General features: G+C 55.1%; 4 protein-coding genes across 10 annotated transcripts; 1 reads left to right on the top strand and 3 right to left on the bottom strand.

The window, feature by feature from the left end:
• The first annotated feature begins 2,685 nt into the window (after window positions 1–2,685).
• HDDC3 (HD domain containing 3) lies at window positions 2,686–4,447 on the top strand. Its single transcript, XM_079914107.1, has 4 exons — window positions 2,686–2,999; window positions 3,293–3,348; window positions 3,456–3,696; window positions 4,004–4,447. The coding sequence occupies exons 1-4, from the start codon at window positions 2,888–2,890 to the stop codon at window positions 4,132–4,134; spliced, it is 540 nt and encodes a 179-aa protein (XP_079770233.1). The 5' UTR covers window positions 2,686–2,887; the 3' UTR covers window positions 4,135–4,447.
• Window positions 4,448–7,041: 2,594 nt separating this feature from the next.
• Window positions 7,042–29,856, bottom strand: MAN2A2 (mannosidase alpha class 2A member 2). Of its 3 annotated transcripts, XM_079907319.1 has the most exons (25): window positions 29,380–29,856; window positions 29,033–29,235; window positions 28,027–28,176; window positions 27,198–27,455; window positions 26,982–27,126; window positions 24,897–25,068; window positions 24,320–24,447; window positions 23,930–24,103; window positions 23,381–23,567; window positions 20,736–20,913; window positions 20,226–20,428; window positions 19,837–20,019; window positions 19,551–19,665; window positions 19,249–19,316; window positions 18,916–19,081; window positions 18,160–18,396; window positions 17,812–17,934; window positions 17,401–17,515; window positions 17,005–17,138; window positions 16,681–16,822; window positions 14,151–14,284; window positions 13,757–13,831; window positions 12,004–12,198; window positions 11,735–11,797; window positions 7,042–10,985 (listed from the first exon to the last, which is right to left on the bottom strand). In XM_079907319.1, exons 3-25 carry the CDS (start codon window positions 28,156–28,158, stop codon window positions 10,833–10,835), a joined length of 3,480 nt encoding a protein of 1,159 aa, XP_079763445.1. In that variant the 5' UTR covers window positions 28,159–28,176; window positions 29,033–29,235; window positions 29,380–29,856; the 3' UTR covers window positions 7,042–10,832. The 3 variants fall into 3 exon arrangements, with proteins under 3 accessions (XP_079763445.1, XP_079763444.1, XP_079763446.1); XM_079907318.1 differs by having other exon boundaries at window positions 11,735–11,845; window positions 28,027–29,235; XM_079907320.1 differs by lacking the exon at window positions 13,757–13,831 and having other exon boundaries at window positions 11,735–11,845.
• Window positions 29,857–37,139: 7,283 nt separating this feature from the next.
• Window positions 37,140–47,518, bottom strand: FES (FES proto-oncogene, tyrosine kinase). The gene is made up of 19 exons (XM_079912084.1): window positions 47,499–47,518; window positions 46,895–47,116; window positions 46,530–46,703; window positions 45,032–45,128; window positions 44,718–44,901; window positions 42,628–42,765; window positions 42,436–42,555; window positions 42,178–42,300; window positions 41,858–42,044; window positions 41,651–41,734; window positions 40,939–41,148; window positions 40,484–40,606; window positions 40,078–40,131; window positions 39,150–39,268; window positions 38,777–38,871; window positions 38,540–38,663; window positions 38,144–38,301; window positions 37,906–38,028; window positions 37,140–37,476 (listed from the first exon to the last, which is right to left on the bottom strand). Exons 2-19 carry the CDS (start codon window positions 47,105–47,107, stop codon window positions 37,334–37,336), a joined length of 2,469 nt encoding a protein of 822 aa, XP_079768210.1. The 5' UTR covers window positions 47,108–47,116; window positions 47,499–47,518; the 3' UTR covers window positions 37,140–37,333.
• Window positions 47,519–48,701: 1,183 nt separating this feature from the next.
• FURIN (furin, paired basic amino acid cleaving enzyme) lies at window positions 48,702–65,420 on the bottom strand. Of its 5 annotated transcripts, XM_079913850.1 has the most exons (17): window positions 61,165–61,204; window positions 58,985–59,055; window positions 56,135–56,474; window positions 55,657–55,755; window positions 55,448–55,543; window positions 54,999–55,127; window positions 54,812–54,888; window positions 54,448–54,536; window positions 53,746–53,918; window positions 53,088–53,300; window positions 52,535–52,635; window positions 52,310–52,413; window positions 52,116–52,233; window positions 51,825–52,004; window positions 51,299–51,423; window positions 51,090–51,200; window positions 48,702–50,836 (listed from the first exon to the last, which is right to left on the bottom strand). In XM_079913850.1, exons 3-17 carry the CDS (start codon window positions 56,309–56,311, stop codon window positions 50,250–50,252), a joined length of 2,379 nt encoding a protein of 792 aa, XP_079769976.1. In that variant the 5' UTR covers window positions 56,312–56,474; window positions 58,985–59,055; window positions 61,165–61,204; the 3' UTR covers window positions 48,702–50,249. The 5 variants fall into 5 exon arrangements, with proteins under 5 accessions (XP_079769976.1, XP_079769978.1, XP_079769975.1 ...); XM_079913852.1 differs by lacking the exons at window positions 58,985–59,055; window positions 61,165–61,204 and adding an exon at window positions 65,334–65,420; XM_079913849.1 differs by lacking the exon at window positions 58,985–59,055 and having other exon boundaries at window positions 61,165–61,292.
• Between the last annotated feature and the right edge of the window lie 1,348 nt (window positions 65,421–66,768).

Genomic DNA, 66,768 nt, shown 5'->3' with positions numbered 1-66,768 from the left:
GAAGCGGGCCCGGGCCCCTATGGGAGAGGGGAGAGTATCAGGATGCTGGCCCAAGCCGCGCTCTTGCTACTGCAGCCTGAGGGTTAGAGGCCCTGAGAGTCAGGAGAAAGTCCAGAACTCCCTACCCAGAAAAGTGTAGAATTTGAAAATACAAATTCAGGGAGCTCACAGGTACCCGGAAGCCATCTGTGGACAGATTCAGGATTGAAAACCCCGACTATAACACGTGTAATCCAGAATACAAGATCCTCTCAGTATTGACACCCGTCCCACCCCACCCACCACACAACACCTACAATGACTACCTGTCACCTGCTTTCACAGCCCCCTGAACTTTTCCTTCACAGATTTGTTTGTAATCATGTATTTACGCGATTTTATGTTTGAGATCTGTCCCTCCACGGGTCTGTAAGCTACAAGCCTCCCACTCCAGAAATTAGGAACAGAGCCTCAGGTACTGGAACACCCCGTCAGTGTGCCAGTGGCCCTGGGGCTGGAGTTCTCACCTGAAGACGGGAGGAGGCGGAAGGGCAGAGAGATTGACCTGGTGCAAGGCCTCAAATTCAGACCGAGTGCAGCAGGAGCCCCCTGCAGCCTGCAGGTGGCAGCAGTAGGCTTCCTCCGGGGTATCAGAGAGCCGAGGACAGAAGAAACCGGGGTAGCGATGGCCATCAGCATCCCAGGCGGTCTGGCACAAGGGGGGATGGTGGGCCAAAGCTGAAAGGAGGGGCAAGAGGGCTGGAGACAGGCAGGAATGATCTACCCACACCCCACTCCACCCCTTTTGGAGAATAAAAGGGATCAACCATTATCAGAAGGGCAGGCTTCCTTCCTCCCCACAAGCTCCCCAGAGTAGCCTATACCTTGCTAAAAGAGTAGGGTACTGGAGGGGGGGCTGGGCAGAGGAGAGTGCTGTACCTGAGAGAGAGGTCGGCTGGGCAAGCGTCATCCAGCTGAAGAGCAGCAGTAGCCCCACAGACAGGCCTGTCAGCACAGGGCCTGGCCTCCTCTGGAAGCCCATGAGAGGTCACCTCCACCTCAGCCCTGGTCCTAGAAATCCCAACATCTCTATTTCTAAGCCATGGCTGCAGGCAGTAAGGAAATAAAATCAAAGCCCCAAAGCACCGTAAACACAAACCTGAAGCTTCTCTGTCGCAGACCTCTAGAGAGAGCTGAAAGTGACTGAGTTTCTATCTTCTATTGGAAAATGGGAGGATTGTGGCTCCAAGCTGTCTAAGGTTCTCTAAGCTGAAGGGGAAAAGGCTCAGAAGGCTAGAACACCGAATGAGGAATGAGAGAGAAGTTGAGCCACTAGCCTGAAGAACAGACAAGCATTAAGAACCAAATATGTTTCTCTCTATACACTCTAAACTTTCAGGCTGCCATGGAAGCCATGGGAATTCTGATTGTTCCACTTCAGGCCCCAGAGACCTCAGTTCCAGCGTTTGGAGCTTCCCTCTCTAACTTCTGTGTCATGGCAACCACCAAGACTAGCTGAAAAGCAAGCGTGAGTGCTCTCATTAACTTTTCCCCTGAGTCCTCATTGACCCCAGCTACCAACCAAAGTATAAAATCTACCAATCTGACTGGAGTATACTTAGCAACCAGCCAACCCCATTTCACAAGAAAATCTCTTCCAGGGTCTCCAGGTCTCTCTTACCAAACCTCATACTTCATAGATGCTGTCTGCTGAGACAGGGAATTTCTCGAGAAGGCCAGAGGCCACCAACCAGCAGTGTTGTGTTGTTCCAGTGTCTACTGAGGCCTAACAACGTCATGCTCCCAGAACAGCAGTGACAACACTCATAAGGGGCCCACAGCAGTGCCTGGGAACTGAAGCAGGAACCCTCACGGCACAAGAAATGCAGATTTTGTTCCCAGCGCCTGACAGCAAAGAAGACAGTTCCTGCAGAAACAACACTGCTGCCTGGGAGCCTAAGTCTGAAACAGTTAGGGAAGGCTCCCAGTGCAGGCTCCAATTTCCAGAAGGTTAAGCACTAGGGTCTTCTGGCCCCAAAGGTGAGGCTCCCATGCCCATAGCAACCAGGCCATTCTTGCAGGGAGAACTATTTTTATAAATTTATTTATTTTATTTTATTTTATTTTTGGCTGCGTTGGATCTTCATTGCTGCGCGCGGGCTTTCTTTAGTTGCAGCGAGCGGGGGCTACTCTTTGTTGCGGTGCATGGGCTTCTCATTGGGGTGGCTTCTCTTGTTCCGGAGCACGGGCTCTAGGAATGCAGGCTTCAGTAGTTGTAGCACGCAGGCTCAGTAGTTGTGGCTCGCAGACTCTAGAGTGCAGGTTCAGCAGCTGTGGCACATGGGCTTAGTTGCTCCGTGGCATGTGGGATCTTCCCGGACCAGGGCTCGAACCCATGTCCCCTGCATTGGCAGGCAGATTCTTAACCACTGCGGCCACCAGGGAAGCACAAGAACTATTTTTAGAGCGCTTTGAGAATTTTCAGAGCATTGACAGCTTGAAAATTGTTTTGCCATGGCGGGAGAGGACCCTCCTGGGAGAAGCTGTCTCTGGTCCAGAGGCTAGGTGAATTGCCCTTCCTCCAAGTTACCAGTCCCCTGTGCCTTCCTGCCCTGGACACACTGTGAGGCTGCTGTCTTATGTCTTGTGTATTTTCCTCCTTCCGCCAGGATGTGGGTTCCCAGAGCCAGGCCATATTCTTCTTGCACCCTCAGCAAAGCCCACTTAACCAGGGGCTGCGATATTGAGGGCAGCTTCCCACACCCGGGGCCCTCACGTCAACCCCAGAGAAACTCTTCTGGGCCAGACTCCACAATCCTCAGGCCTCCGCGGCGCTAGGGGGCGCTGTGGAAGCTCGGTCCACGCTCCCCGGGATCCTGGGACCGAGGTCGCCCGCCCCAACGGCGCGATGGGCTCCGAGGCGGCCCAGCTGTTGGAGGCGGCTGACTTCGCGGCTCGCAAGCACCAATGGCAGCGGCGGAAGGACCCCGAAGGGACCCCCTACATCAATCACCCTATCGGTGGGCGCGCCGCCGGGGGAGCAACGGCTGTAGCATCTAGGGGGTGGGGACCGGGAAGGGAACCTCATCGAGCACCTAGTCCGTACCAGTCCTTGTGCCAGGCACTGTTCGTGACGCACCACAACCTGGGGCGGTAGGCATGATTGTTCCCTTTGTACAGTGAACATCCAAAGAAGAGTAAAGGACTTCCCCAAGGTCACCCAGCTAGTGAGGGGCCACATCTGGCTCTACAAAACCCACAACACGCCGCCCTGGGACTCCCTTCTGTCTGACTTCCTGCTTTGCCCCGTCAGGTGTGGCTCGTATCCTGACCCACGAGGCAGGAATCTCTGACATTGTGGTGTTACAGGTAACTTTCCTCCTCTGCTAGGAGGCTGGGGTGCGGGTCAGGGGCCCCATTCAGCTCTGGGTTCCCCTTGGCAGGCGTCAGAGGACTGAGTGAGAGCCTGTCCCCAGGCAGCCCTGCTCCATGACACGGTGGAGGACACAGACACCACCCTGGATGAGGTGGAGCTGCACTTCGGGGCACAAGTGCGGCGTCTGGTGGAGGAGGTAACGGATGACAAGACTCTGCCCAAGCTGGAGAGAAAGCGGCTGCAGGTGGAGCAGGCACCCCACAGCAGCCCCGGGGCCAAACTGGTGAAGCTGGCAGACAAACTGTACAATCTGAGGGACCTGAATCGCTGCACCCCAGAGGGTATGCTCCTCCACCTGCTCTGAGGGGACGGGGAGGGGTATCCACCTTCTGAAGGCACAGCTTGGTCACTTCCCCTGAAAAAAAGCCCGGGTGTTCTTGTTAATTCCCTAGACTAATCTTAGTAGACCACTCTGATCTTCTTTCATACACTCGAAATGCAGTACCTGGGCAAGGGGGAAGTTTTCAGAACAAATCCGTCCATCAGGAACTCATCTCACAGCCCTGCACCAAGCCCTCCAGGAAGTGGGCAAAATCCAGTGCCTTCCTGGACGTCAACATGAGCAGTTTTCTGTCCATTCTTATGCAGGATGGTCCGAACACCGAGTCCAGGAATACTTCGAGTGGGCAGCACAGGTGGTGAAGGGGCTTCAGGGGACAAACCAACAGCTGGAAGACGCTCTAAAGCAGCTGTTTAAGGAGCGGGGGCTGACGCTCTGAGCAGTATTTGGAGCCATCCAGTGGCACAGACTCCATCCTTGCCCAGGCCAGAGAAGATTCATACTTCAGCTTTTCGGTGCCTCCCGAGCTTCCTCCCTGGTTCACTCAGCCCAGGTATTAGAGACCAAATACACGTGTCCTTTCTCACTCTGAAGATCTGCCAACTAAGCTGAGCCCCAGATTGTGGGATGATGTGCCCCACCCATTTCTAATGCATTCACTGCCCTTCTCCAGGCCTTGGGTCTGATTGCACGGTGGGATCTCTGGCCCCTCAGGGACTTGGGCTTATATATAAACGCTAGTTCAAAAGTCATTATGCAAAATAAAACATTTGGATAAAGGTTTGAGTTGCTGCTGCTCCTTCTCCAGCCTCCCCATTGGGGAACCGATGGGGGGAGGGGGGATACCTGCCCTTCAGTAGGGCAGGGTTCCAACTGTGTGCCCCTGGGACAGATCTCTCAGGTTGAGGGCCTCAACCCCTCGGAGACTGGCTTCCTTATCAGTAAGATAGGTTGTGTAATTATCAGGGCTGGATTATGTGACGTGCCTGACACACAGGTATTCAAAAATTGGTAGGCTTCTTCATTAAGAAAGTTGGATGGGTTGACAGATACATTGGAAAGGAGTGCCAACCTGCTTCCTGGCAGCTCTTGCTGAGCACGGGAGAGTCCCCAGAAGCAACACGATAGGGCCGGTGGGGGACCGCGGGTCCCTCAAACCCCGGGTTGCAACGGAAACTTGCCGAAGTTTGCATCCCACCCCCAGTTTCCCCTTCATCACATCTCGGGTTCCTTTGGTTGCTAAGCGACAGGAACTTCCGGGCGCTTCGGGAAGTGGCCCGGGAACTGACCCACCCTTGGAGCCCGGCGGTGGGCGGGATCTGGGCGAGGGGGCGGAGCTTTTCAAGGTGTCCGCCTGAAGGGATCCCCAACTGATCGGTTTTTTGGTCGGTGCTGAGAAGCTGAGGCCTATTAGCCCACTTGAAAAGGGTACATCTGTGAGGATGAGGAGGTTGTTAGGTCAAAGGCCACTTCGTGGTCACGAGGTGCTTGATGTTTTACAAAACCTTTTCACAGGTGTTACATCATCTGTTCTTTATAATAACCAGATGAGATAGGCAGGGTAGGGATTATTCTCATTTTACTGAGATGAAATATGAAGCTCTCGGAGGTGAGAAGACTTGTTAATGATCAACAAGACCAGAATCCCTCTCTTTTTTTACCACACTGCTGGGCCTTTTTAACCAGACAAAAATGACCACAATTGAGGTTAGCTCCAACCACGCTGGACATAGTAAAAATCAAGTCTGAAGAGGCTAGTGGATCTGGATTATGAGTCTGGCCTCCCTAGATAACCTGTTTGATCTGAGCCAATAGAGTGGATTTTTTTTATTCAATAATTTTTAAAAATAATCAGAGACTTTTGGAAAAGTTGGAAGTACAACATAAGTAACTTTTTCACCTGAACCATTTGAGATTAACTTGCTGACCTGATGGCCTATCACCCCTAAGTACTTTAGTATTTGGACAAAGAAATTCTCCTGCATGAACCAAACTACAACCATCAACATCAGGAAATTAATGTTAATACCTTACTACCCTAACTCTCTGATTATAGGGGGCTTCACAATTGTATGCTTAGTTTGGCTTTTGCTGGGCTGGGAATCAAAAGGTTTACTTCCAGCCTAGAATTAGAATGACAACAAAGAGATTCCTGGCTACCCCGAGGATCTGTCCTCAACTGGTCTCCATTTCTCTGGAGCTGCATGGCCTCGTCTTCTGTTCATGGCTGTAGCTGTTCTCTCCATTCTTAGTCAAAGAAGGTTTCCTCTTGTTTTGAGTATGACCATGTTTTTACATTAAATATATATATATATACTTATTTTGGCCGCTCCGGGTCTTAGTTGTGGCATGCGATTGGGATCCAGTTCCCCAACCAGGGATCAAACCCAGGCCCCCTGCATTGGGAGCACGGAGTCTTAACCACTGGACCACCAGGGAAGTCCCTTGCTTTTCCCTGTTTCATATTTTGTTTAGCATTCTTAGGCATTAGGAGTTGAGGGGGCAGCAGTACAGGTGTGCTTACTCATCTAGTTTGAATGCAAGTCCCCAGGCATTCTGACAAGAAAACCTGTCTTTCCCCCACTGAGCTTCTCAGGCCTCCACACCCAATGCTGTGTCTTACATCTTCATCCCTGTCATGTTCCAAATGCCAAGGAGGCCTCATCCCCAACCCCACATAGGCTTCCTGTGCCTAGGCTACCTAATTTCAGAGTTCTTTCCTTCCAGATTTATTCTCAACTAGGGATGTCTAAGTCAGGAGCCAAAATGGATGGACACTCTGCAGCACTTGGTCCTGGCAACTATTATGATCAAATCAGATTTCCCACTGACCCTAAGTAAAATTGAGGTTTGCTGTGAAGGATCTGGTCTCTCATCTATCTTTTTTTTTTTTTTTCCTATGAGAATTGCTCCTTGAAGTGTTTGTACGCATTTTTGTTAGGGAGAAACAAAAATTTAGTTCAGAGATCTCTTTTGGATGGTTAGCCTCATTCCTACCACCCAGACTATGATTTCCTTTCTCTGTGAGGGCCTGAGTGTCATTAGCTAACCACAGTGACAAGGGAGTGTGGTAAGGTCAATTTCAGGTAAAGATGCCACTCTCTCCACACAGCTCATACCCATCCCCTAGGCAAGCCAAATCAGGGCACTGTGTGGGCCTGGCCCACCCTGCTTGGGGGGACTCAGCTCTTACAGTTTGAGTCTGCCTTTCTCTTCATGGTTCCAGCTGGCCATACAGCCCTCCCTTCTTCATGGAAACAGTATGATTCTATGGATGGAGAATTGCAGAGAGGAACAGAATCCTATCCATTTCCAGTGGCTGAAGTTGCTTCTGTTATGTCCTGGTTCCTTTTTTTTTTTTTTTAATGTGTTTTATGTCACTGAAAATTGATTTGTTCAATAACCTGGTATCGATATTGCATACTGGAAAGAACATATAATTGGCTTTGCCACTGACATAGGTGAGTTCATGTAACCTCTGTGGGTCTCAGTTCCTCATTAGTAAAATGAGAGGGTTGGACTAAATGGCCTCTATGTGCCCTTCTAGAACTAACATCATACATGTTTGTAATTGAAGAGAAATTCCGTATTACTTAACAGAGGATCTTGCATTGAAAGCAGGCCCTGTTGGGGCAAAGGGTGTCTGCCCCCTGGGCTCACTCTTTCCGCCTGAGTTCTCCCTTACTCCTAAGGTCCCTGGTTGATTTTTTTTTTTTTTAAGAAACACTCATAAATAGCTTATTAGAAATTGTGTGTGTCAGATTATCAAATTATATTGACACAATGATTTTTAAGTTCTTTCCAATTCCAGAGTATGGTTTATAGGTTAATTTACTTATATTCTTAACTCCAGGCATTGATCTAAGAAACAGACCAACACTTTAGCCTATGGTCTCTACAAAGGCTGTAGTTTTCTGCACATCACATTTTATAAACTGAATTACATATACACATAATTTAATTTTTAAACATTTTTGGACTGGAAAGGTGCATTTTTCCTACTTGATACCATAAAGGGAAGTCTGTCAGAATGGAGATGGTACAGTTATCAGAGTTCATAAGACAATAATACTTGCAACAAATGGGATCTAAATAACTGTAAAACTGAGTGTCCTTTAAGAAATGGAAGCTGAAAAGTATATTCAAAAAATTTCAATCAAGCACAAGTAATCCACTTTCCTGAACTGCAAACACTTTCTCAAGTACATATAAGGGATCCGGTTCCGGTTTTGATGTAACCCTCAGAACTGTGAGGCTTCAGGGCCAGAGCACCGTGGGAAAGGGTTGCCGCTAGCCTTAAAATAGTAGGCCCCTTTCCAAATTACATGTGCAGAAGACTCACCTGGGAGCTTGTTAAGAATGCAGATTCTTTGGCCCCTCCTCCCAGAGACTGGTCCAATAGGTTCTGCTAAGGAATCCGTCTCTCCTCTCGTGCACTAAGGAAGGGTTTTGGTTTTTGCTCTTGTTTCAGGTCGGTCTCTGGGATCCGTGGCTCTGCCGCACAGATGCCCATTTCAGCCTGCGGGCTGAAGGAGGAGCCCCAGTCAGGGCAGGCCAGGAAGCTGGACTTTCAACAAGGAATTCTGGTGATTCTGGACCACACCTTGAGCAATGCTGCCTTATGGAGTTCTAAAAGGCCAGTGTGTAGGAGTAAACATTTCAGTTCCTGGCAGATGAATAACTTCACTGCACATCTAAGACCTCCAGAGAGAACAGCCTTTATTCTGCTAATTTCCTCGGGGGTTCACAGATTCTGCCTTATCATTTGATTACAAATTACATTATACTTGCATATAACGCCTGCTATAGTGTAACCGCTTAGAATCCTTTACTAATATGATACTTCATATTTACTGAGCTCTTATATGTACCAGGCACTGTGCTAAGCACTTCACACTGATAAACTTCATTCTTTCACTATGATGTAGACAGGATTCCATGTGCCCTGGCCTGCTGCTGGCAGCAACGCCCTTGGATGACCTGGAAGAACTCAGCTGGTCACTGCTGAATCTTTAGGTTGCTGCTTAGCAGGCCCCAGTGACTTGCTCCAAGGAGCCCAAAGCAAGCTATTCTCCTAAAGTAACTGTACTCACCAATTTTTGAAGCGCTGCAAATATTTTCTCCCAAATCTGTCATTTGTGTTTTAACCTTGGTGGTTTCCATCATATGCAAACTTTCAATATATTTTTGGTGGTAAAATCTGTTTATCTTCTCCCTTATTATATCTTTTAGGTTTCATGTTGTTTAGAAAAGACCTTCCCACACCGAAGGTATAAAAATATCCTATATTTTCCTCAGTAATTCTGTAATTTTTTTGTTTTTTCTCTCTAGAGCTAATTTTTGTGGAAACTGTGAGGTAGAGAACTCTTACTTTAATAGATAGGCAGTTATCTTAAAGTACTCTTTATTAAATAGTCCATCTTTTTCCCACTTAAAATACTCCTTGGGTCCTGTACCAAATCCCCTCACACCTGGGTCTGATGCTAGGCTCTCCCTTTGGGTCCAGCAGTCTGATCCCACTCCAGGTCACTCTGACTGAACTCATGGTCGGTCGAGTGTCCCCTGGGAAATCTCGTAGGACAAGTGTCTTTTACCCACCTGAGCACCACCGTCCCAGACTCACCGTCATTCAGAATTTTCTTGGTATTCTCACACATTTACTCTTCCAAATGAACGTTGGAACCCATTAAATTCCAAAAAGTATCCAATCTCACTGGAATACATTGAATTTATGAGCTGATCTGGAGAGAACCAGAATCTTTATAGAAACGTGATGTGCCTTGTTTGCTCGGTTAAGGTCTTCAGCTGATCCTGTTGGATTGTACAGGCCGGGCGTTCTGTAACCCTCCCTCATCTCTCTTATCTGCCACACTGCAGGGGTTTAGTAGTGCCAGAACACAGCTGAATAATAGTATGTCCTTGACTAATTTCTGACTTTACTGGGAATGCCGGTGGTATATGACTCTTTAGAAGGCCACTGACTGTTGGTTTCAGATAGAGACACCTTTATCTAGGGTAGGATGTTTCTTTGTAATCTTAACTTACTAAGAGCTTAATAAGGGATAGATTTTCAATTTTACCGAATATCGTTTCAGCATCTCTAGAGACGATCATAAATTTTTTTCTAATAGTCGCAGCTGCAGGGAAGGCTAATGAGCAGCCACGGTGCCTCCTAACTTAGTGTGCATCTCCCTAGTCCCCGCACCAGGAAGTGATACTTCTGTGGAAGGATGCCCAAGGCGAAGCTTCAGGGCTGACTGTGGGAATGATGACGAAAGCTTTCTCGAGTTGCCCACCGCAAGCTGGAGGCTTCACTTTCTTTCCAGGGAAAGGAAATATGCCCGATCAAACGCCCCCATGATGGGAAGCAGTTCTTCGGGACAGTGGTGTACAGAGTGCAGGAACCAAAGAGGAGTCAAGTAGGGTGGCCTCTGCCACCGTTCCACAAATCAACACACAGACCAAGTGCCCAGTCTGAGATGGGGTTTTGGTACCTGAAGTGTCCCATGAGCTCCGGTCATGACAGTCTTCACAAGTCCTTCCTGCCACACTGCAGCGCCTGGCCAGGGCGTGAGGGTCAGGGAGCACTAAGAGTGGAGCCGTCACAGAAAGCAGCGATTCCTGCTACTCCTCCACCCCACTGCTAACTCGCGGTCCCCAGCCCCCTCCTCCTGGCAGCGCTCTGTTCCTACCTGTCACACCAGGACATGTAGCCCTTACACAACCACAGGACTCCCCGAGAGCCAGCTCTTGACTACTGTGACCCTGATGCTGGGCTATTACCCACTCAGGCTCCCCTGCTTCTCCTCCATCCCATTCAGGGGAAAGGATGGGTGCTTGAGCCTGCACCCGACTAGGTGGACACGCACAACCCAAAGCAGAGGCTGGCACCGCCCACTCTGACCAAGGGCCTTCTCTCCTACAACTCACTGGCGCCTGCCCTAACCACCCAACGCTGGGCTGTGGGTTGCCCCTTAACACAGAAGCAACGATAAAGAGAAAATGAGGGCAGAGCCCAGTCTGTCACAGTTCTGAGAGGTAGATCAGGACAGGAGACCCAGGGTGGCATGTCCAACCCGATCTTATGTGAAAAGGCCGTCTCTGTGGATGAACTTTCTCTTCAGGCCACAAGAAGCCTTAGCCCAGGCGGAGGCGAAAGGTGGCGATCTCCATGGGCTCCAAATAGATGTCAGTGCTGTTGGAGGGCGAGGCCAGGGGGTACAGCAATGTCAAGGAGGTTGGCTGCAGGAAAACCACATCCAAGCCACGGAAGAGGCTCCCCAGGGCCACCTGTGGGGAGGAGAGAAGGCGCAGGGCAGTGCTGGGGGCTGACACACCAGATGCTGCTGCTCTTCCTCTATATAACTTGTATGAATCTCACAGAAGCTATGGGCCTCTCCGCAGCAAGGTGCCTACATACACAGGTGAGCCTGTGCAACCTTGAAGCCTGTCCACAGACCTTAGGGTAGGAACTGCTGCACTGAGCTGTGAGCTCTTTGAGGAGAGGGACCATGTCTTTTTTTTTTTTTTTGGCCGTGCCATGCGGTTTACGGGATCCTAGTTCCCCGACCAGGGATTGAACCTGGCCCAAGGCAGTGAAATCACTGAGTCCTAACCACTGGACCGCCAGGGAACTCCCAGCAGGGATCATGTCTTGATTCACTTCTGAATCACTGGTGCCCAGCACACGGAGGCATTTATCAGTGCCAGCCTTTGCTGGCTTAAACAATGGACAGCGTATGATGGCTTTTAGTTTTTAACTCCTGGTGTTTCCATTTGTTTGATAGAGGTCCATACACATGAAACAGAAGTTCTCCACCTGGACACCTTGTCTGGAACTGGCCGCTGCCAGGCCTCAGAGGCTTTGAAAACACATGTCAACAGCTTCTCCCTTGCTCTCCGTAAAGCCCCAGAATAACCATGCCACCTCCCCCCTTGCTGCCCAGCCTCACTGCCGCCTCACCAAGCTCTTAGCTTGCCATCCCCAGTGCTCTGTTTCCCTGCCCTCCTCTCCCTTCCCGCACCTGGGCCCTGCTCACCTTGCCTTGGCTTGTGGTGCAGTTGAAGCCCAAGTTCTTGGCCTCGAGGCCACAGTCAAAACCCTTGCGATGTAAGAGGAGCGCAGTTTCGGCTGAGGGCAAGCTATCATCCTGGTGACAGACCACAGGGCAGCGGGGAGGGGGGGGGTCTCTGCAGGGCTCACAGGTGTAGCAGCGCCTCTGCCCGGCAGGCAGGGCTGGGATGGGGAGGAGTCTGGGCAAGGAGGGCAGGGTCCGCCCCGAGGGTCAGCACTGAGCGGGACACTCACCTCTGCCTGGAGCGTCCGCAGGTTGAGCAAGTGGAAGTCACAGGGCAGAGAGGAGGCCAGAGGACGAAATGAGCACAGAGCAGGGCCTGGGGGCTGCCTCTTGGCCACGGGCAGGGCGAGCACAGGGGTGTTCAGGTACATGGAAGTCAGGTGACTGAGGAGGGACGGGTAGCTGGTAGAGGGGCCATCTTGGACCTGGAAGATTGGCCCGAGACGTGGGTGAGGAAGGGGAGCGGGGGGAGCAGGAGGGTAACAGCACGTCCAGGTCGGTTTCTTTGGAGAGAGCTTCCCTGATGTGTCTGGATACAAGGGGTGCCTGACTCCAGGACTCTTCAAATGCGGTCACTTCCCACCTCACACAGCTTACGAAGGGCTACCTCACCAGGCCAGCGCTCCTCTAACTATGGAGGCTTTCTGCTCCCACAACACCATCGTGAGTCACACACTCCCATCAGCAACATCTCCTGTCACATAGAGATTCTCAGTGCAGTGAGAAGAAGGGAAGACAGACAGACGGATGCTTCACCATGGAGGATGGGCCTCTGATGGAGAAAGTCTCTGGGGCAACCCTGCAGCTTCAAGCTCGACCCCGTCTCCACAGCACCAGCCCTGATGCTCGGGCCCAGCAGTCCCCACAGCTGTGCTGACTGAGGACTACTCCTTAGATGGCTGACCTAGACGTCACACTCACAGGCCTAAGCTGGACTTTCCTCCACGGCGGCTACTCTTCCATATTCTGGATTTCTGCTCTTAGCACCACCCGCCTTCCTACTGTCCAGAATCTCGCACTTCCCTCAGCCACGATCTCCGTTCCCACCTCGGCAGCGTCCTCACGCCCATCGCCGGCTTCTCCCTCCCGTGGCTCATTTCAAGCCACCAAAATGTCCTGCTTGAACAGCCTTTAAGCTGTCACCCCTGCCTCCGGTCTCCCTGAAGATCCCCCTGAGTCCCTGCTGTGGGAGTGACATGCTTAGGGCAAAGTCCCAACAGTGTTCTCCCAGCTCAGATCCCTCACTGGCCTCCAGGAGGAAGTCCAGACTCTTCGCCAGGCACTGAAGGCCCACTACAGTCTGCCCCAACCTACCCCCTTGGCAGCCCAGCACTGGCCACTAGAACTTTCTGCAATCAGGGAAATATGCTATATCTGCACTAGCACAGCAGCTACTAACCACTTGTGGCCACTGAGCCACTTGAAATGTGGCCAGTTTGAATGAAGAATCAAATTGGTTATTGTGTTTTGTCTTAATACGTTTAAGTGGCCACAGGTGGCTAGTGGCTATCACACTGCACAGGCGGCTCTGGTCTAGCTGAGTGAACTCATGGCTCTTCCCATTCACGTTCCTTCCTGCCTCCCACCCTGTGCCTCGGTTCAAGTGTGTAGGGCAGACCCCCATTCATCAAAGACGTGCGTGGATGACATCTCCTCCAGGAAGCTGTCCTTGATCCCCTTGGCCCACGATGTTCTCTCACTCCTCAGGACCAGTGGACATACCTCTTTTCGACCTTGCATTTTCACACACATAACTTGGCCCCCACCCATACTCACGAGTCAATTCCTAGAGCTCTGAGGCAGTATCTTATGCATTTGCGGCCCTCTCAGTCCTTACAGCATAGCGGGTGCCCAGCAGCTATTTGATGAGTGAGTGACTGAGCCCCAGACAGGGAGATGGAGCAGTGGGCTCTGCCATCCGCCAGCTCCAACTCCAGCTACAAGTAACTAACACTAGTTCAACACCCCATCGCTGGCCCTTACCTCTCGGTGCCCGCTCCTGCTGCTGTGAAAGATCAAGCCCCTAAACATGGCTGCCAGTTTGGAGAAAAAGCCAGGCTGGTGGGGGCAAAGAAAGCCATGAGATGAGCAGGGCAGGAGCAGAGCAGGTTAGAGGACACAGGGGCGGGGGTGGGAAGGCGGGAGATGAGCACAAGGAGGGCACAGGCGACAGGGTGCCGTGGAGAGGGAGGTGCCAGGCTGCATGAGATGGAGCAGCAAAGCATCAGACTTGCTTCCCCGCCAACCCAGGAATCAGGCCCTACTCTTGCTACCCTTGCCCACCTCTAGTACGCTCCCCAAGCCCTAGGCTGGAACCCCAGGGCCACCCACGGGGCCTAGCCTGACCTGGCTCCCTAGGGGGAGGCCCAGAACTTACCTCCCTGCCCAGGGTTCGCCGTTCCAACAGGAGACGGAAATGGTTGCAGGTTCTCTTGTTGTCCTTGAGCCCTTGGCCCAGGCCTCGGTTGTCGTCCTGCATTAGTCGCCGGTCCAAGATCACCTCCAGCTGGCCTAGGGAAGTTAGCTGTGAGCCCCCAGCCTGCCTGTCTCACCCCCAAGCAGACACCGACCTCTGGAAGCAGCAGCCCACCAAAGCCCCAAGGGAAGAGCCCAGGGAACTGGCTGGAAGCTGAGTCACTCAGGGCACAAAGCCACCATGGAACCTAGAGCTGGAAGGGGCTGAGTGAAGGACTGTGACCCTGGCAGTTCACTGCCTGTGCTCCGCGGCTCAGGAGCCGGGGCTGGCCCGGGTGCCCAGGCAGAGAACCGTCTCTAGGCTGGCCACATACAACAAAGTGAACAGCAAACACAACAGCCATCAGCAGCTGCTGCAGAGGCCCTGACCCGGGGCAGGTTTTCTCAGGTGGGGCGGATTTTGTTGTGACTGGAACACACGCTTCCGGCCCTGGTTCTACGTGGGGGCAGACTCCAGATCTGCCTGCCGCGTCTGTCAAAAGGAGGGAGCAAGAGGACAGCCAGATGGCATATCAGGCAGAGGCTCAGATTAGGTGTTATTTGGGGTTGCCCTGCAGACAAGAGATGGCAGAGGATCCTTTGCTTTTTTTGTTTTTGGCTGCACCGCACACAGCATGTGGGATCTTAGTTCCCCCACCAGGAATTGAACCCACGCCCCCTGCATTGGAAGCACGGAGTCTTAACCACTGGACCTCCAGGGAAGTCCCCAACCTTTCCTTTCTTTTAAAAATATGTCTGAGGGGACATTCCTCATGGCACAGTGGTTAAGAATCTGCCTGCCAATGCAGGGGACACGGGTTTGAGCCCTGGTCCAGGAAGATCCCACAGGCTGCGGGGCTACTGAGCCCGTGTGCCACAACTACTGAAACTGGCATGCCTAGAGCCCATGCTCTGCAACAAGAGAAGCCACCCAATAAGAAGCCCGTGCACCGCGACGAAGAGTAGCCCCGACTCGCCCCGGCTAGAGAAAGCCCGTGTGCAGCAACGAAGACCCAACGCAGCCAAATTAAAAAATAAAATAAAATAAAAATATGCCTGGGGAAGGGACTCACTCAAAGCTGACATATGTTGGAATGAGGATTTTTCCCAGCATCGGTTTTTTTCAAGAATCTCTTGAGAGAAGCCCATACATACGGCGCTATCTGCACTCCCATCACCCCAGCCGATTCTGACTTACGTAGTTCCTCAGTCTTTACCCTGAGCAACCACAGAAAGGCACCCCAAATCCTAAAGTGGACCCCTTGCATGTAAAACAATCGCCTGTTAGCGCACTGTTTTGCAGAAGGGCAGAGACCAAGGGAGGATGCTGGGCTGAGTTAAGAGTTTTACAACCAGAGTGATATTGGGCAAAGGGGCAGCAGAGCCTCATGCCTTCCAGCAGGGAGTCAGGTCCCCACTGTGCTCGCCACCGGCCCCGCAGAGCCTAGACTGGGCACTCTTGGCTCAGGCCTGCACAAAGGCTCTGCCCCAAGGACAGACGACCTGAAGGCCTCAGAGGCCAAAGTGCAAACTGTTCACTTTACCCTGAGGCTATGGGAGCCACCTGGGCTGGCCCAGTGTGACCAGCTCCAGGTCAGTCTCCTCATGTCCTCATTTTGATTCTTTTTTTTTTTTAATTTATTTATTTAATTTATTTATGTTTGGCTGCATTGGGTGTTCGTTACTGCGCATGGGTTTTCTCTAGTTGCATCGAGTGGGGGCTACTCTTTGTTGCGGTGCGCGGGCTTCTCATCGCGGTGGCTTCTCTTGTTGGGAGCACGGGCTCCAGGCACGTGGGCTTCAGTAGTTGTGGCACACAGGCTTCAGTATTTGTGGCTCACGGGATCTAGAGCACAGGCTCAGTAGCCGTGGCTCACAGGCTCTAGAGCACAGGCTCAGCAGTTGTGGCACACGGGCTTAGCTGCTCCGCGGCATGTGGGATCTTCCCAGACCGGGGCTCGAACCCGTGTCCCCTGCATTGGCAGGCGGATTCTTAACCACTGCACCACCAGGGAAGCCTCGTTTTGATTCTTAAGAATGTCATTCTCTCTTTTTTTTTGTCATTCCCTCTTTTAATGACCATTGGTAGGAAGGCAGAACGTATCTTTCTCCTTTGCTAAATATTTCATTATAACACTGACTACACTTTTCCAACTGTCCCTACTGCCATCCCTGTCACGAGAAGTTGGCTGCACACCTCAGCTAAGAATCACCCTTCAATACCCTGATGCTTCTTGAGGGGATCCAACAGGGCACCCACCCCCAGTCACCTCCACAGCTGCCTCCACCAGGGGAGAGGGTGACGGCATGTGTCTGCCTTCCTTTCATCTCCCGCTGGTGTGTGACTGATGGACAGGAAAGATGGAGAGGCCCACAGAGAGGACGGGCCTCGGTGGCGGGGATGGGCTTCTCGATCTTGCCCTCTCCCCCCGAACAGCGCCTGCTCCCCTCACCATCATGGAGGCTGGAGACGCCCAGGGCCTGGGCAGTGTGCAGCGTGAGGCGGCTCTGTGCGTCCTGGAGGCAGGCCATGACCGGCATGGGGTAGAAGTTGGCCTGCAGGGGCAGCTTCTTCCGATACCGCCGAGGCTGCACCTGCGGGGGCAAGGCCAGCAGATCAAGAGAATCCGGGCACCATTTGGGCCCCGATCAGTCTTGCCTCCGATTCCTCCTGCTCTGTCTGAGCAGATCACCTGCCAGGGCCTGTGATGCGGGCAGTAAACACAGTCCAAGTTCTGTTCCATGGGGTCTCTGGGGCCCCAGGCCTGAGGCATCACCTGAAAGCCATTGAGGTCCGTGAAGAAGGTGCCCTGGCTGTCAATGTCTGTGTGGAGGCGCAGGGCCAGCTCCTTGTTGACGCAGTCCCGGATGTCCACCAGGGATGACACGTCCAGAGACAGCCCCTCCACCCCTGGGCACAGGACAAAGGGAGAGGCTGAGCGGCGTGAGCCACAGCCTGAGAGACTGGGCTGGGAGAGGCTGTGCCCAAGCCCCAGGCAATTCCCAGCATTTCTGGCCAAGCTCTACTCCAAGAGAGTTAAGAATCAGACCCATCTCAAATGATACGTCTGTTGGGAACAGATGCATGACTAGACAACAGGCAGAAGAAAGAGCACATCACAGCCCACGGAGCCCGCACCTCCTTCCCTACCTTCCTTGTCTGCAGGGCTCACCTGGCAGGTTATAAAGCCGGACTACCTGGTGAACGTGCTCATAGTAGGCCACCACCTCTGAGAAGAAAGGGCCTTCCGTGATGCGCAGCACAGGAGGGTCCTTGGGGACGTAGGGCTGGGGAAAGAGCAGGTGGCTGCTGAACCCACGGCACAGAGAGCAAAGCAGGGAGATGCTGGCCCGCGGTCAGGCAGGAGGACTTGTTCCCAGCAGGCTCTGGGCTGAGACCCCTGGCCGAGCCGGGCCCAGGCTCCCAGGCAACGTTCCTCAGTCTCCCACCCCCCGCAGGGGCAGTGCAGGCGAGGCACCCTGGCAGGCAGGGTCGCCCTGGACGAAGGCCCGTGCCCTTCTTCCTGCCCTCTGCTCCTGAGGCCTCCAGGGCCTGCTGGGGTTTGCAAGGTGTCTCTAGTTACCTTGGCCTCGCCATCGGGCAGGAAGAGGTAGGCTCCACTCTTGTCTTTGGACGAGCGGGTGCCATAGATGAGGAACTCCATGCCCACCCGCTGCTCCTGCTCCTCGTCCACCCTTCGGATGCTCTGCCGAGAGACACAGCCCTGACCCCTGGCCCCACGCCCACGTGTCAGGCCCGCCCCCGGGAGGGAGCCCAGCCCTGCTTCCCTGTGCTGTCAGCTCAGGGCCCGGACGGCCCGCTCCAGGGTCCACCACTAGTCAGGTGGCAGCACACTCATGGTCCGGAGGCAGCTTGCACGACCCCCCCGACATGCGCGCCCTCCTCCGGCTCCCAGACCCTGGCCCTTTACCTTGAGGAGCCCGGTGAGGCCTGAGAACCAGACCTGCATATAGCGGTTGCTGAGGGCGAAGTCGCTGGTGCCAGAGTCAATGACGCGTAGAGGGAACGCCTCGTGCCTGCTGACGGACAGCTGCCGCCCATGCAGGTAGACGCGCACGGAGGAGGGCAGGGTGCGGGGCCCGTCCAGACCCAGCTGCAGCTGCAGCACGCCCAGGCCCAGAGCCGGCAGGCGGACGGGCACAGACACCTGCGGGCACGGGAAGGGTGAGGAAGCGTGGGCCACGGCATGGGTGTCAGTCTTGGATGCAGGCCTGGGGTTCTGGCCCTGAGAGGCTGAGCAAGTCCCTGCACCCACTGGGGCCTCGGTGCCCTCCGCCCAAAGCACAGGTGATGTTACTTGCCCCTCGTCAGAGTTTCATGAGTCTCAAATGATATTTGGAAAACTATGAGATGGTAAACACACGTTAAGCTTTCAATAAATATTTGTTGAATGAACAAACGATGGGGCAGCATAACTGCCATTTTTACTGTTATCATACTATACCAAACTTCCCCTTCCTTTCAAGGACAGACTCAAAGCCCAGGAGTGACTGTCCTCTGGGCAACCCCCCTCCCCAAGACTCTGGTCCCCAACCTGGGGAGTAAGAGGGCTGCAAGCAGGAGGGTGGGAAGCCAGTGTCCGTGGGCAGTGTGAGGGTCCGGGGAGAGGCCAAGGATCAGCACAGAGGGCCGAGGCCGGGCCCCACCTGCCAAGCCCCCGCCTCACCTGGTAGACGTCAGGGACCATGTCAGTGGCAGAGCTCCAGTGCGCGCTGACCTGCACAGCCAGGGGCTGACCCTCCTCTGTAAGGACCCGCACCCGGGGTGAGCTGACCAGAAGGGACACCACGCTGAGCCGCTCCTGCTCCAGTGGGTTGAACAGCACCACGTACCTGTGAGCAGAAGGTAGGCTCATCCAGGAGGCCACTGCTCTGGGGGCAGTGGAAGCAGGAAGAGTGGCCAGGCCAAGAATCCCTCAGTGGTTCGGCAGGGTGGGGGTGGGAGGGTGCCCAGAGCCAGGAAGGGGCTTTGCCTCTGCGCCTGGCCCAGCCCGGCTGACCTGGGTGAGGAATCCAGCTGGATCACTGTGCGCTCTGGTAGGGCATCGTGATTTAAGCGGGTGTCATCCTGAAATGAAGTGGGTGGGAAGAAAGAACTATCATGGGGCTTGGCCTGACTCGGAGTCTCGCCTCCCCCCACCCCCCAAACGTGTCCCAGGTGGGGACCAGCAGCTGCGCCAGGCACAGAGCTTTCACTCCAGGACTGGGAAGGAAAAGAAGGACAATGCCCTCGCACCACAGTTCTCGGCACAGGACTGCACACCAGAGGGTTCCCCTGAGCAGGTGCAGGAGCGGGGCTCACCATTTGCAGGAAGGGTGACTCAGGGTCAAAGCGGTAGCTTTTCTTGTCCCCCAGCACCAGATAGTGAGCTGCGTTAATGATCACCTGCTTCAGGTTGACAAGGGAGCGCAGAAGCCTGGGAGGGCGGGCAGGAGAGGGACCATGGGAGAGGTGACCACCGAGACACTGTCCACCTGCCAACAGGGCGAGCCCTTGGCAGGCCTGCCCACTACTGCCCGGTGCATCCTCCCTTTTGGGACAGCGGGTCAAGGCATGGAGCTGATGGGGAAGAGGAGAGGGCTCCCACCTGATCCCATAGTCCACAACAACTGCCTCCTTGGCAGTGCCAGTGATAGCGTCGTGGTGCTGGAAGAGTCCCAGTGTGCGCCGAGCTTCCGTCAGAAGGGCGAAGTTTGAGAGCGGGTACTGGCTGGCCACTCCAGAGCGCCGGGCATGAGCCACAGCCAGGCTGTACAGAATCTCTGCCCCCCTGCCCAGAGAGAGAAGTCAGCCTCCTGCCATCCAGCTCCCTAGGGCCCACCCTCACTCTGCAAGGCCCACTCCTCTTCCTTTCACCCCTTCTCCACTTGTCTTGGTCTCCATGCCCTTCTAGTCCCTTCTGAGCCAATCCAGCCCCTCCTTAAACCTCAAAGGCTTACTCTATCCCTCCAGCCTGGAAGGGGGGGCAGGTCTCACCGCAGGTGCGCTTCCAGGACACGGTCCAAGCTCTTGTAGAAAGGCCGCGAAGTGTAATAGCCTGTCCAGTAATGGTCCTCCCGGTCCGCGTAGGAGAAGAAATCCCCGCTTAGCACAGGAAACCCTGGAGGCTGGGCCCCTGGCTCCACCCCTGTCCTCTTGTATAGAGCATCAAAATAGTCGGAGAGGGTGCCAAACTGGGCCTGTGGGGACCACCAAAAACCGCTTCCATCAGTTCCAGAGTCTTCTGGGAATTGCGGCCCCCCAGTACTGCAGTGGAGGCTAGGGGCAAGGATGTTTGCCTATGCAGAGAGTAGTCACCATGTCCTACCTTCTGGGCCTCAAGAAGCTGAGGAACCTGGGGAAGAACTGTGACATAAAAGGGAAACCATGCCCAGAGTTGGGAATGAACCCCTGCTTTGGAGCAGTATCGGGGAGCATGAAACCTCACAGGAAGGGCTGGGCTGCAGCACCACCGAGGCCCCCTCCCCGGTGAGTGTCCCTTCACACCTGCACGTGGAGATCAGGCTTGCTGTTAAGGAAGTCGAAGAGCCGCTGGTAGTTGAAGAACTGGGCATCCCACTCCTGGGGTTTGTCATATCGGAAGTCATCGCCCAGCGGCACCAGGAGGACGTTGCTTCGGAAGAGCCGGGACTTCTTCCTGTACTGGTCCAGAAGCAGGCCTGCCCTGCAGGTGGGAAGGGGGACGGGCCCCACATGGAGTCTCACATTATAGGATCCTCAGCAGAGCCAGCCTGAGAGGAGCCCTCTGATACATCCTCGTCACAGAGTCACTCGGCTTGGGGGTAGATACCTCATGGGGTGAAACCCAGTCCCAGGGAGCCCAGTGTTCTCCAAACAACTAGAGAGTTCTTCCTGATGCATGGCTTCAATTCCCTGGCCCCAGTTCTGCCCTTGGATACCACAAAGAACAAACCAGTCCTTCCTCCCCATGATGGTCTCTTAGACATATCCAAGATGTGTAAGCATTCCCCTGCGCTTTCTCATCAGCCTCTGCAATCCCAGCCCCCCTATTTGGTCCCTACATAGCAGCTGAGAATCCAGTCACCAGCAGTTCTCTTGAGTAGCCCGTCTGCCAGGATCCCAGAGTGCGGGGCCCAGCGCTGAATATGGGAGTTCGGGGGAGGCAGGCCACACCCCCTAGTCTGGCCAGAGCTGCCGTGGGAGCGGTGTGTGCTTATACAGGCATGTCTGGCGGCCCCCACTGTCACCCCACCATGCTGACATCAGTGATCATGTTTTCTGTGCATGCGGCCCAGCAAGATATTTTCTCATCCTGAACTTTCCTATTCTGTCTGCTGAAGCTAAGGGTAGAAACTTACATTTATCTAATCTTATCTGGTTAGGTTCAACCCACGTCCCAACCTACTGAGATCTTTTGGGATCCTGACTCTGACACTCCAGCTTTGTTTGCCACCAGTTAGTGATGCAGCACAGCCCTGGACTGAAGAGCCTGGACTTGGGGATTGGACTACACCAACACTAGCACTGTATGCACTAGCTGTGTGACCTTGGACAACTTACTTAACCTCTCTGGGCCTCAGTTTCTATAAAATGAGAAAAACATCAGTACCTACTGCCATAGTATTATGAGAATTACAATGAACTGAGTGAATTAATATTTGTTAAGCACTTAGAACAGTGCCTGGCACTGTTCTACATAAACATTTATTATTTCCTTTTTCATCCAAGTCATTAATGTAATCAACAGAAAAACAGAGACCTGTGGCATTAAAGCCTCTTTCTCTTTTTAGACCAGCCTGGTAATTGGCATGTTATGGGTGTTACAGTTCAACCAGCCACTAATGTACTTAGCCATGCTAGTGCAGCTTGTTCTGTTCCATTTTGCTCTCAAGAAAGGACTTCTCAAATACCACCTTCCCCTAACTTATCATCCTTGTAAGCCCTTTAAAGGAGAAAACGAGAGCCTCCCTGGTGGCGCAGTGGTTAAGAATCCACCTGCCAATGCAGGGGACACGGGTTCAATCCCTGGTCCAGGAAGATCCCACATGCCGCGGAGCAACTAAGCCCGTGCGCCACAACTACTGAGCCTGTGCTCTAGAGCCCGTGAGCCACAACTACTGAGCCCCCGTGCCACAACTACTGAAGCCTGCGCACCTAGAGCCCGTGCTCTGTGACAAGAGAAGCCACCGCAGTGAAAAGCCCGTGCACCGCAACGAAGAGTAGCCCCTGCTCACCACAACCAGAGAAAAGCCCGCGCACAGCACGGAAGACCCAACACAGCCAAAAATAAAATAAATAAATTTAAAGGAGAAAATGAGGTTATCTCCCATGACTTGCTCTCTGTAAACCTGGCCTGGCATCTGTAGATCACAGCTGCTGCTTTCAGAAAAAGCATGCCTTAAAAGCCCTAGATTCTTGCTTGGAATCAGCATTTAGATTTCTGGATTCTGGAAACAAAAGACCACTTTCTTTTCCTTCTGGTCACATGTTTCACCTCTTGGACATCATGGAAATCGGAGGATTGCAACATGAAAACCCGTTCAACTTGTTATATTCTTAAGGCCAGTCCAGTTCTGGCTAAATAATTGTTTAGCTCTCTCTTAATCCACCTTTTCCCAGGGGAGCTAATTTCAGCAACATCTTTTGGGGTCCCTAAGGATTCTCTCAAAGGGAACAGGTCTGTTTTCTCAGAGGCTGGAGGCTGTTGGGCGGGACAGAATGTGCCTCTGAATGGGATTCTGGGTGCACAGAGCACTGAGGATCCCGCGTGACTTCAAGCCAAGGCAGGAGGCCTGAGCTTAATGTAGGCATACCAGACTGAAGGTTGTAAGGCACTGGATCTAATCTGAGAATTACTTGCCTCAGTCAGTCCACTGACTCCGACAGTTTGTTAGGACACTGGAAAACATACTCATTTGGGAAAATAAAACCATTCTGGAAAAGGTGGTTCCTTAGAGCCACTCACTCTAGTTTTCCAGGAAAACACAGTAAAGGAACTGTCACTGCAAGGGCTGTGGGCCTGAACTCACCAACCGAGCCCACCTCCATTTTATGAATGTGGAACCCGAAGCCCCCGTGCAGCAGAGCCCAGACCAGAAGCCAGGTCTCCTGACTCCTCTGCAGAGTGAAAATGACACCACCACACCTAGTCCAGGTCTGGGAGCAAGTACCTCTCGGCCACATTTGTCTCTGTGATAGCCCGGGGTGGCACCTTCCAAGGGCAGTTGATGCGCCCCCCGGGCAAGCGCTTGAAATCAAACTGGCAGCAGATCTTGGGATCCGGGCCACATGTATGGGGGACGTCATAGCTGTAGAAAGGCATCATGTGGCAGAAGATGTCTGTGCTGGAGTCCGAATCTATAGAAAACACACCAAGCAGTCAGCCCCTGGAGCTGGGCACAGGGATGCTGGGGGTGGGAGGGGATCTGCTCCAGCTAAAGGCGTGAACTAGACTTAAGGCTGCAGAGGACATGCAGGCCAATGGTCAGGACACAGGGAGGGCTCTAGAGCCCACAGCTCCTCCAGGAGACAGACAGCAGGCTCCACAGAGGCCAGAGATCAATGTGATCCCCACCTAACCTGAAGGAGAGAGTTTCTGACGGTCTGCACCAGTGTTTGTTGGTCTGCTCTAAAGGACAGATGGGTCTTATTTCTGATATCCCTGCCCTTTCCCAGTGGGAACCACTGCTGTGACCCCCCTCCACCCAACCTGGCCTTACCCCAGGTCTGCCTCCACATGAACTCCAGGCTGTGGGTGGCAGCAAAGTGCTTCTTGATAGCATAATGTACCCTCTGAATCAGCATGCTGGTCAGGTTGGCACGGCGCAGCAGGTAAGGCATGGTGGGGCTGTATCCAAAGGGGTCCACTGCCCAGCCTGAGCGCGGGGTTGCACCTGGGCAGGGGCATGGAAGCCAGAGGCCTGAATGCCTCAGGGCCTGGTCTCCCGGCACAGGGGTCCCAGATCCCGTCTTGCCATCACACCACACCCACGCTGGTGGAACTAGCCTAGAAAAGAAGCACTCCCTGCCAATCCTTGTGCCTTAGAGCCCCCTGCTGTCCTCTGGGCCCAGCTATGGGGACAGACTCCCACTGCTGAGCCCGGACTCACCGAGGTTTTTCTCCAGCCACTGGTGTCCCTCAATGAGCTGGTCAATCAATGCAAAGTAGTGGGAGTTGGCCTCATCCGGCATTACCCAGCCTCCTGTTGCAATTTCCAGCTGCCCGTTTCCCACGAGCCTGGAGTTAAGGACTCACACTCAGCCTGGGGCAGAGACCCTCTGCTCAGTCCTGCCAACCAGATGCCGGGACCTGTGTGTACTGGCCTCACTGAGCCAGTTCACCCAAACCCAGGACCAAGACAACAGACATGCGCCCTCCTCTCTCTCCAGCCAACCTCCATGCTGTCCTGGCTCTGCTTATTCCTGGATCTCTGTCTGCGCTTCCAGAGGCCAGGCCCTATGCTTTCTCTTCCCTGTGCTCACACTACTTTGATTTCTCCTAACACTAGTGACCCTCAAATCAGTTCTTTCCTTCTCATTCCTGGCCCCTCTACCATCACTCCTCATCTCTGCCAAGGTTCCCCCTGCCTCTCCCTGACACCTTGGCACCTGCAGCTCCAGGAGAGGACTTCACACCCATCCTAGGGCCCAGAGAATAGCCCTCCTGCCTCCCCAACTGGCACTGGCCTTCGGACTGCTGCTCTCTTTTGGGCATTGATGTTGTCCCACCACTTGGCGAAGAAGGAGACTTCCGCCCAGATGAAGCGCCGCCGGGGGTCCTCTTGCAGCTTGGACACCATGTTGTTGAGAATGTGCTGTGTCTGCTCTGTGTAGTACTTGTCAAAGGTCTTGAGCCAGCCTGGGAAGCCAACATAGGGTCCCCTGAGGATGCCACCATCTTCTTCAACTGTCCCTCCCTTACCTTTGCCATCAGGAAGCCCACCCCAGACAAAGCAATCTTAAGAAAAACAGACCTGGAGGCATCGGGCTCCCTGACTTCTGACTATATTACAAGCTACAGTAATCAAAACAGTATGGCACTGGCACAAAACCAGAAATATAGATCAATAAAACAGGATAGAAAGTCCGAAGATAAACCCATGTACCTATGGTCAACTAATCTACGACAAAGGAAGCAAGAATATACAATGGAGAAAAGACAGTCTCTTCAATAAGTGGTGCTGGGAAAACTGGACAACTACATGTAAAAGAATGAAATTAAAACACTCTCTAATACCATACACAAAAATAAACTCAAAATGGATTAAAGACCTAAATGTAAGGCTGGATACTATAAAACCCTTAGAGTAAAACATAGGCAGAACACTCTGACATAAATCACAACAATATCTTTTTTGATCCACCTCTTAGAGTGATGAAAGTAAAAATAAACAAATGGGACCTAATTAAACTTAAAAGCTTTTGCACAGCAAAGGAAACCATAAACAAGACAAAAAGACAACCCTCAGAATGGGAGAAAATATTTGCAAATGAAGCAACGGACAAAGGATTAATCTCCAAAATATACAAACAGCTCATGGAGCTCAATATCAAAAAAGAACCCAATGAATAAATGGGCGGAAGACCTAAATAGCCATTTCTCCAAAGAAGACATACAGATGGCCCAAAAGCACATGAAAGATGCTGGACATCGTTAATTAGTAGAGAAACGCAAATCAAAACTACAATGAGGTAACACCTCACACCGGTAAGAATGGCCATCATCAAAAAAATCTACAAATAATAAATGCTGGAGAGAGTGTGGAGAAAAGGGAATTCTCCTACACTGTTAGTGGGAATGTAAACTGGTACAACCATTATGGAGAACAGTATGGAGGTTCCTTAAAAAACTAAATATAGGGCTTCCCTGGTGGCGCAGTGGTTGGGAGTCTGCCTGCCGATGCAGGGGACGCGGGTTCATGCCCCGGTCTGGGGAGATCCCACATACCACGGAGCGGCTGGGCCCGTGAGCCATGGCCGCTGAGCCTACGCGTCCGGAGCCTGTGCCCCACAACGAGAGAGGCCACAACAGTGAGAGGCCCACGTACCGCAAAAAAAAACACACTAAATATAGAACTACCATATGATCCAGCAATCCCACTCCCAGGCATATATCCGGGGAAAACCATAATTCAAAAAGATACATGCACCCCAATGTTCACTGCAGCACTATTCACAATAGCCAAGACATGGAAGCAACCTAAATGTCCATCAGCAGAGGAGTGGATAAAGAAGATGTGGTACATATATACAAAGGAATATTACTCAGCCATAAAAAGAAATCCCATTTGCAGCAACTTGGATGGACCTAGAGATTGTCATACTGAGTGAAGTAAGTCAGACAGAGAAAGACAAATACCATATGATATCACTTACATGTGGAATCTAAAAAAATGGTACAAATGAACTTACTTACAAAACTGAAATAGAGTCACAGATATAGAAAACAAACTTATGGTTACCAGGGGGGAGAGGGGGGAGGGATAAATTGGGAGATTGGGACTGACATATACACACTACCATACATAAAACAGATAACTAATAAGGACCTGCTGTACAGCACACGGAACTCTACTCAATACTCTGAGAACACCTATATGGGAAAAGAATCTAAAAGAGAATGTATATGTGTGTACGTATAACTGATTCACTTTGCTGTATAGCAGAAACTAATACAACATTTTAAATCAACTATACTCCAACAAAAATTAAAAAAAGTAAAAAAGAAAGCCCACTCCATACCCTGGCTCCCAGGGTCTGCTGGGCCCTCACCTGGGTCATTGTGAGAGTGAGGGACCACAAACACCTGCAGGTCTTCGGTGTCCCAGTCGTGCGGGCTATAAGAGATGTCAAAGCCTTGCTTCCACACGCCGCCATCCACGTTGTCAAATGGTAACTCCTCTGATACAGTCAGCATCTGCCAGGCAGGAGAGCAGCTCAGTGCCCCAGCCATGGCCACTGTGGGTCCCTGCCAGCTCTGACTCTTACCTGCAGCTCTGGCTTCTGGCCCCGGACCCCCAAAGCAAACTGGCAGTCTTGAGGGGAGATGGAGAAGAAGCTGGGTCGGGGCTCTGGTGGCACCACCCAGGAGCCATTGGACATATAGTATGGCAGCAGGGCAGGTGGGCCCTCCACGTTGGCCGTCAGCTCCAGCACAGAGTCCTTGATGTGGCTGATGATCTCATGATTCTCCTCCAACAGCTGCTCCAGCTGTTCAATGCGGTTCTGCAGCACAGAAATTTGACTCTGCCAAAAAAACCAAAAAGCAATCACTCCCAGCTCCTTATGTCACAAGAAGGATCTCTGCATGGGGCCCACCACCTGAGGCCTGACTATGATCCTTCCCTCCCCAGCCAAAGGCAGGACCATGAGCCTACAGGGCTGGATTGCTCTGGTCAGATAAGGGAAGAGGTGTGAATCACTACTGAAGACTGCAGTCCACTTGGGTTGGGAGTACCCTCACTCTCTAGCTTATGGATGGCAAAGATTTCACCTCCCATGCCTATTCTCAACAATCGGCGTTGCCTCTCAGGAGCATTGTGCTGACAAGGACTGCACTGGGGCTTAGTGGGAAGGGATGCTGCAATCCATTAGCAATGTCTGCCAATAATTCAGGCGGACAGAGCAGCAGTACATATTGCCATTTTCCCTCCCTCCTTTCTTTTTGCCATCACTGCTTTCAGCTTTGAGTTTCTAGAAAATCTGCCTATTGGGAAGGAATGTTCTTGCCCTGGGCTGACATGACTCTCCAGCTGGGGCAATAACCCGATCCCAGATGATTTGTGTATGAAGAGATCAGCAATCAGGCATGACTCACCCGGGGGAAGTTCCCACCGTTCTGGTGTCGGGTGGGATCATGCTGCACTCGATCCAGCATGAGGTAGAGTGAGAAGACAGCCACACAGAAGATGGCAGCCCCACACACTGTCACCTGCTTTTTCAGCTTCATACTGGCCTCCACACACACCTGGCCGGAGGGACACCACATGTAGCTCCAGCAGGCAAAAATCCCTTTGGTGGCCTTTCCACCAAATGCCCCAAGGAGTTCCTGAGGGCTGCTCCCGAAGAACACCAAAGAAAAGAAAGCTTCTAAGCACCGAATCCCGACACTGGCTACGGATCCTGACCCAACCTGGATCGTATTCTCTTGGCTGAGACACAGAAAGCACTAGTAAGAGGCACATGTGAGGCCGGTCCTGCCTGGTCCTGGTAGCAGCTTTGCCCCTAGGGTGGAGATGATGCTCTCTCCCAGGCAGATGCTATTAAAAAACACGCCCGGAAAACAAAACTTCCCAGCTGTGACTCCTGAGTTCGCCATACAACTTCCTGATTATAACCAGCTGCCCACAGAGCTTGCCTACAAGAAAGACACAGCCAGTTAAAGGACGTGGGTGTCCAAGCTCCCTGGCCATGTGCCTCTAATTTCAGAGGAATATACTGGTATCTATTTTGATTTAAAGAATATAGACAAAGCCCCAAGAGACTAACAAGAAAGCCTTTCTCCCTGCCCGCTTGCATCAGACTGGTACTCACCAGAAACAGTGACTGGCACAGCTGGTCTCTTATTCAGAAATGCAGAATGAATAAAAAAAGAAGCCACAGCTTATGTTTCTAACATAAAGAGTCCTCTCCCTGTTAGCTCTGACTCCTGCAGTGGGTAACTTTCAGCTTCTGCTTACAGAACATTTAGGGGACCCCCCGGAAGCCACCAGTGATTGATGTCAAAGATAACCTGGGTAGGGAGAAGCTAGGCACAGCTGCTCGGCTGTGGGGCAACTTCAGAGAATCAGTGTCCTCCGCCACCGCCCGCGGCCCGCACTTGCCTGCTGGGCGGAGGGAGACAGCTAGCTGCCGGCTGAGCGGCGGCGGGAGCGGCAGCTCAGGAGTCTTCCTCCAGCCCTCGGGCTGAGGAGCTCTGTCGCCTCTGCAGCGTTGTGCCCTATTTAGCGCGATCTTATTCCGCTCAGGAGCCTCCGGGCAATATTTTTAGCCCTGGGAGGCTGAGTCCAGGCCAAAGTAGGTGGAGCTGGGGAGAGAGAGTTGGATCTCAGAGGGGGGCCGGCACCTGCCGCCGGGTCTTCGGCTACTCGCCCGCTCGCCGGCCCAGCCCCCTCCCGGCCCTCGACCCTCCCCGGCTCTGCCGGGCCCCGGGACCGCAACGGCAACTGACCCGTGCGGGAGCTCGGGCCGCCTCCGACTCCAAAGCGCCGCACGCGCTCCTGCCGCTCAAGCCCGGCCTCGGCCGGGGCAACCGGAGCCCTGCCCGCGCCCGCCCAGCGCGTTACCGTCTGCGGCCGGCTTCCGCGCCGCTCCGGGCCCCGCCGGCCGAGCTGCGCCCCTCACATCCCCGGGTAGGGCGGCCCGCGCGGAGGCAGCGACGCAGGCGAAGGCGGGCGTCCGCCCACCAATCGCTCCCACAGAGGCCAGGCCGCCGGCGCCGGTTCCCCACGCTGGAGGCCGCCGGGCAGAGCGGCGTGCGGGGCGGGGACAGCCTCGCCGCGCCTCCGCGCCACCCCAGCCCCGCCTCCTCGCCTCGGCCCCGCCTCCGCCTGCGGTGCGCCCCGCCGAGCCGGGCGAGTCCGGCCACTGGCGTCCGTATCTCAGCTCCGGCGGGCCGGCCCGGCGCTTCCGGTGCGGTCTGCGCCGTGGCCCCCGCCGCCGGCAGAGGCTCCGCAGTGCGCAGCCGCAGCCGCAGCCCGGACCCGGCCTGGGAGAGCTGCGGGTCCGCGAGGAGGGGCGCGCAACTTGAGGTTTTACTGAGTCTTCCTAGAGTAAGCTCATTAATTAGCAGTAGTAGAAACATTCCTCCTCCATTTCACCAACCGAACGGTGAAGTACATTTTCCAGCTCCCTCCCGGTTCTGGTGTAGGTATCCTTAATTAGATGCAGTTACGCTCCTCAGGCAAAGGGGTGCTGCCTCCTGTTGGTACCGTGCGTTAATCACGGCCCCTTTCCGTGCTTGCCTCCTGTAAGGCCTATAATTTTCTTGCTTGTTCTTTTACTGGACATCTAGGTTGTTTATAATTTTGCAGCATAATAAACCACGCTAGTGAACATCTCCATGAATTACACATGTCTTCTTTTTAAACTATTACCTTAGAACAAACTTTCAGCGGTGAGGTTACCTGGGCCAAAGCTAAGGACTGATATGACTGATGATACTTGGCATTCTGTTGCTCCCCAAAAGGGTTGTGCCAGTTTCCACCGCCAATTACAAACTGTTGAAAATTGCTTAAGCAACTTTTTGGTTGATTAACCAGATTTACAAACCCATCTCATTGTTTTAACTCCCATTTCTTTTATCACCATCAGAAACATTTTTCTAGGTTTATTTGCCAACTAGCATGCCTGTTACTAAGGTGGTAGACCTAGGCTGGGTTCGTCATCCTCTGTGTCTCTGTGTTTTGTCCTGTGTTCTGGGAAATTTATCTTCCGACCTGTTTACTGAATTTTCCATTTTGGCAATCATAATCTTATTTTCAAGAGCTCTTATTGATTCTCTGGTGGTTCTTTTCTTTTTTTTTTTTAACTGAGATACAACTTACAGTATATGGTACAAGTCTTAAGTGTGCTGCTCATGTATATAAATGGATATAGAAGTATAATCACCACTCAGATCAAAATATCACTTTCTCATCACTCCAAAAAGTTCCCCTCTGTCAAGAGGTCAAGCATTCCCTAAGTGCAGCCTGGTAGCTAACAAGGCCACAAATCCTTTTGTACAAATCACTGTGCAGCTGCCAGGTGTGCCTACCACATTTCCATGAGACCCAGCCAGTAAGAGGATGACAAGCCCCAGTGGATCCAGACGGCTATTGCTCACACAGACAGCAAATGCAAGACCAGCATGGTGTCGGATTTCCCTCGTCACAGGACAGCACTGAACCAGAGGGACCAGATGACAGGCAGCACGATGATAGGTCTGTCTGTGGCTGAGAAGCCAACTCAACTGCAGTCAGACAATTTTATGACCTGCAGCTACACTCTAAGTGGGGGGAGGAGGGTGGGGCAAGGTGGAAAGGACTACACTTAACTGAAACTAGGAAGACGGATGAGAGAAGTGGCCTTGTGGGGCTTCCCTGGTGGCGCAGTGGATAAGAATCCACCTGCCAATGCAGGAAACACGGGTTTGAGCCCTGCTCCGGGAGGATCCCACATGCTGCGAAGCAACTAAGCCCGTGCGCCACAACTACTGAGCCTGTGCTCTAGAGCCCGCGAGTCACAACTACTGAGCCCGAGTGCCACAACTACTGAAGCCCGCGTGCCTAGAGCCCGTGCTCTGCAACAAGAGAAGCCACCGCAATGAGAAGCCTGTGCACCAGAACGAAGAATAGCCCTGCTCGCCGCAGCTAGAGAAAGCCCACGTGCAGCAACAAAGACCCAAGGCAGCCAAAAATAAATTAATTAATTAATTTAAATATTACATCTCCTTTATTAAAAAAAAAGATCTCATTTCCTTGAGCACCCCTAAATCCACTAGTTCCTTGATCAAGACTGTGGCACCCCCCCCCACTTCCCTATCCATAGCCCTCTGCTTCTTGGTAACCACTTGGCTAGGTCAGGAGAGGTGACCAGTTGTCCCTGTCCTAATTACCACCATCCTAATCATGACACTTCTCCATTGGGAACATCCCTTACAAACAAAAGAAGTCTTAAACATACTTCAAACATCTATTCCCACAATACATTCAACAATGTTATTTACAACCACTTGGGTGTGTATTAGCTTAAAAAGTCTCACCTGGGGACTTCCCTGGCAGTCCAGTGGTTAGGACTCTGCACTTTCACTGCATGAGGCGTGGGTTCAATCCCTGGTCGGGGAACTAAGATCCCGCATGCCACACGGTGTGGCCAAAAAAAAAAAAAAAAAAAAAAATTAAAAGGTCCCACCCCCAAACTACCTCAGTCTGTTGTCCAATTTGAGAGCTATTTCCAAATCTAGTAAGAGTGAGTTTTCAGCCATGCCTCTGGGCACATCCCAGTATCCCAGTGGCCTGTGCCACCATGTTCAGGAGGGCTGAGGTTTGGCAACCATGGTTGCTGTGAGTTCCCAGCACACTGCATAGGGTCTCTGGTCTCCCCTGGGGATGGAGGGACCTTGGCCTCTAACCTAGTTTGTCCTGTTTGTCTCTGAAGGGGTTCAGGGGTAGCGCTGAAAGTGTTGGGTCAAAGAGTAAACAGAACAAACCCCATGCTTCTACAGGAGTTTGGGGCTCTCTTGGTGCTCCTCTTTTTGGCCCCCAGGAAATGCCAAAAATAACCCAGTTAAAGCCCAAATCTCTTAAGCCCCATGGCCTTCCCAGAGCCCAATAACAAGAGACAATTTTTCTTCATGGAAAGACTATCACTTTCCTCTTTTGGGATCCCTGGCATAGTAGCCAAGCCCACACGGCCTTATGGCTGGTTTCTTCCCCTACCTTGGCCTGTAGTGCATTACCTTGACCTTTGCCAAGGTTTCCATTCTGGGGAAATGATTGCGCAGTAGCTGAAGAGTTTCCCAGAGACATCCCCGAAGAGCAAGAGAAGATTTGGTTTCAGCCATAGGCTGCTGGTGTCGAGCAAATGTTCAGTCTGACTTTGGGTGACTGTTTCATCATCTGGGCATGCATGATCTCCATATGAATCCAGACTGAGGTCACAGGGGACTAAAAGGAAGTGATAGACTCTCCCATTATTGTCCAAGGGTGCTTATCAGAGGACAGGAATTTATCTTGGACAGGTCATGGTTTCATTATAGCTGTAAAGACCCACTGCAACAAGCCCTGATTTGTCCGTATATTTTCCTCCTCCGTATCCACTTCACTGACCAGAAGGGTTGTGGCCAAAGTGGCTTGGAGAATGGGGTCAGTTGTTAACACCCAAATGACTTCCACTCCTTGTCATCTTACATCAGAATTTGCATAGCACTTGCCTTTGCTAGTCGGATAAGCCATGCTTCTATGGTTTCATTGGACTTTTGCCCAAGTCTGTCTCTAATTTCCCTCCTTCCTTACTCATTGTAAGAGTGGATCTCAGCCCATTTCTGAGTGGCAGACTGCTCTTACTCACCAGATAGTGTTCTATCTGTAGTCACAGTAGGAGGGTGAGCAATAACCAGCATATGCTTTCTTTAACTCTGTAAGACCCTCTTTGATTTCCAACGCTAAACACCAATGGAGCTCATTGGGGACCAGGAACAATCGTCATAGACCACTTGTCTCTGATGTCACCGAACAACTCAGCAGTAAGTGGACACTTAGTGGACACTAAGTCCACCAGAGTTCTAGCCCATACTTGACTTGACAGCCCACATTAAGACCCCTGTCTCTTCTCCAAAAAAAGGGTTGTGACCTTATCAGCCCACATTACGTGCCAAAGCGGTCAAGTGGTCAAGCAGTCCCTAAGTGCAGCATGGTGGCTAACAGGGCCACAAGCATCTACTACCGCAGCCACTGAGTGGGCCTGTCACACTTCCACAGACTCAGCTGGTAAGGAAACAAGTCGCAAGGATCCAGACAGCTCATTACTCACACTGACAGCAAAAGCAAGACCAGCATATTGTCAGCTTCTCACATCCCTCCCTAGTGCCGCAGGATGACACTGAACTGGAGGGACAGGTGACAGGAGGCATGGCGGTAGGTCACCCTGTGGCTAAGGAGCCAACTCTAAACTACGGCCGAGCAGTTGTATGGCACCTGGCCTTACTCTACGACAGGAGGGGGCCCGATGGAAAGCCCTGCACTCAACTGAAACTAGGAAGATGGATGAAAAATGGTCTCCCACAATATAGGGAGTCTCCTCTCTAAGCTGCTATGTCCCTTTACTCCAGGAATAATAGTGGTGTATTCTGTCAAGACTCAAGTCACCCTACTCAAGCCTTGCCTACGTGGCCAATGTAGAGACATGCAAGGTTGTAAGGACGCCACAGCGGAGCTGTTCCCCTACATGCTCATACTGCTTCCTGTTGGAACCCCTCAGACATAACCACTATTTTCATTTCTTCTATAGCTTAGTTTTTCCTGTTCTTGAACTTCATGAAATGGAATCATACGTATGCACTCTTTCACATAGCGTTTCTTTGTCAACCTGTCTTTGAGATTCATCAGGGTTGGTACATGTACTTATGGCTTGTTCTTTCTTATTCCTATATAGGCATTTGGGACATCTCCAGTTTATTCTGGTCCAAACATCCCTTTTTCCTCCTGGAACTTCAATGACTCATATTTTGGAGTCACACATGTTTCTTAGGCTCTGTTCTTTCCATTTCTTTTTTTCTCTCTCTCTATTTTAGTTTAGACTCAATCTATCTTCAAGTTCACTAGTTCCGTCTTCTGGTTAGGGAACTAATCCTGAGACTGTGCGTTTAGTCTCTGTGATTGTGACTTTATCCTTTAGCTCCATGAACCTTTAGAGTTTGTAATTTCAGAGATGGCATTTTTCAGTTCTACCTGCTCCTTTGATTCTTTTAAAATAGATTCCAACCCTGTTGAAATTCTCTATATTTGCACCTATTTTGTCCACCTTTTTCTCCATTTAACATATTAAGCATAGTTATTTTAATTTAATTTTAGTTATTATTTTAAAGTATTTATTTATTTTACTTATTTTGGCTGTGCCGGTTCTTAGTTGCGGCATGTGCGATCTTTAGTTGCAGCATGTGGACTTCTTAGTTGCAGCATGCGAACTTTTAGTTGCGGCATGCATGTGGGATCTAGTTCCCTAACTAGGGTTGAACCCAGACCCCCTGCATTGGGAGCGTGGAGTCTTACCCACTGGACCACCAGGGAAGTCCCAAGCATCGTTACCATTTGTGGGTCTGCTTCTACAGTTTATTTTTTCTCTTGTGTATTGGCCCCATTTTTCTCCCTTTTTGCATGTTTTATAATATTTGAGTGTATGTTGCATATTGGGTATAAAAGAAAGGTAAAATATGATGTTATTCTCTTCCCCAACTTCTCCCTGAGGGTTCCCAGAGGAGCCAGTTACCTTGATGTAATCAAGCATTGAGCTGAGTTGGGGCAGAGTTATAGTTCTGATAAAACTCCGTCCTCCCGTGGATCGCCCCGTCCTCTGAGATTTAGGAAAGCCTGGCCAGTCTCTGTCTCTTCCAGCCCTTCAAGTGCTGCTTTAAAGAGATTTTGAGGTTAGCTCTTTAGCCTCCCAACCCACACAGGTTCAAAATCTGGCCAATGAGGACTTCCCTGGTGGTCCAGTGGTTAAGAATCTGCCTTCCAATGCAGGGGACGCGGGTTCGATCCCTGGTGGGGGAACTAAGATCCCACATGCCGTGGGGCAGCGTTCAAGCCTGAACGCTCTAGGACCTACGTGCCACAACTAGAAAGAAGCCTGCACTCCATGATGAAGAGCCCGCCTGCTGCGACTAAGACCCAATGCAGCCAAAATAAACAAATAAATAAATATTTTTTAAAAAAGAAAGAAACAAACAAAGTCTGGCCAATATCTTAAGGGGGAGACCAATTGTTTGTTTCAGGCCCCCTCCCTCTAAACACCTGCCTTTCCAGCCCAGCCCCTTCCTAGTTGCCCATACTGCTCCAGAACTCAGCAAATGTTCCATGGGGGAAAACTGGCATTGCATTTTGGGTTCCTCCAGGTACCAATCCATAGCACTGTCCCTGTAAGCACCAGAAACTCCATTTCTTTTTTTCCCCAGTAGAGTCTTTCTGTTTGGGACAATTCTGATCATCAGAGATGTCCCATCTCAGCAAATGTCTCAGGGAAGAAAACAATTGCCCATCAGTTCAACTTGAAGGAGTTTTCTCCTCCTTGAAATTTTAAGTCATGTGGTCTTTCTTTCTTAACACCTCTCGCCATTGTCTTTAAAAATTACTATTTACATCTTATGTTTCCTCCTAGTTGTTGCAATGGGCGTGGGGACTTGCAGGGACCATATCCTACCCAGAAGCAGAAGTTCTTCAGTTCCGCTTTTTACCACTTCTAATGGAGACACAATTTGAATTGTTAGTATTTTTACTTAGTCACACTCTAACTTGATTTCCTCTTATTGAAACAAGTATTGTCTTTTATCTCTTTGAAAATAGATATCAACTACTTCATGGCCATTTTATCTCCAAGTTCTTACTGCTTTGCTCTTCGTTGCTATAAATCTTTCCAGGTTTCTGTTTCGCAGTCTATTCATACTTCTTTGTCTTCTTCGTTTTTTTTTGGCTGCACCATGAGGCATACAGGACCTTAGCTCCCTGACCAGGGATCGAACCTGTACTCCCTGCAGTGGAAGCGCGGAGCCTTAACCACTGGACCACCAGGGAATTCCCTCGTTGTCTTCTTGACCTTCACCGTTGCTGCTAGAAAAGTTTCAGATAACTTTGTAGGTTTCAGGGGAGTTTAAGGGAGGAGGTAAGGGCTCCCAGCTCTGCTACCCATTGCTCAGTAAACTTGTCTTGAGAGATGGGAATAGTTTTCTTTCTCTTCAGCTACTCCAGTCCCCTTGGAGTGGAACTCTAACTTCCCCTGACACTCTCCTCTTCCTGTTTCTCATGTGACTGTGGTACACAGACATAGTGTCTCTGACATTTATAAGCTAATGACTTTCAAACCTCAGTTGCCAGCCTTTACTTCCATCTGAGCCTCCAGACTTATATGTCACACTTACATCCCCACAGGCCCCTGAAACGCAACATCTCTAAACTCACCATACTTCCTACAGCTCTCTGCTCCTCTGCCTGGGATCCTAATTCAGAAATAACACCACCATCTGGTCAAGAAGCCTGTATATCATCCTGATCTCTCTTCCTCTTCCCCAAGTCGCACACCCAACAGCTACCAAACCATGTCAGTTCTGCCCTGTGAACACTGTCCGTCCTCCTCCTTCCCCACGGCCACGGTACAGGGCCTCTATTCCTTCTAAGACCTGCCCTCCAGAGGAGCGCGCATGCCAAGAGCACTTGATGGGCACAAATGGTTTTTATTAGTTCTGCCTGGAAGAGGAATCCCTGGCAGGAACAGGGATGCACAGCAGACACGGAGCTGCATCCCTGCCGGCAGCATAGATACCGTTGGCTGGAGTCCAGGATGATGAAGAGCTGTCCAGCGGCGTGACCTGGAGCTGGTGAGGAGGTATAATCTTGCCTACAGAGGCCACTGGCTTGAGAAGTGGGGCCCCAGTCTCACCGATGCCGCTTTCGGATGCTCTGCAGCTCCTGGTAGATGGTGCTGAAGCTGGGTCGCTGCCCGGGCTCGGAGGCCCAGCACTGCTCCATGAGTCTGAACACAGCATCGGGGCACAGTTCGGGGCAAGGCAGGCGGCCCCCTGTGAGGACAGGCATAGCACACCAGGCGTGAGGAGGGGGTCTGAGGGGGCCTAGCAGCCCCTGGGACATGCCATGAGCAATGGGAGCTGCTTAAGGTACACTGTTCTTAAGGAGCCCCTTCTCTTCACCAAAAACACAGAGATTCTAATCTCAAGCCACCATGGGCTAGTTGTGTGATCCCTGCAAACCTCAGTGTTTCCTTCTGTAAAAGGGACCTATTAATCCCGACCTCACATGTTATGAAGAGTAAATGAAATAAACGGATGGCCTGGCACACAACAGGGTTTCACTGGATGGTAGCTCTAGGATTATTCTTACTCTGCCTCAGTGGGAAGGACAGGGCGTTAGGAGGCCTGGAGGAGTCCAGCTGGAGCGCTGGGAAGAGGGCTTGGCTCTGAGGCCACTGTCACGCCGCAGGGTTCCCTTACCCTTTTCCACAAACTCCCGAGTCTGCTGATTGCTGAGGTTGGGGTAGGGGGAGGCCCCCAGGCTGAAAGTCTCCCAGAGCAAGATGCCAAAGCTCCACACGTCGCTCTCAGAGGAGTAGCGGCCTACGAGGAGGTGAGGCGGCGTGAGTGGGCCACACCCATTGGCCAGAGAAGGGCAGGTGGTGGGACCCATGCCCAGCCTCGGGCCCTGCAGCCAGAGCGGATCAGGCCCAGGTACCGTAGTTCAGGGCCTCCGGTGCGGTCCACTTCACGGGAACTTGTCTGAGACCCCCCGAGGCTGCGTAGATCCCGTCGGCTTCCTCCCGGGACATCCCAAAGTCACTGATCTTCAGGACATTCTTCTCTGTCACTAGGCAGTTCCGAGCAGCCAGGTCCCTGGGCGAAAGCAGGACAGGGGCTCATTTAGCCAATATCCACGCAGCACCTGCCACCTGCCCGGCCCGGGCTCCCTAGACACAGCCACGAGCCAAAGCCGCCCCTGCTCCTGGGATGCCTGGTCCGTCAGAGAGGCAGACTCCACCCCTGGAGCTGGTGCCTGCTGGTGAGGGGCAGCAGCGCCTGCATCTGGTGCGGGGGCGGGTGCCGGGACTGCCTGTCGCGCCCACCCCCTCACCGGTGGATGCAGCACTTGCTCTCCAGATACTCCATGCCCGCAGCCGCGTCCCCTACCATCTGCAGCAGAGTCTTCACCCTCAGGCGGGCTCCCTCTGTCCGGAGGAAGGTCAGGAAGTCGCCCCCTGGGAGTGGGCGGTGGGGACAGAGCTCGATGAGCCTTCTGGGGGTCGGAGGCGGCGGGGAGACCTAGCCCAGCGGCACACCCCAGCCCTGAAGGTCAGCTCGCTCTGCTCACCCTGCACAAGCTCCATGACGATGTAGATGGGCTGCTTCTGGGTGCAGACGCCGATGAGACGCACGATGTTGGGGTGGCTGTACTGCTTCAGAATCCTGGGGGCGGGGGTGCAGGGCTGCTCAGGCTCCCACCTCCACCGGGTGGGGGGCCTTACACATTCACCTCGTTGGCCCCGGGAGCCCAGGGAGCCTGAGGCAGGGTGAGAGCAGGGCAGCAGACCTGGAAGTGTGACTTTGGGTGGGTCCCAGAGCCTCGACCCCTCCACACTACGGGGGGGCGAGGCTGTGAGGATGAAACGAAGTCAAGCACCCTGCCGTGTGCAGAGGAGCCCTTCCTATGTGGAACCTCCGGGGGTGGGTATTTCATCACCCACCTCGCTTCCTGCAGAAACTTGGCCTTGAGGTCGGGTGGGAGCGTCTCGCGGCAAGATTTCACGGCCACCAGGGTGTTGTCTGCTCTCAGGCGTCCGCTGAATACTTCGCCAAAGTTCCCCTGAAACGGTCTGGAGCTCCTATCTGTCTTCCCTGGACCGTGGTCCTCTCCTGCACTCGGGGCACAGCCCACCTTGTCCCCACCGGCCCTTGCCTCAGTGCCCCCGTGCTCAGACCTGCTCATCCCGGCTCTCTGGTCGGGGGATGAAGCGTACACATGGGACAGGCAGGGAGAGTCACCTCTGACTTACCATGTTCACTGAGAAGTGACACGGAAGTCCAACAATCACTTTTGCTTGGGTTGGTAAAGCATTATGGTTTTTAGGAAAGTGACTTCTTTCCTGAGTAGGTATTTTATTTTATTTTTCTTTCTTTCTTTTTTTAAATTTTTATTTTTAGGCCACACCACGCAGCATGTGGGATCCTAGTTCCCTGACCAGGGATCGAACCTGCGCCCCACCTCACCGTCGCATTGGAAGCGCAGTCTTAACCACCGGAACCACAGGGAAGCCCCCTAAGCAGGTATTTTATAGCTCATGTGAACAGAGCGTGTCTCTCTTCCCTGAGGAGGCAGGGGTGGGGCGGGAAGTGTGTGCGTGTGAGTGGCATGGGGTGGGTGCTGGTGGCAGAGCCATCTCTGGGGAGCTTCCAGGGCAGGTGCTTTTCCCCCCGGTTTCCTGCAGGACAGCGTACGGCGGTGGCTGGGCAGGGAGTCAGGGGTCCAAGTTGGAACTCAGACTGAGGCGGGGAGGCTGAGAGCCCTCTGCGGGTGGGGCCCTGGTGTGACTCGGCCTTTGGGATGGAAGGAAGTGACACTGGGGGAGGGGGAAAGCAGGCGGCCAGGAGCCTGGCAGAGCACACTCAACTCACCCGCCCAATCTGCTCACCCAACACCAGGTCCTCGTGGCTTAGTGCCCACTTGTCCTGGGAAAGGGAGGAGTGGGGGGTGGGGGGTCAGAAGTCAGTGAAGGGAGGGAGTGCTGAGCGCTATCAAGGACTGAATACCCCCTCCCAACGCTGTGTCTTTCATTTCTTGGCACCTTGGTTTGTTGGTCTGCAAAATGGGGGTTGGACACAAGACCACACTTAGATGACTCAGGGACCAGGCAGGGGCACTAAATGGGTGAGCACCAGCCAGGGGTGTGTGGCCCAGGGAATGGGATTGACCTTGACATTCCAAACCTAGAGGGAGGCCGGCCCCCTGGGGAGTGTATAGGACCCAGAAAGCCCTTCCTGCTCTGATTCTGTGTGGGCCCCAATCCTGCCACAGACTCACCTTGGGCACAGCCCTGTTCAGGATGATACCGCTCTTCTTGGTGAGGGGCTGCTGGGAGCGCAACAGGTGGTCTACGAGCAAGGGGATGCTGGGAAAGCCATCTCCTTCCAGTCGGTAGAGGTTCTGCAGGGTAGGGGGAACTGGGGTCAACAGCCTCCATTGCTGAGGGGGCCTGAGCCCTGGGAGAGGAGAGGAAGAAGGAACGGCAGGGAGAAAGGGCCTGCCTGGGATGAGAGGCAGAGACCTGATGCTGCACGACAAGTCTGCTCCCCCGTCCTATGGGAGGACGCACACCTCTGTTTGGTTGCAGGGACTGAGTGGTCTCTGGGGCCCCTTTCAGCTCTGCCAGGGAGCCATCTAAGACATAGCAGCTCCTTTCTACGCTCCCTGGTGAAGGGGAAAGGAGGGGAGGGAGGGGAAGGGAAGGGAAAGGCTGGGGTTCAGGCCCCACTCACATCAGCACACTGGATGATGAAGTGTCGAGGCTGGCCGTCCCACAGCACAGACAGCACGTACTCTTGCTTGCCCTGGCTCTCCCGGACCACGAAGTCCCCAGAATGTGTCAGCAGCTCAGCCACCTCTGCCCGCGGGATGGCTCCATGGTACCACAGCTGCTCATGCAGGGGCTTCTGCACCTCTGGAACGAGCTGCAGCGGTGGGGGGAGCTAGACAGGGACAGGGGAGGAGCAAGGAGGGGTCACTCAGCCAGCCCGTCAGCGGAGGCCACTAGGCCGGCCAGTTGGGGGGTGTCCGGCTCTCTCTCATACACTCCTTGTCCTCACAAAGCCCGCGAGAGCCATCTGCAACCCTTGGAGCCAGCAATAAACACCCAGGCTGGGTGATCCCAAGCAAAGCTTTTGCCTTTTCCTCCAGGCCACAGCCCCCAACCACTCCTGGAGCAGAGAGCCGTGGGGTGACGAGGCTGCAGCTCCCTTCCACACACGTGGGTGGTGGAGAGGAAGAGGGTACGGGGGTGGCACGGAATCCCAGGGAAGAGATGGGCTCCCCAGTAAAAGTGGCCTGGGAAGAGCCTCCTCTAGGGCAACGCTGAGACTAAACCCAAAGCACCGTGGTAGGAGGGGCTTAGGGGGACGCCCCTGAGACCGCTGGCCTGGCCCACCCCTCAGAGAAGGGCAGAGGTGCGGGTCCGGGCTGGGCTCCACTCACCGAGAACTTGGGGCGGAAGATTCCTGAGATGTGGCTCTTAAGGATCTCCAGGGTGGGTGTCCTTCCCCCTTCTCGCTCCTGCTCCTGAGGCCAGGGACAGACGTCAGCGGGTGGCCAGGCTTGGGGAGGGGGAGGGTGAAAATGAGGAGCGCGGCCCCCGGTGGGCGGGCAGGGCTGGCGGTGCAGGCTGCGGGAGGGGCGGCTCACCGAGGACGAGGTGGAGTGGCGGTCGTCCTGCAGCAGCAGCACGGGCAGGGGCTTACCGGGGCCCAGCTGCTCCAGCTTGGCCTGCAGCAGCTCCTGCTGGGCCTGCAGCTTGGCCTGGCTGCACAGCGCTACCTGCAGCCCCTGCAGTGCCTCCTGCAGCACCTGCTTCTTGCCCAGCAGCTGCACCCTGAGGGCAGGGGCGGGTGGTTGGGTGGGGGGAGAGAGGGGCTCAGCCTGCAGCTGGCGGCCAGCAGTGCGTCAGGCAGGCAGGACGGAGGAAAGGGAGGGCCAGCAGGCTGCTGTAGGCGGGCCCCACTCACCGCTCCCGGGGGTGGGTGGTCTGCTCCTCAGTCCAGAGCTCGTGCTGCAGCTGAGTGACCACCTCCTGCTGGCTGAGCACTGTCTCAGTGGCCACGGCCAGTTCTTCTGTCACTGAGGTCAGCCTGTGCCCAGAGGAAGGGCAGTGTTAGAGCCAATCCCCTCAGATGCATCCCTGCGGGGCCAAGCAAGCCTGCGGGCTGGCCACAGCTCTGTGTGGACGGCGTCCACCCCCGACCCCGAGCCGAGCCACCACACACGTGTGCTGCACGCTTTCCACAGTCAGCTCATTCAGCTGCAGCTCCCCGGGCTCCAGCAGTTCAGCCTCCTCAAGCAGCGACTCATCAAAGGTGACACAGGGTGGGACGTCAGGTGTGGACCTGCGGGGGACAGTGCCCATCAGTGCACAGGCCAGCAGCCCTGGCACCTGGCTGCTGCAAGGAGGGGCTTACCCATACTGGTGCAGGAAGCCTTGGTACTCGGCCTCGGGCTGGATGTGGGCAACCGCTGCAGCCATCTCCTGGTGAATGGCCACCACCTCGTCCTGCACCAGGCTGCTAATCTCCAGGTATTCCTGCAGGATCTCCTTCCTGCCCCCAGATGGAACCCCGGGTCAGGGGGGGGCCTCAGGCTGGACAAGGCTAGGAAGCTTGGGGCCCGTGGCACTGGATTTGGACCCACCCTGGGGTTGATCCCCACCACCCATCATTTACCAGTCAAATTACCACAGGCAAGTTACTTAGTGTCTCCCGGGAGTTTGTAATAAGGCCCCAATGAGGGCCTATGTGCAGAGTGTGTGGTTTGAGCAAGTGCTCGGTACATGTGAGCTACAAATGTGCCTGCCCTGGGCATAGCCCCTCAGCTGGGGCTCCAGGGCTCTGATACACACGTAAGCCATCGATGTGCTGCTGACCCTGCATTTATACCTCCCCGAGCTCCAGTCTCATGTAACTATCCACCTACTCTAAATGTCCTGTTGGACATCTCTCAGACACCCAAACTCCACCAGTTGAAAAATGAACTGCTGGGACTTCCCTGGTGGCGCAGTGGTTAAGAATCCACCTTCCAATTCAGGGGACACGGGTTCGATCCCTGGTTGGGGAACTAAGATCCCATGTGCCGCAACTATGGAGCCCACGCGCTCTGGAGCCCGCACGTTACAACTAGAGAGACGCCTGCACACCACGACGAAAGATCCCGTGTGCCGCAACTTAAGACCCAACACAGCCAAAAGTAAATAAATAAATATTTTTAAAAAGAAAAATGAACTCCTATTCTTATCTCCTGAACCTGCTTCTCCCACCTCATTCTCCATGTAGCCTCCACCACCCAGGGGCTCCAGGCCAAATCCCTGTAGTCATCCTTATCTGCTTTATCCACACCCCACTTCCAGTCCATGAGGAATTCCCACCGGCTCCACCTTCAAAGTACGTCCAAGACCTGACCACTTCTCCCATCCATTGCTACTGCCCAGGTCCAGTGGTATGGTCTGTGGTCTGGATCACTGCAGTAGCCTCCTGCCTGGTCTCTCTGGTCCTGTCTTGCCCCCTGAAGTCTGTTCTCAACACAGCAGTCGAACTGACCTCATTCAGACGGCTCAGATCATGCCGCTCTTCTGGTCCACCCAGAACCAAAGTCCTCACAACGGCCTGAGGGACCCTCTATCATCCCTGGACTCCTCCAGCCCCGTGTCTGACTCTGCCCTTCCCTCACTCAGCAAAGGCTACACTGGCTTCCTTGCTATTCCTTGATTTCAGGCGCTCTCCCACCTTGCGGCCTGTGCGCCTGAGATTCCTCTTTCTGGAATGGCTCTTCTTCAAAATCCCCCTGGCTCATTTCTGCACTTCTGAGGCTTTCCCAGACCACTCCATTTAAAACAGCAAACCTGGGACTTCCCTGGCGGCACAGTGGTTAAGACTCAGCGCTCCCAATGCAGGGGCCTTGGGTCCGATCCCTGGTCAGGGAACTAGATCTCGCATGCATGCTGCAACTAAGAGTTTGTGTGCCACAACTAAGGAACTGGTGAGCCGCAACTAAGGAGCCTGCCTACCACAACTAAGGAACCCGCCTGCCGCAACTAAGACCTGGCACAACCAAACAAATAAATAAATAAAAATGGCAAAAAAAGAACATATTCCTTATAAATAAATAAATAAAACAGTAACCTCCTTCCCTGTCCCCCTGCCTCCCTATCCTCTCTTCTTGTTTTATTTTTCTCCATAGCACCTATCATCTCTAACATGCTTTCTATTTTACTTATTGATTTCCTTTTCTTTCTCCACAAACGAATGACCCTAGAGGACAGATATTTTTGTCTACGTTCTCTGCTGTATCACACAGCAGAGCCTAGAATGGTGCTCAATAAACATAATAAAACCCTGAAATAAGGGGCCCAGAATAATGTAATTTGGATGTAAACTGACTGGCCCAGGGCGTGTTCTCACGTGACTACACGCCTGTCACTTTTACAGGACTGCGTTTTCTGGACCCTGCTTCTGGGCTTCAGGGCTGTGATGGGGGTCGGGGGATGGGGTGGGCTTACAAGATGCACGCCATCTCCTGGTGCAGGTCCTGCAGGGACTGGAGCAGGCCAGGCAGCATGAGCCGGTGGTGGTGCTGGTGGTGTAGCTGTGCGGCCCGCACGCCCAGCACATAGCGGTTGTGGTGAGCGAAGAGCTTCCACAAGCTGCGCACGTACTTGTCCTTGGCTTTGTCACGGTCTTTGTCTGCCAGGTTGGGGGAAAGAGGCGTGGGTGACAGCACAGAGGCCTGGGTAGCAACCCCCTCCCCGGGTACCTGTGGACAGTTCTGGGCTGGCTTGGGATTCCCATCCTGGCAGCGAGGGAAGCCCCGGACCTTTGCTGGCCTCCTGGTACTTGCGTCGGGCCTGGGCACTGTCCCGTGCCAGGGCTCGGTACTGGCTCTTCAGCTTCTCAATGTCCTGGCTGTGGGTCTGGAGAGAGGAGAGACCAGTGTGGGACAGCAGGTCCCCAGAGGATTCCTGTCCGAGGTGAAGCCCTGGACAGGTTCTGCAGTCCAGGCGGGCAGCACATCCAAGTTCATCCTTCAGGAAGGGCCTGGAGACCTCTGGGACTTAGCCATTGCTGCTGAGGTTAAGGTTAGAGGAGTCGGGCTAAGGACAGGCCCCCGGGGGGTAGCAGAGAGCCGGACTGGGCAGGCGACAACTGTCCTTCCTTGGTCTAGAGTGGTATCTGGTGGCAACTAAGGTCCAGCGGCAGGCGTGTGTGCTTGGTTTAACACTCTGTTGATGCCATCTTGAAATTCTTAATAATTTTTTGACAAGGGGCCCCGCGTTTTCATTTTGCACTGGGTCCCACAATTATGTTCCTGGTGGTCAAGACCGGAGTTCTCATCCCAGTTGCCTGCTTCTGCACTGGGGTACTTAGGGCAAACTCCACTCCTCTCCTCAGAACCTCAGCTTCCCCATCTGTAACAGAGCTAAATGCAGACTAGATCAGCCCTTTTCTTAAGGTCCAGGTGGTAAACATTTTAGGCTTGTAGGCCATGCAGTCTCTGTTGAACTTGCTGGGCTCTGCCACTGTAGCTCTTTAGTAGCCACAGATAATATGAAAACATATGGGCAAGTCTGTGTTCCAGCAAAACTGCCTGCAAAAGCAGGCTGACCCCTGAATTATATGATCGATCGTCTGGGAAGAGAGGAGTGCGTGAAGGCTGGCCACCAGGGGCCGCTGTGGGCCTGCAGCAAGGCTGGGTTTGCGCTGGTGGGACGGGTGTGGTGCAGGCTGCTGCCCAGCACATTTAATAAGAAGGCTAAAGCATCCGCGTAAATAGCTCCAATCAAACAGCCTCTAGTCAGAGGAGCTGAGCAGGATTCAAATGAAGACAGACCCACTTCACAGCCCCAGTCCTTAACGTCCGAGTCAGGGGGCCACACTGCTGCCTTGTGGGGTCTCTGGGTCCCTGGGAGGAGCCAGCCTGGGCCAAGGGCGGGCAGAGTAGCCCTCATTCCTCTCTCACTGTCTCTCGGACCCGAGGGCCAGCTGGTGCAGTGCAGGAGGTGGGTCACAGGTCCTGCGCTCCTCCCAAGCAATGGCTGGATCACTCATTCTTGTATTCCCAGCACTCTGCTCAGGTACACAGTAGGGTGACAGAAAAGGCGTGGAGAGGCCCTGCTGCAGCCCGGCCCAAGCTATGGTGGGGAGGGGAGGGAGGGGAGGAAGCTGGGCTGGAGCAGGCGCTGGGGGGTGGGCCTGTGGTCAGATACTTACACTTCTTCAGTGAGTCCAGGGGTTCCTTGCAAAACCAGCCCTTTTCAGCTCAAAATGTAGGCAGAAATGACCAGGTGAAGCCCGGCTGCCACCCACCCACCTACCTTGGTGAGCTCCTGCTGGAGCTGCTGCCACTGCTCGTTGTAAGTCTTGCGCAGCTGCTGCCGCTCCCGGATCAACAGGCTCAGCTTGCTCAGCGGCCCTGAGTTCAGATCTTCTGCGTGCTGCCTCAGCAACCGGCTCAGGCCCTCCGTCTGGCTGGTGATCTCTGCCCAGGTCTACAGCATGGGGCGGGCAAGGCAGGGAGTGGGGGACAGTGGCTCCCACGCCTGGGCCTGCCCAATCACCAACCCTCCCCAGTGGGCTCCGGGAAAGAAAGGGGCAGGCAGACCTACCCGGCACCCCCAGGACTTCGTTGGTCGAGGGCGGGAAGGGTGGTGAGGAGGCCTAGGGCCCTGTAGAATCCCACCTGACTGATGGGGCTCTGGGGGCTGATGCCCCGGCTCTGGCCCCCGCTGTCCTGCAGTGACATGTGGTGCAGCAGCCCAGCATATTCTCTGTCACTCTTGACCCGCTGGGCCATCCACTTCCTCATGCCCTCCAGCAGCCGAAGCTCGGCCTCCTGCATCTGCTGCACTGCCCCGTGGCCCTGGGGACTGCACAGCTCCGAAGAGAAGCCCATAGTGTGGTCCTGGGGACCAAGAGAGGAGAGGCCACCACTGGGGGCAAGGCAGAAGCTGGAGACGGGCGGGCAGGACAGGGAAGCTAGGGGCTGCCGGGCCAGGAGGAGCCGCAGACAGGCAGGAGGTGGGGGGCTGTCCCGCTGAAATGCAGCCATGGGTACAGAACACGGCCTGGCCTGGGAAAGCCCTCATTGCTTCCTGTGTCCCAGGTCGAGGCCTGGTGCCAGGGGTCTCCTTCCCAGCCCTGGAACAGAAACCTCCCGGAGCCTCCCTCCCTGGGCCCTTCCACCCAGCACCCGCTGCAGGGGCAAGGTGCGCACAAGACTGCCCCTGCCGGCGCCCCAGGCAGCCGCCGCCCCGGACCCTGCCCTTCCGTGGCCCCTGCCCTACCTGGTCCCGTGTCCCGCTCTCTGATCGCCTGCCGGGCCCCTGCCCACTGCCTGCTGACCCCGCTCCCCGTGCCCGCCACCGCTGCCTCCTGGGCCTCGGGGCAGGAGTTACCCGCGTGGGCAGCTGATCCTGGGGCCGCCGAGGACCGACTCAGACTCAGGCCCGCACCACCCGGGGCCAGTTCCTGATTCCGCGTTTCCTCCTCCTGCGGTTTCAGTTGGCCCCGGCCCCCGGGGCGGGCCGGCTGAGGGGAAGGGGCGGGCGGGAGCCCCCGACGCCTGCCCGCCCCCCTGCCCAGTGCAGGCCGCTGCCTCAGCCGGCCACACGGCCACGGAAACGGAAGGGAGGAGGGGGCTGGGAAAGAATGGCCCAGAAGAGAGCAGCCTGCGCCCGGCACTCCCCAGGGCCTGGACAGCGCCGGGGAACACGGGGAACGGCCCAAGGGGGCGGCGGTGGGCGCCTGGCACAGGGCCGGGCTGCAGGATCGCGTCGGGCCGGGGAGTCTGGGGGTCCAGAGCCTGGGGGCGGGCGGGCGGTCTGAGCAGCAGGCCAGGGCGGCCCCAGAAGAGGAAGGGGGAAGCCTAGTCCAGGCCTTCCCCACCCCACTGGATTCCCCAAGGAGAGCTCAGGCGCCAGCCTCCATTTGAATAAAATTTCCAAGTAAATATCCCGAGGAGAGGCCTGCTCCTCAGGCACAGATCCTGGTGGAACTGGCACGGCTCCTCCACCCCCAGGCAGGGGCTTCCTGTCCCAAGGGAGACCTGTGGCAGGCGAAGGGCCTGGGCTGGGGAGTGGAGAGGTATGGCATTCCCAGTGTGGGACTCAGGATCTCCCCAGCAAAAACCATCTTGGTCCAGTTAGGCCCCACTGAAGGCCTCAGCGGCCAGGCTACTTCAGCCAAGGGAGACCCTAAGCAACTGGACACAGGCCATCACTCTCCACCCTGCTGGAGTCCAGGCCTGTGGGGGTGGAGGTGCTCAGCTAGTCCCACCCCTGGGGCTTGGGGCTTGTCTCCAGCTGCTGTCCCTTCCACACCCCACCTAAAGAAGGCTCTGAACGCCTCGGGAGGTGGACTTTGGGCACTTACAGGTAGGCAGGACATCATGTGGGCATGTAACTCGCCCCAGCCCTCACCCACACCCCATCCTGGACGCAGCCCCAGGTCCTGGGAAGAACATCACCACACTGGAGACCAGGCCTGGTTTGCATAGTCTGCACGTTTAATCACTTTAAAACCTCTAACATTACCTCGTGTCCATTAAATAGAACCAACAATGCTGGGCCTGTTTAAATTACAAGAAAAAAAAAAAAATCACTGTGCACCAACCCAGTATCTTACAAAACCAGCTGGGCTGGCCACAAGGGTGGGGGGGATGGGAGAGGCGGGGGTGCCCCTGGGCAGGTGGCTGGGTGTCAGGAGGGGCTAGGGGAGAGAAAGAAAAGGGGGCTCCCAAATGGGAGGGGACTGATTGTCCTAATGGGAGGGGTACAAAAGGCACGTCAGAAGAGGGGGCCTTGGGGGGCAGGACAGGTCAGTGCTTTCTCCACCAGGGCACAGTGTTAGAGGGGGCTCAGTGCCACTGCCTGCCCACCCCTGGCACTTGGAGAACCACTGACCCATGAGCCCTTGGCACGAGGAGCCCCATCTGAAATGGACGACAGCCTGCCCCTTCTATCGTACTCCTCCTTTCCTAGGGCCCGCCTGGCCTGGCCTGCCTCTTCAGGACCCGGGGCTCAGCTACTCCTCAGCAACATGCTGCAGACCCCCACACCTCAGGGCCAGGGCAGCCGGGGGGAACAGCAGGGTGGACAGTGGGTGTGGGAAGGTGGATGGTCCAGCTGCTACCCCCATTAAAAATACCAAAAAAAAAAAAAAAAATCAGCATCTAAAGTGAAATAATCACAAAGTGAAAATATATCCTCAAACAGCCCCTGAGATCCCCACAGGGGAAAGCAGCATCGGGTGGGAGGCGGGAGAGGCCGGCTGGGCCACCGTCCCTCCCCACCACCCACCCAGGGGCTCCGGGACTGTGAGTGCCAACAGCCCAGGCAGCCCCGGGCTCAGAAAACAGGGACTTGGGCCCTGGCAGGAGAAGAGGGTGCCAGAGAGGGGAGGGTGGTCAGCATACCAGCACAGGGCTGGGCCAGCCTCACTCAGCAGGCAGCCAGCTGTAGTGGAGGTGGGCAAAGGGACACACACGTGTGCACCCTGGAAGTGCCTGCCTTGCCTTGGTCCCTTCCTTCGCTTACTGCTTCCGCCCGAGGCTCACCAGAGGTGGGGGACGGGGTCAGGGATGCAAAAGCCCTTAGAGAGGTGGCCTCCTCCTTCAAATACCCCCTAGGCCAGCCTCCCTGCTGCCTGGATGGGGACCATTATTGCTTTAGAGGGACAGGGAAGGGGCGAGAACTGCAGCCCAGGTCAGGAATCCCATAAGGGAAGGGCTGCCCCTCTTCACTCCGCAGGGAACTCTGGCTGGGGCCTGGACCTTGGAAAGCTGCCCTAAAGGTTTCACTCCTTTCTCCACACGCAGGCGTGCTGGGGGTGGGCAGAGGCCCTCCCCTGCTCCCCAGCTGGTCCTGGGGTCCCACCTCAGGCAGCCGGGGGGCCCAAGGGTAGGGTGGGAAGCCGTCTCTGCCTCTCTTGCCTCCCAGCTGGGGTCCAAACCCAGTCCCAAGATAAAAAAATACTTTGGTGAATTAAAAAGTGCCCCAGGAGGGGATGGGCTCGAAGGGGCGGGCAGTAGGCGCTCGTCAAAGGGCGCTCTGGTCTTTAATAAAGGCGGTCCTCTCGCCCCGGCCCTCGTCCTCTTCTGAGTCGGACGGGCACTCCTCCTGCCAGGCTTCGGGGGGCAGCCCCTTGTAGGAGATGAGGCCACGGTCCATGGTGTACACCTTCACCCCTCGGAAGCTGAAGCCCGAGCGCAGCTGCAGGACCAGGAAGACAGTGACGAAGACCAGCACGATGAAGGCGCAGCTGAGGCCGGCCACCACCTCCGGCAGGTGTGAGGGCAGCAGCCCCTCCCGCAGCCGCGGCTCTGCCTCCACCTCCGCGGGCGGCGGCTGCTGCGGCTGTGGCGACTCACGGCTGCTCTGGCTTTGCCGGGAGCACGTCTGCTCCACAGGGTCCAGGGAGGCGTGGCTGGGGCAGCTGAGGCAGTCTGTGGGGGCTGGCCCCTGGCACGTGGCACACGAGGCGTGGCAGGGGGCACAGACGCTGGCCCGGATGATCTCCACGTTGTTCTCGGTGCTGTAGTGCGTGTCGAGGACTTGGGGAGTGAAGCCTGGAGGGCAGCGCTGGACACAGCTCTTCTGGTGCAGGGAGAAGCCTTCCTCGCACACTGCCGGCACGGGGCAGAAGGTGGGCGTCAGCCAAGCCGCCCATGGCTGTTGGGCCCTGAGCCCCACGACAGTGGCAGCCTGTGGACCTGCAGCCCCAGGCAGTCACCGCTGTCCCCAGGAGCTCCCACCCGCCCCAGGACTGTGGTCACCCTGGGGTCCCAGCATCCCTTCACACCCCTTTTCCTCCTTTAGGACAGGCGCCCTCTGTCCCCAGCCGCAGGTTCCCAAGCCCTTGCAGCACCCACGACTGACCCACACAGGCCTGGCTGGACGTGAGGGTCTTGCAGCCGATGCTCTCAGGAGGTGTGGGCAGCCCCTCGGGGGCTGTGCCGTACAGCACGAGGGTGAACTTGGTCAGTGTCCCTAATTGAGGGGGGAAGCAAAAGTCAGAAGCCACGCCCGGCACCCCAGACTCCGCCAGCGCCCCTCCTCCATCCCCAGCCCTCGAGCACCCCCAATACCATAGTTATTTGCTTCACTGGTGTTTTCTATCTCCAGGACCCACTCGCCAGAGGGGTCCTCGTCCCAGGAATGGGTCGTCATGAAGGCCCAGTCGTTAAACCCGTCTGCAGAGTAGTCGTGCGGCCTGGGGAGGAAGGTGCACATGGCTGCCTGAGGCCTTGGCAGACCCCAGCCAAGCGACACCGAGCCCACAGCACACGGACCACACCCCCTCCCCCGGTGCAGCAGAACCCCGCTGGGCTGGAAGTGCCTGCTGGGTGTTTCCCAGAATGCCAAATGTTCTCAACCAGAAGATTCTGGAAATGTGCAAGGGTACTACACATGGGAAGGCACACAGACATGGCATTTAATGGGCAGAATCAGGGATTCCTGCAACATGGGACAGTCCCATAGGACAAAAACCATCCTTCCCAAAATGCCAACAGGGGAAAAGTATTTGGTGCCCTTCAGGGCTGTGTGAGTGAATGAACGAATGCACGTGGATGTGAGGGACAGGACAAGCTGGACAGAGGAGAGGGCAAGCACCTGGCGGCCAGCAGGGTGGAGCGGGTGCCCATGGGGCTGACCAGGTGGATGGCCAGGTCACCGCGGCGGTTGTATGACAGGGTGAGCCGCGCCTGAGTGTGTTCCAGCCGCGTGATGTGGCTGGGCTCCCCCACGCAGGCGGTCACAGTCTTCCGCACCTCCAGACGCTTCCCGATGTCCCTGCGCAGAGAGCACCGTGATGGTCTATCAGCCTGGCCCAGGGGGACCAGCGGGCACCCCTGCGCCCCTCAGGTCCCACCTGCCCCCTCCCAGCCAGGGTCCAGCCCTCACTTGGGCTCAGTGAGGATGTCGATGATGCACTTCCGCTGAGGGGTCACCGTCGTCCAGTTCTGGGCCAGAGCCACCATGGCACCTGCGTCCAGTAACCCGTAGCCATACGAATGGCTCACTGTGGGGCAGGGAAGGCGGGGTCAGCTGGGAGGCACACAGGGCCCCCGCAACTCCCAATCCAGCCCTGTCCTCACCTTTGCGGCCCACACCATTGGTGGCCCAGTCGTTAGCATTGAGGTGGGCTGGCTTTGAGGTCTGTACCACCAGGTGCTGCATGTCCCGCCAGGTGAGGTTCTTACTGCAGAGGAGGGACGGAGAGGCTTGGGGGCTATCTCTTCGGAGAGAAGCTGGAGACCAAGGCCTGCCTGGCAGGGGGCGCTGGTGGGGACAGGGTTGCGCCTCAGCCCCCACCCACTTACTTGGCCTCCAGGGTGAGAGCGATGATGCCCGCTGCCAAGGGGGCAGAGGCAGAGGTGCCTGTGTGAGACTCCGTACACTTCTGCCGCAGATCAGTGGTCACCTACCAGGAGGACAATGATGTTGGGCCTGTAATGCGGGGAGGGCACCAGAGGGGGGCCACCTGCCTGCCCTCCCTCTGTCCACAGGCCCTAAGCACCATAAACAGGAGTGGGGAGCCAGGGCCAAGAAACCCTGGTCCCACCTGCTGCCTTGCTAACTTGCTGTAGACAGGCCGATACCTGGCCCTTTCCCGAGGAATGAGAGGATTGAACTGAAGGTTGGCGATCATTAAGAGCAATGCATATTTTCAAGGAGAGTCTTCTCAGGGCCTTCACCGATGGCTCCACAGTCTCCAGGAGTCTTGGAGAGCTCCCTAGCCCCCACCCCATGATGCTTTAGCCACCACCACCCAGCCACGTGCGGGTGGAAGGCAGATGGGGTTGGAAAGGGGGCCCCGGGCAGAGCCAGCAAGCAGCCTCGTTTCCCCAGCCGCCACCCCGGGGCAGGACTCACGATCTGCTTCTCGTTCTGGTTTCCACTGCTGTAGGTTGTGGCCAGCGTGGACGAGCAGGCCTCACTGTACCAGGGCACGTTGCCAGACTGCGTGGCGCTGCTGATGGACAGCGTGTAGATGCTGTTGGTGTAGCCGTCGCAGTTGCAGCTGTCATGTTCCCGGCCCCCGTTCCCAGAGGCCCAGACAAAGATGGAGCCCAGCCCCCCGCGGCCCTGTGGACAGAGTGGGCTGGGGTCACTCGAGAACAGGACTTGGGGGAGGCCTGGCAGGAAGATGCTGCTCGAGGCTGAGAAGGATGGAGCCTCCTTCTCCGGGGACTCTCTATCCAGCCTCTGTTCCCCTGGGAGACCCCTGGTGGATCTCAACCTTTTTTGCACAGAAAAAAAGAGACTCAGACCACCAACCAAAATGCTCTGAGTGGTGATTCCAAAGGGTGGAATTATGGGTAATTAGTATTTACTTTTCTCTTTTTCTGTCTTTCTAGTTCCTTAACATTTTAATAACATTTAATAAACAAACTTTGTGTAAATTAAAATTAAACACAAGAATAAATAAATAGGAACAGAAAAAAACAAAGAACTATGGAAAAGGTAGCGCCTAGTTTGCCCCCAGAGGCTGGGCCTGGTTTCTAGGGTGGGGCCAGGACCCCCACCTCACCTGGCTGACCCCCCGGAAGAAGGCCTCCTCAGCAAGGCGGGCTGGCCCATCCACGGTCTTGCCGTCGTCCTCGGGGCCCCAACTGGCGCTGTAGATGTGGATGTGGTTGGGATTCAGGCCCAGCGAGCGTGCCTCTACCGCATCTGTCACTTCACCGTCCAGCATGCGCACCCCTGGTCATGGAGGGGGGCGGGGAGAGGGATGCTGCGTGGGTCCAGCTGCCAGGAGCACTCCCTGGAGCACACCCAGCCTTGCACCCAGAGGATGGGCAGGGGAGGGCAGAGGATGGTGCTGGGAAACCCCGAGCCCCTAACTCCCTGGCCAGCCTCTGCCTTTCGAAGACAAGACGCAGGGGAAAAGGGGAGAGCTCCCTGGGCCCCAACTACACATTCTGGACTAGGATGAGTCTCTGGGGTCCCAAAGGAGCATGGTGATCAAGGCCTGCCATGTAAGGACTCGGAGTGGACAGTGAGGAGTTAGGGAGACTCCTGCTAAGAAGCACTCCCTCCACCCCACAGCACAGGGTCACCAGCACAGGGGGTTCAGCTTTTTGAGTTACTAAGAACCCTCTAAAGAAGAGCCGTGCAGTCAAAAGGATCCACAGCAGGAAAGCGGCAGACACTGGGTGGATGGGAAGTGAACAGAGAAGAATCCCACTGGAAGGGTCGTCCCAAAGACCGGGTGGCCAAGGCCTACACCCACCTCCAATACGGGCATTGTAGGCCACGCCTACGCCACAGACACCGTTGTTGGCCACTGCAGCCACCTCGCCTGCACACCGTGTGCCATGCCTGCCGGGGCCAAGAGCACAGCATTAACAGTGGACAGAGCATGGTGGGTGCAGCCTGAGGAGCAGGAAGGGCCACATGCACGCCCCTCTACCTTTGCTGTCCCACATCTGTACACAGACCACACCCCCCCCTCCTCTTGGCCTATGGCCACCTCCACTCAGACCGAACCTTCCCTCAGAGCCCCAGCTAGACCAGGACTATGGAAAAGACTTCAGCCTCTCAGGAAGGGCACATCTGCTTCCTCAGCGGAAAACAGAAGGGAAGCAGATTCTTACCTGTTGTCATTCATCTGCGTGTACCGAGGCTGGGGGTCAGGGTCCTGGTCATTGACATCGAAGCTGGCCCCAGGATCCTGGAAAGGACATGGCCATTATCAGGGTCAGCCTGAACCCACCAGCAGAACAGGACCATCCCTGGACTCCCCTCGCCAGGGATGGCTACCTCCCTCCCTGACCTCCTCACATAATTGCCTGCCAAGTCCGGGTGGTTCTTCTCGATGCCATCGTCCAGAATGGAGACCACAATGCCACGCCCCGTGTAGCCCTGGGCCCAGGCCTCCTTCACGTTCAGGTCCCGCTGGGTGACACCAGACTGCAGAGACACCCACCCCCGTCACCCAGCACTTACGAGATGTGGTTGCTGGGTGAGGTTACTGGAACCTTGGAGAATCCCTTTGCCACCCCCAAAAGCTCCTTCTCCACCCGCCCCTACTCCTCAAATGCCACCACTGATTGTCTGGGCTCATGGAATTATAAAGAACTCTGGGAGGGTGCTCCCCAGGGCTCAGCAGGATGGGCTGGAGAAAGATTACTCAGCAGACAGAGGAAGACTGACAGGAGGCCTTGAAGTCAGCCTCACCCACTCACGGGACCCCTCAGTGGATGGATGGATGCGCCAGGCAGGCAACGTACCAGGTACCACTGCTGGGGAAACTTGGGGTCCGTGGGCTCCTGGTACACGTCCCGTTTGGTCCGTCGCTTTGCCACCTGCTGCTCCAGCCACTGTACCTGTGAGGGAGTGAGGGAGAGATGGTGTGGCTGGAGGAACGGGGAGGGAGAGCGAGGCCTCCTGAGAACGGAAAGGGAAGGGTGGCAGCAGGAGGGGCTGGGGCCGCACTCACTTGAGGTTCCCGCTGCAGCCGGCTGTGCCGCGGGCGGTGAGGTGACAGGGACCGCTTTGTCACCGCTCGATGCCAGAAGTGGTAATAGTCGCCGAAGATCTGCAACAGAGCAGGGAGACTGAGCCGGGCTTTCCATCTGCCAGTCCCCATGGAGGCGGGGGATGGGGGTGGACAACCGGCTGCAAGGGGAGGCTCACCACGGCAGGGGGTGGTGGGCATCTGCTCCCCGCCCAGGACCCCGCAAGGAGGTGCAGGGGGCCGAGGGGGACTCACCCCCCTGGGATACACTGGTCCACTGAGCAACCTAGGCTAGAAGCCCCAGCGCAGGACAAGCCACCCATAACATGCCTACTACCCAGATGCCCCTGAGAAGACAAGCCCCAGAGTTCCTGCTCTGGGTGCTGGAACCCCTGCCCTCATTGGCCCCACCCCCTGGCGATGTCCTATGCCTCGGCCAGCAGGAGGGAAGAACACCTACCTGGCCCAGGTTGAGGAAGCCATGCTTGTGTGCCACACTGTCAGCCACGGCTGGGCCTCCAGGAATGCGCACGGCCCAGGTATTGGTGAAGACCTTCTGGCCACGGGTATCGGCCGCCAGCAGGACCAAGGCTCCTGCTGCTGCTACCACCCATAGCAACCAGGGCCTCAGCTCCATGGGGGGGACAGGTGGCCGGGACCCCGGAGCCCCCGTCTCCTTGGCCTGGTCACAGGGCCTCGGCTCCCGCGTGCCTGCTCACTGCCTGTGGCCCGGGGCTGACTGGCGGGGGCATGGGACCAAGACGGGCGGGACTGCGCGGGGAGGATGAGGGCTGCCGGTTCTGAGAGGAACAAGGGAGGAGAAGAGGGAGAGTCAGTCGCTCCCCAGCCACACACTAAAGCTGCCTTCCCACCCCACGGCTCACTCCAGGCCTGAAAGGGGCTCTGGCGGGGAGGGGTGAAAATCCAGGCCCCCAAGGTGAGCCGGATAGATGGACAGAAGGACCGCCTCCACACGCAAGAATACGGAAGTGGGATGAAGAGGACCAAGACTTGAGTCCCTCAAAATAAGAAGCAACAACTGAATAAATGCTTGCCAGAATTAAAGTCAAAAAGGTGGGTTAGGGACTTCCCTGGTGGCGCAGTGTTAAGAATCCGCCTGCCAATGCAGGGGACACGGGTTCGAGCCCTGGTCTGGGAAGATGCTGCGGAGGAACTAAGCCCGTGTGCCACAACTACTGAGCCTGCGCTCTAGAGCCCGCGAACCACAACTACTGAGCCCGTGTGTCACAACTACTGCAGCCCATGTGCCTAGAGCCCGTGCTCTACAACAAGAGAAGCCACCGCAATGAGAATCCCGCACACCGCAACGAAGAGTAGCCCCTGCTCGCCGCAACTAGAGAAAGCCCGTGCGCAGCAACAAAGACCCAATGCAGCCAAATATAAATTAATTAATTAATTTTATTATTTTTTTAAAAAGGTGGGTTATAGGGACTTCCCTGGTGGCACAGTGGTTGAGAGTCCGCCTGCCAATGCAGGGGACACGGGTTCGTGCCCCGGTACGGGAAGATCCCACATGCCGTGGAGCGGCTGGGCCCGTGAGCCATGGCCACTGAGGCTGCGCATCTGGAGCCTGTGCTCCGCAACGGGAGCGGCCACAACAGTGAGAGGCCCGTGTACCGCAAAAAAAAAAAAAAAAAAACCCTCCTGCCACTGCAGGGGACAGGGGTTTGAGCCCTCGTCAGGTAAGATCCCACATGCCGCAGAGCAACTAAGCCCGTGGGCCACAACTACTAAGCCCTCGTGCCACAGCTACTGAAGCTTGCACTCCTAGAGCCCAGGTTCCACAACAAGAGAAGCCACCGTAATGAGAAGCCCTTGCACCACAACGAAGAGGAGCCCCCGCTAGCCACAACTAGAGAAAGCCCGCGCACAGCAATGAAGACCCAACGCAGACAAAAATTAATTAATTAATTATTTTTTAAAAAAGTGGGTTATAGGGCTTCCCTGGTGGCGCAGTGGTTGAGAGTCCGCCTGCCGATGCAGGGGACGTGGGTTTGTGCCCCGGTCTGGGAGGATCCCACATGCCGCGGAGCGGCTGGGCCCGCGAGCCATGGCCGCTGAGCCTGCGCGTCCGGAGCCTGTGCTCCGCAATGGGAGAGACCACAACGGTGAGAGGCCCGCGTACCATTAAAAAAAAAAAAAAAAAAAAAAAAAAAGTGGGTTATAAAGCAGTAGGTACCTATAATCCCGTTTTGTTTTTAGAAAATTATTTATACATGTATATTTATATAAAACCACAAAACATAATCTGGAAGGACACATGCTAACAATCGTTCTCTCAAGGTGGTGAGAATTATGAGTAATTGTTATTTTCTTTTGTGTCATGTATATTTTCCAAATTACCCAGGTATATTTTATAAAGGAATAAAATGTTGGCTTTTTAAAGTTTTTTAATGGGTGGTGTCTACACAGCTCACTAGCGCTTCCTAGTTCAGCAAAGGAGAACCAGCCATAGGGAGTTACCTGCAAAGACCCACAGCCCCTGGCAAGAAAGACTGGGTAACCTAAGGTGGGATGGGGGCTTTGGGGGCTGAGCACGGGGAGGGGGGATCGCAGTGGCTTCACCCTCCCTCTTTGGCCCAGACCATCAGCAAAGTCAGGGGCTCAGGCTCTTTTTTTATACAGTTTCCTGGGAAACGCTGGGGCCACCCAGCCCTGGCCTGCAGGCCTCTAGCAGCCCCCTCGGTCGCTCCACACCCACCAGCCTTGCGTAATCTGAGCCCGGGCAGCCAGGGCAAACACTAGCTGCTGAGCCAGGAGCGCCAAGGTGAAGCTGAATCAATAGTCCGAGTGTTGTTTTTCCTCCTTCAGCAAACAGACAGCAGGACCTCTCTGCCTGGGGCCACATAACTGTCCCCACATAGGTCCCCTGGCTAGCCAGAAGCCAAGCCCCTGGGGTGGGGAGAAGCTGGGGAAGGTCCCCGTGGGGCTGCCGGAGGTGTCCCGCCTCAGTGCCAAGCTTGTTGAGCAGAGCGCCTGCCTACCCGGCCCCGGATGCCCCCACCACTCCCAGGGCCCAGCCCCAAAGGAGGCCACTCTGCTGGACGGCAAAATGAAGCTCCCCATCTCACCCAGGCCCCGGAGAGCTGGACAGGCGGGCTCACCACTGGGAACACTCCTTTTCCAGAGACTGCCCTCAGCCACAGTCAGCCTCCCTGCCTGCTCCTGCTGCAGTCCCACCCTGCAGGCTGGAGAGACTCAACACACAATTCCTGGAGTATTTTCAGTTTACACCAAAATAACCTGACAGCTGATGGCAGGAGGCATCCACAATGCAGCTCCTCCTCACCCTGGATGGGCAGAGTCCATAGGGTTCCCGGACAGGCCTGGAAGCCACAGCCCCATGATGCCTTGGGCGACCTAGTTCCGGAAAGCTGGTCTGAGCAATGGCTGGGCAGCCAGACATTCAGCCCTAGGGGGTGAAGGAAACCCAAGCCCCTCATTTAACAGAGGATGTGGAGCCCTAGGGGCTGAGCCAGATAGAAACAAGCCCTCTTCTCCCCTTCTTGCCACAAGAGCAGCCTCTTGGGTTCAGATGTCAAGAAAGACCATCTCCTGACCACAGTGCTGTGAGCCGTACTGGAACTCCCAAATCAAGACTGGGTTCATCTGCGTCCAGCCCAAGTTCCGGGACATTGTGGATGGAGCTGCAGTTGCTTGGTGGTAAAGGTGATTATTTAATTACTTTGCAGCACCCAAAAAGAAAGCGGGCTTCAGGCACAACCAAACAATTCCCCAAGAAAGGACCAGGCTTCATCTGCTCAGCATCCCCAGCCACGGTGAGCCGTAGATATGGCTTTCACAGAGCCTGAAGCCTCCAGACAGCCCTACCTCAGCATCCTGGAGGGCGGGAGGGAGGGAGGGAGGGAGGGAAGGAGGGAGGGAGAGAGGGAGGGAGGGAGGGAGAGAGGGAGGGAGGGAGGACCCCCTCCTAAAAGAGCAGACACTGAGAACAATGAATGAATGGGCTTCTCCCCACCCCCATCCCAGACTCTGACTCACCCTCTGAGTCCCAGTTCGGCTCAAACCCGGAGGCTTGCTGTAGTTCCAGCCTCCTGTGAGGCCCTCTCACATGGGAGTCAGCTCCAGGCTGTGGCCACAGAGAGACCTGTGGGTGCTCTTTGTGGCTGTGTTCTAGGTCAAAGCCCTTTTCTCCAGTCCCAGGAACCTCCTGACACAGACACCCACTCCGAGGCACCCGAACTGAACCTCCCCCAGGTCCAGCTGCTGTTTCCCAGGCCCTGGGGGTCTGGCGTGGACAGGGCTGCCTGGGAAACCTGGTCCCGTCTCTCTTTCCAGCAAAGAGACACCAAGCCAGGTCCTGTAACAGGCACTGAAGGCTGCGCTGAAATTCTGAATTCCAATCTTTACTCATTTTCTGTGTGATCTTAAGTCACTTCCTCTCTCTAGGCCTCAGTTTCCTAGATGGTAGAAACTGCTAGACCAGAGATTTTCAAACTTTTTTTTAAAGCCACAGAATCTTTAAAAAATCAAATGTTATGTGGAAGCCCAATATAGGATATCGTAAAACTTCGGCCACTCTGGTTGAGACGGGTCAGGCTTGGCTACTCTCCTATGCTGTGCCCACACCTGGCCAGCAGCTGCCCAGCCCTCACTAGGCCACATCACCTGGGTTCCCCTCCCACTTCCCAAGTCAGAAAGAATTCTGACACCCTCCGGTGGAGGAGGGTCTGCACCCCCAGGGGCAAGGGTCGAGAGGATGGCGGGGAGAGCAGGTACTGACCTGACAAGTGACTGCTGTAAGACCTGTCTGGCAAGCAGGCCGCCCCTCAGTCCAGCCACCCCACGGGGGCAGCAGGGGTCTCGGCCAGGCCTCCGCGGGAGGCAGCCCCAGAACCTACCTGAGCCAGCCTCCCAGCGCCCGCGGATCCCGCACCTGAGTGTCTCGCCGCTCAGGTGTGCAGGCGGGGACGAGACCTGGGCGGTGAATAATCCCCTCCACCTCGCGAACAGCCGCTCCTCCCCTCCCCCGGCGGGAGCGCAGGCCCTCCCCAGCCGCGGAGTGGGCGAGCCGGCGGCGGCCCCCGAAGGACGGCCCGGAGGCGGGAGCACCCGGCGCCTCTGGAATTCTCTCGCCATCCCGCCCCCAGCGGGGGCCCCGCTGGCGCTTCCTGAGGTCAGAGGGCTTGCCCCGGCCCCAAGCGGAAAAGTACCGGCACCTACAAGGGCTGGGAGCCAAGCCGGGCCCGACGCTCTCAGGTGGGCTGCGGGGCGCCCTTCCTGCTCCCCGCGGCTTCACCCTCGGGGCCGGCCCGGGGGCCAGTTTCGAAAGCCGGGCGGGCAGCCGGGCCCGGGCTGCCTCCGCGCCAGCGACCCCGACCCTCCCCCGCCTGCGCGCCCGGGCCGCGGAGCCAGCTCCTCCGGCAGAGCGGCCCAGTCCAGCCGGCTCTCCTCGGGCCCGGCTCCCGGCGCGCTGCCTCCACCGGGCCCCGCGCCCTCGCCGCTTACCCTAGGGAGCCCGGGCGGGGAAACTTTTCCAGGCGAGCGCCGCGGCGGCTCGGGCGCCCCTCGGCCGAGCGGAGAGACCGGCGGCGGGGCCTGGGCTCGACGCGGTCCCCGCGCCCGGCAGCAGCGTCACCGCGCGGAGGCGGGGAGGAGCGGCGGCGCGGCCTCGGCCGGGCCGGCGACCAGGGCAGGGCTCGGCCTCGGCCTCGGCTCCGGCTCCAGCGCGGGCGGGGGCAGCGGCCGGGCCGCGGCGGCGGCGCGGCTTGTTTACTCGGGCCGCTGTCAGCGGCTGCGGCGGCCCGGGCTCCTCCTCCTCCGCCGCCGCGCCCCCTCCCCCTCGCGGCGCCACCTCCGCGCTCCCCAGCAGCCGCCGCAGCCGTCCCGCCGCCCTGGCCCGCCGCGCCGCCCATGCCGCCCGGCCCCGGGCCCGCGTTCGGGGCCGGAGCGCCGCAGCCCCCGAGCTCCGGGCTCCGAGCGGCGGCCTTGCGGCCTTCCGGGGCGCCCACTGCCTCTGGCTCCCGGTCGGGGCAGGTAGGAAGTGGGGCCAGCGATCCCAAAGCCCTCGCGGCCGCCCGGCGCGTCGCCCAGGCCCCACTGCCCGCACCCCCGCCCCGGGCTCGGCTCTTCGCGCCGCGAGCTCCCCGGGCCGGCGGCCGCGGAGACCCGAACTCGGAACTCCTGGCAGGGGTTGGGAAGGGCTCGAGGCGTCACTCCGAGCCCAGTCTCGGCCGGATTCTGGGGAAGCTGGCCTTCTCCCCCCACTTCCCCACTCCTAAGCCACGAGTTTGGGCACGACCGAGTTAAGTGCCCTGGGATGACGCACCTGGGGTACCCCATCTGAGGTCGGGCTTCAGCGCGCCTGGGCAAACCTCCTCGTCGCCTACAGTTAGAGGACTCACGATTTTATTTGCATTTATATAGACAGGTGGATGAGCAGAACAAGTAGCCCATCCCCTTTTAATTTTTTAAAAACTTTTTTTTTTTTTAACTCCAACCGCCTGCCAGGCACCAGGCCAGTCATTTTATATTATCTCCTTCTCATGTACATTATTTAATCTACATAATCCTTTCAGGCTGACATTATTAATCCCATTTTACAGATAAGGAAACTGAGGTGCACAAGGTTTAAATAATTTGCCCAAGATACCACAACTAGTAGGCCTCAGAGCCTGGAAGAGATCTAGGGCTTTGGCAGAGCCTGAATCTGAGCTACTTGCAATATACCAGCCGGCTCCTCTCCCTCCCTGGGTCCCTGCCCTAGAAAACGTCTGTGCTACTTGGCCGAGGCCACCACTGCTTGAGCTGAGAGAGAAAAGAGGGGAAATGTGGCCAAAAGCTCCCCAGGCTGGGTTATTCCAAGGTCGCAGAGCAGTCTCTGCCCATCCTTTCCTGCTCGCTTTGAGATAACCTGGCAGAACAATATTATCCTGTGACCTCTTCAACACCGGTTTGGGGATAATGACAAAAACGAGCACCGAACACTGCAGAGCATGTTCTCAGAGCGAGGAGTGGTTCTCAGCTCTTTCCGTGTGTTAAATTATTTCATCCTTACCACAAACCCTGCAAGGTGGATACAATTTTCCTTTAGGGATCTTTCATGTATCACTATCTATGGAGGAGGAAACTGAGGCCCAGAGAAGTTAAGTAACATTCGTAAAGTAACTCACTAGGTGACAAGTCAACCAGCAAACCTGCGTTCAAAACCCTGCAGTACTATTTTATACTTTGCCACCTTAGACAAGTTATTTAATTCTCAGAGCCTCAATTTACCCCTCTGTAAAATGGAGATAATATTCAACTAGTGGGATAAGGTACTGTTTGGGCACCTGTACAAACAGTGCAAAAACCAGAAACTCAGGGAAGAATGTTGGGTCCTAAAAGTTGAGCCGGGGGCTTCCCTGGTGGCTCAGTGGTTGAGAGTCCGCCTGCCGATGCAGGGGACATGGGTTCGTGCCCCGGTCCGGGAGGATCCCACATGCCGCGGAGCAGCTGTGCCAGTGAGCCATGGCCGCTGAGCCTGCGCATCCGGAGCCTGCGCTCTGCAACGGGAGAGCCCACAGCGGAGAGAGGCCCGCGTATCCAAAAAAAAAAAACAAAAAACAAAAGTTGAGCCGGGAGATAAGTCCAGTTGGCCCCCTCTTGGAATGGGAACTGCCCCCCACAGGGAGCAAAGACTCCTAGGGGCCACCCTGGGGTGGCCCCAACTAGCAGCATCAGCCACAGTTGGGAAAACAATACTTCTTCAGCCAGACCTAGGCAGGAAGTGAGTCAAGGTTCTTCCTAAGTCTGTGAGCAAGAGATACCTATTTAGGGGAAATAGGAACAGGGCTGGTTCCATCTAGCCTCGGAGTCCCGCAGTGCCCTTCCCCCTTGTCCTCAGACTGACAAGAAAGGTCAACCCGGAAAGAAAGCAATCCTGTCTGCCTCTAGGTGCCCCACCCATCCTGGAGGCTGGCCCCAGGGGAGCCTCAGTGGGTCTGAGGGGGAGGAGGGGCTAGCCCTGTCTCAGACGGCTGCCACCCAGCAGAGGCACTGGAGCTTCCCAGTTTCTCCCGCCAGCCTGCCCCTCCAATCCTGCCTTTGGCATAAGGAGAATTCTTTCAACTGTTGCTCAGAGGTGCATCACTGAGGGGAGGAGAGAGGAGAGGACCGAGAGAGTGAGCCCTTGCCCCGGAGGATCTCCACCTTAGTCTTGCTCCTATTTTAGGGTTTCCCGTACAACTGTACTTTATAACGATTCGGTTGTTAAAAAGAATGTGGAGGGAATTCCCAGGTGGTCCCGTGGTTAAGACTCTGTGCTTCCACTGCAGGGGGCAAGGGTTCAATCCCTGGTCAGGGAGCTAAGATCCCTCATGCCATGCGGCGTGGCCAAAAAACCCCAAAAAAGCAAAAGAGAAAAAGAATGTGGAAGACACCCTCCTTGCGAAAAGCCCTCTGGAGAGAATCCCAGCTTGCCACAGCTGGTGACTGCTAGCCAACTTCTTTCTTTTTCTCCTGGAGCAAGCCCTGTGGGCAGGTTTTGTTCTCTTTATCACTCCCAACAATTTGTCTGAGGCCTTAAAAGCCAGAAGGAAATAAACTGCCTGCAGAGCCCAGGTCCACTGACTTGGGGACCTAAGAGCCCAGGGGCCTCTGGATCACAGTTATCAGTTTTACACAGCAGTTAATAGGACAGGAGGCACCACGTGACAGAAGTCTAGCAACAGACTTGTTGGGGGGTGACCTGTGGGGTGGAGCAGGGCCTGATGGGTAAGGCCTGAGGGAGGAAGGGGCTGTGACCAGTTCCCACCTTCCCAGCAGGGGGCCAGAGGAGCTGTCTAGCCAGCCAGGCCTCTCTTTATCCTTGGATTTGGGGCTAACCTGGGAGACTCCCAAGAGCAACCGTTGTCCTATGGTAAAATCCACCCAGTCACCCTTACCTCAGGCACTCCCACTGTCCCCTTGGAGTGCTCCGGGGGACCCTTTCTCTCAAAATCTCTGCCCCACTCTCAGGCACCTCAAACAAAGCCTTCGCAGCAGCACCCACACCTGGGCTTTTTCTTTTTTCTTCTTTTTTTTTTTTTTTTGGCTGCACCACTCGGCATGCAGGATCTTAGTTCCCGACCAGGGATCGAACCCACGACCCCTGCAGTGGAAGCGCAGAGTCTTAACCACTGGACTGCCAGGGAAGTCCCCCCACACCTGGTTTTAATCAAAATGTCTGCACCACATCCACACATGCATAGAAGAGCAGACAACAAAATTTAATTGGTATTTTCTCTAAAAGGGTGGGATTTGAGAGCTTTTTGTTGTCTTCTTTTTGCTTACCTGCATTTTCAGGAATTTCTACAATAACTTTTAGAATAAGATAATTAAAATTTTAAGTCATGCAAAACTGAATAAAGCATGCCCATACTTCACCATCTAGCTCCAGAACAGCTGGGGTCCCTCCTGAACGCTGCTGGGGCAACAGTCAGCCTCCTCCTATCCCATCACTGGGCGGGGCCCTTCCAGTTCTGGCTAAACCACTTTGGGAAAACCTCCTTTATAGGACAGGAAAACAGGGTGTCTGTGTGGGTGGGGGGAGGAGCTAGAAGTGATGTGGTGGTGATGTATCTGGTCACACTGGGACAGGATTGCAGCACGGTCAGCCCTTCTCATGTTCCCAATTACTGGGCTAGCTCCGCACTTACCTTTCACCTGCTGGCTCTGCCGCCTCCCCAAGTCACTGGTCAGCTTAATGTTTCCCTTCTGCTGGCTCTGTGTCTTCTGCCTTGCCTTCAGTGCCCAGGCAGTGCTACCCACAATTGGGCACCAAATAGGTGCTTTGGGTGCAGTCTAGTCTGGCAGACATTCATTGGGCACCTGCTGAATGCTGGGCCCTGGGACCTCAAGCTGAGTCCGTTAGAACTTGTCCTCAGGAAGCCAGCGACCACCTCTGAGACATGACAGTATCTTCCTGAAGCTTCACCCTCCCTTCTGGCCTTGCAGCTCCAACAAGCTCTGCCCTTCCTTCTCCCTCTTGATACAAAAAAGTAAAACAGTTAACATGACTTCGTGTTGAATTTTCCTATCAGTTTTGTTACTGGAACAGGATTTTGCAACCTCACACTATTGACATCTTGGGCCAGGTTATTCTTGTTCTGGGAACTGTCCTTTGCATGGTAGTATGTTTAGCAACATCCCTGGTCTCTAAACACTAGGGGCCAGTCGCACCTCACCCCCATTATGACAACCAAAAGTGTCCCCAGACATTGCCAAACGTCCCCTGGAGGGGGGCGTGTAAAATTGCCCCCAGCTGAGAACCACTGGTCCAGAGTGAGGGCTGGGAGTGGTGCAGGAGACGGTAGGTGTGCCGGGATTTCAGGCATCAGGGGTTGTCTGCTGGGAACTATGCACTGAGACAGCAGGCAGCAAGGGAGAAAATTCCCAAACCCCAAACCGCCTGGCATGGCAATGCGACAAATGGGGCCATTTAGTGTTCAGGGCAAACAATCTTATGTATCTCCACGACGCCTGAGGACATCGGTCTCAGGAACGTTACTGATAATGCTGAATTGAGGAAAGGAACAATCACATTGATCACTCTGTTTACTGAGGTGGGGAAGTGAGTGAGCCAGCTTCGCGTTAAATATGTATTTAGAAAGCAGATCAGTGGTGGCTGGGGGCAGAGGGGCGGGGCAGGAGGAATCTCTGGGGAGTGATGGATATGTTCATTATCCTGATTGTGGTGATGATTCCATGGGTACACACAAACGTCAAAATGGATCAAGTTGTACGTTTTAAATATGTGCAGTTTATAGCGTGTCAATTATATGTCAATAAAGCTGTTTTAAAATGTATTTCATTGTTTAACGTTTTAGTGCTTGAAAGGCATTATTTTGGAAATTTACTAACATGGAGTAGCCATTTCTTGACTGTGCCAGATGAATGGGGGGAGGGGTGGTGGTCACTGCAGTACTTAAAAAGGAAACAGCAAAAAAGAAAATGATCATGGGGCTTCCCTGGTGGCGCAGTGGTTGAGAGTCCGCCTGCCGATGCAGGGGACATGGGTTCGTGCCCCGGTCCGGGAAGATCCCACATGCCGCAGAGCGGCTGGGCCCGTGAGCCATGGCCGCCGAGCCTGCG

This window comes from Stenella coeruleoalba (assembly GCF_951394435.1).
Source record: "Stenella coeruleoalba genome assembly, chromosome: 2".
Lineage (NCBI taxonomy): Eukaryota > Metazoa > Chordata > Mammalia > Artiodactyla > Delphinidae > Stenella > Stenella coeruleoalba.
This window is presented reverse-complemented; position numbering and strand designations above follow the sequence as displayed.

Bases quoted from the DNA above. Each gene is read 5' to 3' on its own strand.
- HDDC3 (XM_079914107.1), top strand. From the start codon at position 2,888: ATGGGCTCCGAGGCGGCCCAGCTGTTGGAGGCGGCTGACTTCGCGGCT. The intron at 3,000-3,292 runs GTGGGCGCGCCG...TTGCCCCGTCAG, and splicing joins CTACATCAATCACCCTATCG to GTGTGGCTCGTATCCTGACC. The intron at 3,697-4,003 runs GTATGCTCCTCC...ATTCTTATGCAG, and splicing joins GAATCGCTGCACCCCAGAGG to GATGGTCCGAACACCGAGTC.
- MAN2A2 (XM_079907318.1), bottom strand. From the start codon at position 28,197: ATGTGGTGTCCCTCCGGCCAGGTGTGTGTGGAGGCCAGTATGAAGCTG. The intron at 25,069-26,981 runs GTGAGGGCCCAG...TTGGCTTCCCAG, and splicing joins TCACTCTCACAATGACCCAG to GCTGGCTCAAGACCTTTGAC. The intron at 16,823-17,004 runs GTGATGCCTCAG...TTGCCCCCGCAG, and splicing joins CGGACCTCAATGGCTTTCAG to GTGCAGCCTCGGCGGTATCG.
- FES (XM_079912084.1), bottom strand. From the start codon at position 47,107: ATGGGCTTCTCTTCGGAGCTGTGCAGTCCCCAGGGCCACGGGGCAGTG. The intron at 42,301-42,435 runs GTGTGTGGTGGC...CTCTGGGCACAG, and splicing joins GTGGAAAGCGTGCAGCACAC to GCTGACCTCAGTGACAGAAG. The intron at 41,149-41,650 runs GTGAGTGGAGCC...GTCCCTGTCTAG, and splicing joins TCTTCCGCCCCAAGTTCTCG to CTCCCCCCACCGCTGCAGCT.
- FURIN (XM_079913852.1), bottom strand. From the start codon at position 56,311: ATGGAGCTGAGGCCCTGGTTGCTATGGGTGGTAGCAGCAGCAGGAGCC. The intron at 55,756-56,134 runs GTAGGTGTTCTT...GCTCTGTTGCAG, and splicing joins GCTTCCTCAACCTGGGCCAG to ATCTTCGGCGACTATTACCA. The intron at 52,636-53,087 runs GTGAGTCCTGCC...TCCTCCTGGTAG, and splicing joins ACCAGAACGAGAAGCAGATC to GTGACCACTGATCTGCGGCA.